Source organism: Eucyclogobius newberryi, unplaced genomic scaffold (assembly GCF_026437365.1).
Source record: "Eucyclogobius newberryi isolate DKJ021-1_F unplaced genomic scaffold, fEucNew1.0.hap1 SCAF_11, whole genome shotgun sequence".
Taxonomy (NCBI): Eukaryota; Metazoa; Chordata; class Actinopteri; order Gobiiformes; family Gobiidae; genus Eucyclogobius; species Eucyclogobius newberryi.
Genome location: NW_027315735.1, coordinates 17338414 through 17408734, shown reverse-complemented (window position 1 = coordinate 17408734; position 70321 = coordinate 17338414). Strand labels below are relative to the sequence as shown.

General features: G+C 39.5%; 6 protein-coding genes across 7 annotated transcripts; 1 reads left to right on the top strand and 5 right to left on the bottom strand.

Moving 5' to 3' along the window:
• Window positions 1-20019: 20019 nt before the first annotated feature.
• Window positions 20020-23909, top strand: nkx1.2lb (NK1 transcription factor related 2-like,b). Its single transcript, XM_072436207.1, has 3 exons — window positions 20020-20677; window positions 21740-21965; window positions 22807-23909. Exons 1-3 carry the CDS (start codon window positions 20381-20383, stop codon window positions 23526-23528), a joined length of 1245 nt encoding a protein of 414 aa, XP_072292308.1. The 5' UTR covers window positions 20020-20380; the 3' UTR covers window positions 23529-23909.
• A 228-nt stretch (window positions 23910-24137) lies between these two features.
• Window positions 24138-45658, bottom strand: uvssa (UV-stimulated scaffold protein A). Of its 2 annotated transcripts, none has more exons than XM_072436205.1 (15): window positions 45509-45658; window positions 45160-45269; window positions 44932-45085; window positions 44680-44856; window positions 44471-44591; window positions 43987-44376; window positions 43778-43887; window positions 43574-43702; window positions 34863-34968; window positions 30810-31020; window positions 30603-30734; window positions 30348-30531; window positions 30029-30140; window positions 25231-25411; window positions 24138-24859 (listed from the first exon to the last, which is right to left on the bottom strand). In XM_072436205.1, exons 2-15 carry the CDS (start codon window positions 45267-45269, stop codon window positions 24766-24768), a joined length of 2211 nt encoding a protein of 736 aa, XP_072292306.1. In that variant the 5' UTR covers window positions 45509-45658; the 3' UTR covers window positions 24138-24765. The 2 variants fall into 2 exon arrangements, with proteins under 2 accessions (XP_072292306.1, XP_072292307.1); XM_072436206.1 differs by having other exon boundaries at window positions 30603-30731.
• A 1440-nt stretch (window positions 45659-47098) lies between these two features.
• sil1 (SIL1 nucleotide exchange factor) lies at window positions 47099-50861 on the bottom strand. Its single transcript, XM_072436199.1, has 11 exons — window positions 50762-50861; window positions 50050-50197; window positions 49880-49982; window positions 49708-49810; window positions 49494-49583; window positions 49315-49407; window positions 48700-48821; window positions 48526-48622; window positions 48269-48433; window positions 48018-48182; window positions 47099-47930 (listed from the first exon to the last, which is right to left on the bottom strand). Exons 1-11 carry the CDS (start codon window positions 50846-50848, stop codon window positions 47733-47735), a joined length of 1371 nt encoding a protein of 456 aa, XP_072292300.1. The 5' UTR covers window positions 50849-50861; the 3' UTR covers window positions 47099-47732.
• A 480-nt stretch (window positions 50862-51341) lies between these two features.
• On the bottom strand, window positions 51342-55317 carry spdl1 (spindle apparatus coiled-coil protein 1). Its single transcript, XM_072436188.1, has 14 exons — window positions 55283-55317; window positions 54586-54756; window positions 54333-54509; window positions 54041-54235; window positions 53726-53875; window positions 53519-53617; window positions 53339-53449; window positions 53125-53265; window positions 52584-52690; window positions 52374-52494; window positions 52066-52132; window positions 51815-51991; window positions 51678-51753; window positions 51342-51556 (listed from the first exon to the last, which is right to left on the bottom strand). Exons 2-14 carry the CDS (start codon window positions 54754-54756, stop codon window positions 51412-51414), a joined length of 1737 nt encoding a protein of 578 aa, XP_072292289.1. The 5' UTR covers window positions 55283-55317; the 3' UTR covers window positions 51342-51411.
• A 450-nt stretch (window positions 55318-55767) lies between these two features.
• On the bottom strand, window positions 55768-63084 carry trappc11 (trafficking protein particle complex subunit 11). The gene is made up of 30 exons (XM_072436178.1): window positions 62929-63084; window positions 62073-62307; window positions 61796-61965; window positions 61640-61710; window positions 61407-61521; window positions 61218-61317; window positions 61075-61148; window positions 60910-61006; window positions 60702-60835; window positions 60480-60621; window positions 60319-60403; window positions 60140-60219; window positions 59947-60025; window positions 59822-59876; window positions 59592-59737; window positions 59367-59428; window positions 59157-59289; window positions 58955-59085; window positions 58740-58865; window positions 58437-58630; window positions 58219-58367; window positions 58004-58125; window positions 57799-57918; window positions 57661-57726; window positions 57429-57585; window positions 57233-57344; window positions 57077-57168; window positions 56876-57009; window positions 56217-56384; window positions 55768-56148 (listed from the first exon to the last, which is right to left on the bottom strand). Exons 2-30 carry the CDS (start codon window positions 62274-62276, stop codon window positions 56104-56106), a joined length of 3363 nt encoding a protein of 1120 aa, XP_072292279.1. The 5' UTR covers window positions 62277-62307; window positions 62929-63084; the 3' UTR covers window positions 55768-56103.
• A 401-nt stretch (window positions 63085-63485) lies between these two features.
• On the bottom strand, window positions 63486-67919 carry LOC140346940 (protein eva-1 homolog C). Its single transcript, XM_072433174.1, has 7 exons — window positions 67778-67919; window positions 65429-65637; window positions 64971-65094; window positions 64697-64849; window positions 64245-64388; window positions 64096-64173; window positions 63486-63835 (listed from the first exon to the last, which is right to left on the bottom strand). Exons 1-7 carry the CDS (start codon window positions 67866-67868, stop codon window positions 63519-63521), a joined length of 1116 nt encoding a protein of 371 aa, XP_072289275.1. The 5' UTR covers window positions 67869-67919; the 3' UTR covers window positions 63486-63518.
• Between the last annotated feature and the right edge of the window lie 2402 nt (window positions 67920-70321).

Genomic DNA, 70321 nt, shown 5'->3' with positions numbered 1-70321 from the left:
ATTGATTTGCACAGCTTGAGTGGGTTTGGGGGGGAGAGAGAGAAAGAGAAGGATGGGCCTTGCTACAGTATATGTTGGCCGGACATGCTTCGGCTCTCTGGGTCTAAGTGGCATTACACGCAGGACTGGGTAGTACATGCTGGGGCTGTACGGCCAAGTCCCAAAGTTGGTCACAATCAACTGAAATGAAATATATCAGAACTTTATAAAACAAAGTCAATGATTTATACTTTGTAAATTTGTACAAGGAGTTTATTCTGCAGCTGCATTAAGAAGTGAAGCAAGTCGTTATTTCTTGCCGAGATGGAGGGTCTAAGGACAGGGGATTCTGGGACATTTGCTAATTTCCTATGAACATTGTTTAATTGTTATATTTTTCACTGGATATAATTTAGTTGAAAAACACTCGCTGTCAACTTCACAGAATAAGATGAATTTTAGTATACAATCAATTTGAGTGAAAATGAGTCTGATCTTGGTTTCGTTGGCAAAATATTTTGTTATGATTTTCGTCACTTTTATGACTAAAACGAAATACTGTAAAAAGTAACCTGACTGAAACAATGACTAAAATACATTTATGTCGATTAACCTGTGACTAAAAGTGGTAATTGTTTGTTGACTAAAAAATGTTTTTGTCTGATCTAAACGATAGAATGAAAAAAAGAAAGTGTAGACTAGCAAAACGAAAACTAGACTAAAACTAAACAGATTGAAAAATAACAATACATTTTAAAAATAAAAATGTCTTCTTGGTGGTGTTTTATGGCGGCTGGTATCCAAGTGCTACATTACCGCCAGACTTTATTCTTTAGACTTTATTCTTTTCTTTAGACTTCATTCTTCAGATTCCTCCAGATTTGAGTCCAGAGCTGACTCTTGCTGTGAACTTCAAAAACACGCAGGAGCTTTCCTAGAATATCACCACTTTGTAATGACATCAAAAAGTAGAAGCAAGTGTTTCGAGTTGTTGTTATGTTCAGAAACTCTCTCTCTCTGAACAGTTTGGCGTAAAGGCTGATCAAATGCTCACAGATTTCACACTAGGAACAAATCCATGTGATAAATGGGTACGATTGACAGTAAATAAAGGCATGTAAAATCCCATTGAAACCATCACAGTCTCATCTCTTTATGGTTCAGCCAAATCTGTGTCTGGCAAATAAAATAAAGTGTTGAGCAAACATGTAAAATTCACAAATCAATTCTCCAAAGCGTCTGAGGATTTTCCAGGCGCTGGCGGACCACCCCTTGCTCCAATCAGCTACGCTAAAATGAATTAGAATCACAACAATTTGTTAATCTTTCCCCGATCCGAGCGCCCGCTGAGTCGGACATTAGTTCAACATCAGAGTGTGGAGATGGGAGTCAGCAGGCAGCTAATGGCACATTCTCACACACTTAACCTGCAGCTCATAATTATTTTTGTCATTTTCACATTTTCTATTACGAATAAAGCACAGAAATGCCCTCCTGACATGTGTGACATTCTTTCATTAGTTTTTATTTCATACTGTCTGATGTTTAACTGTGTTTTGATGGGAAATCCATACCTGCTGTAGGAGGTTTCGCAGTAAAAAGATTCATTTCTGTTTACTTTTCAATACCCTGTCCCAGTTTTTATGTGTATGACTAAAACGTTACCGTGCATTTGATTTCTGTTCATGCTTTCTTTGTAAAACAGCAACTTTCTGCTATAGATTATTTTACAAACCTTTTGAAATAACTTCATACTGCTATTGCAATGTATGGAAGTTGTAAAAAATATCAGACAGATGAATGCTATTGTTGTGTCCTTGGGCAAGACACTCGCCCCAGTGTCTGCAGTGTGTTTAAATGTATGAATTTGTCTTGAGCTACTGCCACAACATGATATTACTGTCTACTTTACAGTGCGTTTGTACTTGTAGTCAGAGGCTATGCAGAAGAGATCACAACTCGAGAATTTTAGTTGTGAGTGGCAAAATTGTCAATTTGATGAATAATGACAATTTCTCCTGAAAAAGCTCAAAATATAACTAAAATGTGAACGAGCTGCTACAGTCTATAACAAATATAGAGGATTAAACCGGATTTTTAAAAATACATATATTATAGAAAACCAGGTAAACAACACTGCAAACACATCACACTGACAAAGACTTTATGATCATACACAGTTGACCGAAAATAATTGCTGAAGTGTCATTTATCTCCCCCTGACGTTTGCAAACAAGTTTACTAATTTCTGCACAGTCGGAGCAAGAATTTAGAAACTACTTTCAGTTTCCAGTTTTATAATGTATTCTCAAATGAAGGAATGTTTGTTCAAAAACTCAATACCTTAATTTGACTTTGATGCACCAATTGCAATTTTTTTTTGAGCGTTACAAGAGGAAAACAAATGTGACTGACAGACAATCATTCCTGTCACATTTCCCATTTACACCCAGAGCAGACTCATTTGTAGATCTATTATATTAAGTTTCAAAATTCAGGAGATCAAAGTCAGTTAAAAACTTTCATCATGAGGTATTGGATTTGTCAAAGCAGAGCATTTGATTTAAATAAATGCAAATCAAGATTAACAAAGAGATACATTTTTAAGATTGTTAACTGTCTATTAGCATCAATCTATTTGGATTCATGCAATAGACGGACTCTGACATTACATATTAATGTAGACAATAGCTTTATATTCAATGGCATTTTGAGACATATTGATAACAAGGGCATTAAAAATAAACTCTAAATTATTTATTTCTAAATGTGCTTTTGTCCAAGCTTGTAGAAGGCATCAGTTAAATTGTATAGTGTCATATTAAATATATATTTATAGATCTACCGATAACGTTGCCCAGAACTTAGCTTGTTAAATAGTGATATACCTATTTTGTTTTATCATTTACAAAGCCTGTCTACACCTTTTTTATGACAGTTGTGGCAGTAAAGCTGATCTTGTGAGTGAGTAGCTCTTAAGAGGAGGAGACATCCTCAGCCCTGACAGCTGATTGGCCACTTCTCGCTCCCCCAGAGTCAGCCATGCGTTGGATTGGCTGCACGCCTCTCAGTCAACGTGTCATTGAAGTAGACAGTGATAATGTCATCCCAGGTGGATAATGTATTTTGACGAGGCGGAGATAGCGTGGTTATTGGTGCCACATAATGAATCAGGACAATGAAGCTGTTCTTAAAGGAGATGATCAACACTGACAACTCAGCGATGAATAACTGCGATTTTTCGGACCTAATTTAACACTTTAATATGTCTCCTTTAATCTAACGGGTCTAAGCGAGCGGCCCTTTAAAAAGAAGTTGTGATTCAGGGTGACAGCCAGGAGCGGGTATTGTCACAGATCATGGCAGCGAGAATGATGTCTTTATAATATGGAAAAGAGGCATGGTGGGAAATGCCATACACTGTCTTATGAACGAACTGGTTACATGAAAAGAAGCTTTGTTATAGACTATTCTTTACACTCACACTATTATTACAATTGATTTCACAAACTAATTCTGTTTTCTAGACTATTTACCTAAAAAATGAGAGGGTAGGAATTCCCCCATCTTACGTATAAAAAGTACCCAAGTTATATTTCCAAGAAAATAAGAACGTGGAGAAAAAAATGCCAAATGTTGAAACCGGTGAAACTGGTGGAATAAAGTTTCAATGAAATGGGTTTATGACTCATTTCATTGCAAGAAATTGAATGGGTTACAATATGTAAAGCGATCATCAAATCATCAAAGCAACATAATCCCACCAACAATGAGGCAAGTGGGTCACAAGTGCAGATAAAATAGAAAGCATGAACTTTTAGTATTTTGAGAACCAATATAATATTAGATTACCCCATATTGTTGATGAATAGAAATGAAGGTTTAGTGATTTCTGTCATGTCTTTGTGATTTTAATGCATTTTTCCTGTTGTGTGAAGCACTTTGAATTGCCTTGTGTCCCCATTTTGTTCTCTGTATTTGACCCATCCTTCAGCGCAGACGGGACAACCTGTCAGGAACAGAAGACGCTAGGGAACATCTCTAGATATTGAACAAGGCTTGATAAGGACCTATGATGGAGGATTTTACTTATGGTGCATGTTTTGGGCTGATGAGAGAAACTGGAAACTCCCCCAGATGCGCAGAGAAGCGTTCAAACTCCACAGAAAAAGGCCCAGTCCAGCCCCGGGCGTCGAACCTGGAACCTTGCAGTGACGCGAGAATGCTATTCACTCCAGATCCAGTTTAAATGATTCAATCTCTGTACCTCCTCATGTACACTCAAACTTTGCCCTTGACCAGTTCCAAAGTTTTCAACTCAAGCCAACAGAAGAAATTCAGCTTTTACAAAAACCTGACTCTCCCTAGCCCTCACTTGAGTGTTTTCTCAAGTTTCTGCCCCTCTTATGTGCTGATTCAGTAACACTGAGCCCAGCCTGTGAAGTGACTGTTTGTGTCAAGGCCCTGCAAGTTCACCCTACACCATCTCCCTTTCAGATGTAGATATCGCTAATTAATTCTCATGTTTAAAGGAATTAAACATTACCTTGGAAGAAAAGAGCGGCCTGACTCATAACCCCACTTCTAATATGTCTCTTAGATAAAAGCCAGCCGGAGTGTACATTTATTCACAATCCCCCGCCTCAAACACTCAATTTCATTTCAATGTACAATGAGGAAGCGGCGGGTTGGCTAATAGAAAACAATGAGTGCGGTTTTATTCTCTGGAGGCTATTCTGCCGGTGTCAGCGTTATGTGGCCGGGCGTGCGACACTCAGAGACAAAGGGGGAGAGAAAGTGAGCGAGTGGAGGGGCCAAGTGCCTCTTCTGAAAAACACACCGCAGCTTATTAACCCCAACCCGCACACACACACAGCTCAGAGGGAGCCCCAGCCTTCCCATATCGGCCCCTAATATATTGGGGTTATATGCAGCTTGTAATGGTGTTATTAAAGCAACAGGCTCGGGTTGAATAGAGAGAAAATCCTATTAAAATAATTATAGTCTTGAGATGTGTGTGTGTGTGTGTGTGCTTTTTAAAGAGGTGTTGGGTTTATGTACAATACTGCTCCCTTGTGTGTGTCCTTGGCGCACTAATGTGTAGTAATTGACTCTGCTAATAATGATTGCCAGCTAATTTTATTGCTGCTTTTCGTCAGAGCCGCACTTAATTAGAATGTATTACGACTACATTGGGGCCCATACCGGTGCCGCTTAAGAAATAATTATTGCTACATGTAATTATGCGCTTATATAATGGGCAAAAGGAGCGGTGTTTAAATAAAGAAAGTCTTAAATAAGTGTATAATCGGGGTGGTTACTCTGTATAGTGATTGGGTCTGATTAAGATTAATAAAAGGGCTTTGGGGTGTAAAATGTTACATCAACCCAGGTTTTTACAAGTAACCAAAGTAAATTTCACATAAAGCAATACAGTTTGATTTTATCTTTTGTTGTAAAACCTAAGATGCCGCATTGTGATAATTGTATGCGTTTAATTTCTGGCTCTTGTAATTAAACCTGTTAGACACATTACTGTCATTATGTTTGACTAACACATTTTATTAGAAACACATACTTTGATTCATTTGATTAGGCATATTACAGGTTATTGTATTTGCAATGAGTGTTGTGAGTAGAAATTCAGCCTCCTTGTTTATTTGTTATGTAGATCTCATTAGAGAAACGCAACGCAATCAGCTGTTCTTCCTGGGTCTGTCATAAGAAACATACTAACAATAAATTGCTATCAATCATTATTACATTACATATGATGAAACCACATTTCTTAGTTCAATTTCAGTCCATAGTCCATAGTGGCCAACAGAGTACATTTAGATAAGTCAATAAGTTTGTGTTTTGTTTGTACAAATAGTCATTTCTCAACCCCTTATGCTTATACTTTTTGTTTTATTTATTCCATTTTATCCAACATAAAAAGGGGACTCTCTTTATATGGAGTACATCCAAATATCAAATATTCAATCATTCAAAATCAGTCAAATCAATCATTCTGGGAAGCATGAGGGTCAGTTTGTTGTACTCCAAACCCACAAAAAAAAATACCATAAAATAAAATTGAAAATTATTTTATATGGATTCTACCTTTTTTCTTTATTAAAAGTCCCTAAAACTCATGTTTTAAAAGAAAATGGTCAAAACCCAGCAGATGCTCATTTTAGTGTCAATCAGCCGATCCCTCCAGAAACCAGCTATTCTCATTTATTTATTTAACAAAGAAAATGGAGGCGGGTTTCCTGCCGTACTCTGATGGCTGCTGCTCTGCCCCGTTTCATCTTCTTTCAAGGCCTCTTTTTTTCACTTAAGTCGAGCATCGTGACATTTTCTAATTTACAGGAAATTTACGAAAATCGTCCTATTCCATTTTCCAGACACTGCTGACTCCAGAGTGTGCGTGTGTGTGTCGGTGTGTGTGATTGTGTAAGAGACAGATGTGTATATTTAAGCAGGTGAAATTCTGTGGATGCGCGTGCATGTGTAATGATTGTGAGCGCACTGATAGACATCACAGGAGGCCAGATAGCTCACGGCTGAAAGCATTAAGAGAGGAGAGCGGCACATTAATCTAAAGAAAATTAAAATCTGGAGTGGTGCATTTAGGATGGAGAGCAACCGCCACTTCTGATAAGGAGTGGTTAAGGAGAGCCTAGATTTAGATGAATGGAAAAGAGAGAGGAGTCTGAGGAGCGAGAAGAGGATGTGTTCTAATACAACACATACTGCTATGGACAGACGAGTAAGTCTAAAAGTGCAGTTAGTTACCTGTCTGTTCCTTTGTTGTTTTAGCATCATTTTAAGTATTATATGAAGGATTCATCTTAAACTGTCCTTAAAACTTCAGCCTCATCCTTGTTTTGGAGTCTGTGGAGTCTCTTTTGAGGGGAAAACAAAAAAAACTTGCAAGAAGGGGCTCTACAAAGAAAATATAATATCTTGATTTGGAGTTTTCCAATAACAATATTCAAATTATGTTAATCCAACATAAATGTGTGAAAACATGTCTTTAAACATGTTAGTCGAGGTTTAATTATCACTGAAAGTATTACTTTATACCCTTAACTTGAAGTTTACAGCATTACTTTTTTCTTTTCTTTTTTTAATCAGCTCTTTTGTAACCTTATCTAAAATGTTTTCCAAAAAACAAAACAAGATATGCATGATATTATCTAAACTGGCAGTCTCAAAAACAACAGGCAACAGCAATGGCTTTTATTTTTTTGTTTTGTCATTGCTAAGAACAAAAGATGTGACTCGGAAAATGAAACTGAAGCAAGTGAATGAAATATTTTGGAGTAGATATTCCAATAAATCACGTATTCATGTTGCAAGTTACATGTAGACAAATGCCATTTAAATCTAAGAGTAGTCTTGGAATATGTGAACAAATGATAGAACGTTCTGTGAGAGCCGAGCAGGCTGCGTGTGTGCCGTGTATGCAGCTCATGTAGATAGCAGTGCTCTGTGGTCCTGCAGCATCAATAACATCAGGTTATCTGCAGCCTGGTCTCCACACACTCATACACACACATATACACACACTCATACACACACATACACACACTCATACACACACATATACACACTCATACACACACATATACACACATTTACACACTCATACGCACACATATACACACACTCATACACACACATACACACACTCATACGCACACATATTCACACATTTACACACTCATACGCACACATACACACACTCATACGCACACATATACACACATTTACACACTCATACGCACACATATACACACATTTACACACTCATACGCACACATATACACACATTTACACACTCATACACACACATACTACAAGCGAGGTGAGTGATAGTGGTGCCACCGAAGGGCCTGTCTGGGGTTAGCACAACTCTGCTCAATGAGATTTAAGACTGTGGTCAGTGGGCAAGATGTGGAGCCGATTCAGCCGCTCTCGTCGCACCAACGTTTTGGTTATTTCAAATACTAGGGTTTTGAACCAAAAATTTGGGAATTATACAAATTTAGTGAGGTGAGATGGGTGTAAAGTGTAGTCTTGGTCTGCTTTTGTTGTGAATGTTGCTGTATTTGAATCTATTTCTGTTTACATTAATAAAACATGAAACCTTTATTGAATGGGTTCATTTTGGCACGTGAAACCTTGTAGTATAATGATATGCAATGTTGGAAAATAACTAAAGTGTTAAAGTGGAGACTTTGAATGTTTACTTCACTACATTTTAGAGCAGGTATATGTCACTCCTGTACATTTGACGGCAACATTCTGCCTGAAGGTTTTGAGTTCAAGCTCCAGATTTGAGCAAACAAAATTTTACTCAGAAAATTAACAAACAATTAAGAGATCAGTTCAAATTGCTGACCAAATATCTGCACAATTCCAAATAGTGAATTTGTAAACAGGTACTTTTTTGTTTTTATTTACTTAAGTAGACTTTTGAATGTCTTCTACTTTGACTTGAGTAATGTTTTGCACATGTGTTTGTACTTTTCTTTAAAATGTAGTACTTCTTCCTCCACTGGAGATATGATGGATTTTACAGGGAAAGTAATGACAGATGGAGGGGTTAAGGAGGCTCAATATTTTGCTGCTGCAGATAGACTAGGAGAGTTGTAGCATAAATTACGAGAAGAAAGAGGTGAGGGAAAGCACATTTATATAATTAATGTGAGATAAAGACAGGAGTCAAATAGATAAATAAAACGTAATTATAATTAAGATTTTACAAAAAAAAGTGGTTGATTTGATCATTTTACTTTACCTGGTTGGACATGAGCAGCAGATGTGACATGGGTAAAGGTAATGCTGCATTCCAGTCGTCCTCGGAGATCGGATTTTCTGAGTTCCGACATGTGAAGTTCACACTGGAACACTCTCGCATCTCGAAATACCTATTTAGAAACTCAGGCAACATTTTAAAACCCAGAGTTTATTTTAGCCAATCATGATCCCTTGCATTTGGATAAAGTTGTACATCCGACTGATAAAATATTGATTATTATTGAATATTATTTTTCATTTGATTGACGTAAATCTATGTTAAATATTCATCACAGGGACTATACCACCAAAGTGACTAACATGAGAACCTGTCAGATGCACTTTAACTTTCTAGTTTTCTTTGTTCAAGTGCCTCATTGACCGACAAACGTGTACTTACTTTATGTAAGAATATCTCAAATAATTTCAATGTCAAAGCCATTCCCTTCCCTCCACAGCACCGATTCAAAATTCCCTGACCTCTCAGAACCAATGGACGTCACTGTTGTCGTGCTGTGATCCACCGGCGTCTGATAGAGAGGTTGAAAGGGTTGAATGGGCCCCAGTGGCTCTGAGCGGTACGCCTTGACACCTCTTTAGCGCGCAGTGGATGTTTGGAGCATTGTATTGAGTAGAAAGCCCCCCATAATGTAGTGAGTCATCAGTCAGGTGTAAATGCGGGGCGTGCATGTGTGGCAGGTGGACTGGCAGCTCCAGCCCACACACGCACACTTGCCGAGGGAGAGCACGGGCCGTCAATCACTCCATGTGCAGCTCGGAGTCACAGTCAAGCCTGGTAGAGCATGAGACGACCAGGAGAATGAGCATTGAGCTAGCTGTCAGTTGTAAGAAACATGAGCGCTTGCATTGTCGCTGATCCATTTGAAGACAAACAAAAGAGACTCCTTCAGGGTTAGCAACTGGTCATCAATGTCCAATCGGAAATGAAGATTTTACTGAAATTCTTGAAATGGGCCACTTTGGAACTGACAAAAATGTACTTCTGTCAATACCTTGAGAAAGTTTTCTTGACTTGCAGTTTTCAGAGATTTTCTGACTTTTCTCTATGGAGCTCAACAGTGACCGCCCACCACTTAGTTCCACTTGGTTCCACTTGGTTCCACTTGGTTTGTTTTTTGCTGGTCTGCAACCAACTGTCTTTCCTCATTCCTTTAAACCCTTAAAGGTACTGTTTCTGATTTGAAAATGAGGTGTACAATTCAATGAAATTATCGTTTTAACAGAACAGTAAGTTGTTGAAAAGTTCCTCCAGAAGTTCTTATCCAGTCGTTGGATTATGAGGCCTGTTGAGTGCAGGCTAACTGGCTGATGCTCTGTCCAAACCCAGGTTAAACAGCAGCGAGCGTGTGTTTAGCCCATGCTCAGTGCATGTGTGTGCAGGTGATCTCCAGTGATAGGGTTAAGGTTAGCTAGCTTTCCATTAGCGCAGACAGCATTCATTCACCTTCACTCTCACCCTTCCCCAGGCCATGCGCTAACACCGGTTCCATCTCCAGCCTGCCCGTCCATCTGTCGGCTGGTATTTTGCCTCTCCGAGTGTTTATGTCGGCTTGTTGGTGTCAGTCGGTGTATGAGGCACTGTTAATCTCTCCCATATTGGCGCCATGAAATTGACATTTGACAGCAATTGTGTAGTGACAGCAGAGCGGCGCGTCCCCTGCTCTGATTGGACGAGAATATTACGCACAGATACTATGACCGGTCACACTTCCTATCACTTAATGGCACAAATAACTGTAAAACAAATCTCTGGTATTTTGCTCAGGATGGAGGGTGGATAGAGGAAGTGTGGAAAGGAAGTGACTTTCATGCAATAAAAGATTAGAATTAAACAGTGCAAACAACAGGTGATCACACTATAAACTCATGGCGATTCAAGATTCAAGAGTATTGCAGAGTGAGGAGAACCGGGGATGTTACATTTTCAGTGTTACATTGTCAGTACACATTAATGTAGGTTGGAATCTTTTATTTTTTTTTGGAAATGTTTTGGTAATCCTGTTTGGCGAGATTCAAGCCTTATATTCTCTATTGAATGGCCCAGCAATTAGCGATTAACAATTTAAAGTGGGAAAAAGTCCTCAAAATGTTGTAGTTAACAGGAAGCTGAAGCAGAGGAATCTAAACCGCTCCAATCTCTTGTATTGCCACAACAAATTATATTTTAAACACTTGTCGACAATAGCAGAGCTGCTAATTGTTTTGTTTTTTTATTCCCCCCATTGTTCCCATCAGAGGACATCGGATATCTAATCCGATCATCCAAAATAGCAATAAATTATTTAAAGAACACTACAGTTTTTAAGTTGACTCAAATCTATAGAGGAATTTTGCATGCAAGGTAAAGTTGTGTGATTATGGCACTCTATATCCACTCTAGATTAGTGCACATTCTGCAAACCCCCAGTATTAAGATCATTTGGCCGGTCTCCTCTGTGTGTTTGCATGTTGCGTCCGCCTCCAAGCACCTTGGACAGAACCTACAGCCATCCCGGTGCTGATTAAACCTAATAATTAGGTTGTCTGTGTGTCTGCGTGTGCCTGGGTGATTTTTATCATAGTTTTGAGGACATCCTATTCTTCTCCAATCATCAGTCAGCTCCCTGTGGGCAGACACTAATTAAAATCAATAGTCTCCTCATACTGACACTGCAGGCCTGAACTACCATGAAGACATACACAACCCACGACATATCACCTTTTCAGCTCTTTATGCAGTTACAGCCAAAACTGTTTACTCTGGAAGTCTTTACCGGTGTTTTGCATTTGAGCACGATGGTTTTGAGATGCTGTTTTGTTGTGAGCTGAGTGCAGAGCTGTCAGGAGGTAGGATAGAGGGGACGGACGAGAGAGAAGGTCAGAGGGTCCTTGCTGCCCTGTAGATCCACTCACAGATAAACACCACAAGCCTTAGTATCCACACAACAGAGCCTGATGTGTTACAGCTCACACTACTGTCTTCTGCACAATAGGAGTCCAGTGTAGAACATGGTCAAAGATACAAAGAGACATTCAACATAATATAGCTTTTTGTTTGTTAATAAAACAAAATAAAAATCACAGAACTCAACAAAGACAGAGAGATAGAGAGAACAAAAGAAACAAAAGCAACAAAAAACATTCAATGAAGTTATGGCACACATTGTCCAACATAAACACCCACTTAGCCCAATGTTTGTCAAATGCATCCATTTTACAATTAAGTCTGAATATAATTTATAACAATTTTATTACTATGGCCGTCCGGTTCTTGATCGTTTGTTATGCACGTTCAAGGAATGAGACACATGTCTTTCTTTAGGGTTTATGAGGGGCAGCAAGTCATCATAAATCAGGTCAATCACTGCAATAAGCAAGTTTGTTTGGATCCCCATTAACTGTTACCAAATAGACAGCTACTTTTCCTACCTGGGGTACTATACAAAATACCAAAACAAATAAAGCTCTATTATAAATTTGAAATAACAAAAAAGTATATTTCTCATAAATACCTATGCCTCAGTTTTCTTTAACTGTCCATTAAGTCATGCTACACCTAACAATGTAAAAATGTAGGTGGCCTTGATGAAAATAAGGAGCTCACTGAACTCAAGTTTGGTATCAACTTAATCGATAACAAATATGCACAGTATGCTAATCTTTCAGCTAAGTAAGGACATATTTATAGGATTTGTGTGCTGCTACTTTTTCACTTTGCCCCAGGTCACTCTTGAAAAAGACATTTCGATTTCAATGGATTTTACCTGGTTAAATAAAGGTTAAGGAATAAAACAAATATGAGCTATGTTCATATAGTGGGAAGTATCCCTGGCATTGCACTGAAATCCACCATTGAAGGATGAGTCAAAGATGGAGGACAACATGTTCAAGGGCAAAAATAGACACACAAAAACATATTTTGTATTTACATTGCACCTTCATGTTTCTGTCGAACAAACTATTGGAAAAAAACTGTTTTATGGTAAACAGTTCTTGCCTCTGTATTATATATTCAATATTTAATGTTTCATTATTATTTAATATTATTTTAGACAATGTCATGCCCCCAATTTGTTTCAGGTAACCTTTTTTAGCTGAATTGAAACCATCCTTGCAATGTGCTAAGCAATCAGGTGTAGTGTAAATGACACCACCATCACACAGAAAAAGTGGCACACCAGACTACTGCTATGGCCTTTGCACTGGGTTTGTATGCTGATGTGTTAATAGTAGGATGGGTGTAGGTGATAGCAGCATAGCAGTGTTTAGACCCATCTCACATATTAGCAGCAGCTTTCTTTCCATCCATCACACACAGGCGGCGTGCCCCAAACACTCCAGCAAATAGACACATTCATCAAAGCCCGGGAGGATGGCATGCAGCACACAAACTCAACTTCAGCTGGCTACAGTAAGTGCCTCCGTAGCCCAATGCACACACACAGACACAGACACACACACACACACACACACACACGTACACGCACACACAGACCCTAATAGTGCAGTGACTGACACAGTTGTATGTGATGAATTGTATGTCTCTCCCACACTTCTCAAAGTTAATTTTCTAAAGACTGCTGCCCACTGGAGAGGAGAAGAAATGATAGGAGATGGTCAGTGGCCAGATATCTGAGCTCAGGGTATAGCAGGCAATGTTGCACGTTTAACAATTTATTTAGGCTCCTAGTTGAAATGGTTGTGTTTAGTTAAAAGGGTTGGAGGCTATTTGGTCCTAATGTGCCGGTTCTTGATGAGATGTCGCTATCACTCAGATGGTGGTGCTCTGAGGCCTAAAGCCTCTGGAAGTGGTTGTTTAGGAAAGGGGTTTACTTTTATTTGCACCATTTGCCGTTGTCAAATGAATTAAGTGAATGTTTTAGCTCAGGTAGATGGGCGCCAGAGAGGTCGTTTGCAGAGGTGTTTAAGGAAGCAGTCTTTCTGCATTCCAGCTTCAGGAATAATAAGACTAAACACAACGTGGAAGGAGCTGAACAAATGAAAGAATTTAACTATTTCTCTTAAGTATACCTGTTTTAAAGTTACAAAAACCAGAGTATCTCAAAGCACAAGGTACACGTTAATCCTACACAGAAAATCAACATGGTCCGAAAATTACGTACATGCACTTCTGAAGTAGGTCAGTGTAACTAACTTGTGGTGGCTATAAAAAATAATCAATCGTGACACACAAAGTCGTTATACGCATCACCCAACACTCAAGCAAGGAGTATGAAGTGCCCAAATATGCCTGAGACAACCATTTCACCACCTGAGCCGCTGTTGTCCAATGCAAACCTCTGATACCTTCTGCAATAATATTTTTTGGTATAAAACTTGTTGATAGATGACAGCAGAAACACACCACAATCATGTGTGTGTTGGCTTATGTGACAAAGTGGGGCCATTATCCCTTGCTGACAAAACCTCTCTCAATGCAATTTCTAGGAATTATTTCAACAATAGACCACGCCAAATGTCAACATTCACTAATTATGTTTATGCTAATTGTTAATTAGTGTTAATGGGATGATCTCAATTAACAAAAGGTTTGTGGCCGCTGCATGCAACAGGGCTGCCATAAAGGAGATGTAATTGCTGCACATTGGCTGATGAACATGGATTTATTGGGTGTTTTACTCGCACTGCTCATCGTTTAAATTCTATGATGGATAGAATGAACAGAGAGAACAAACAGAATATAAAGTGAATGCATGAGGGCTGTGCAGAATGTTTATGTATCAGGGCTAACCAAGCGATTCCTTTTAAGACAAATGTGAAATGCAAAGCTTGTTTACAATGTCTCTTAAATCACTACAGTTGAAATCTAAATCAGCTATCACAGTTGTATTGGTGCCTATGACTCGGGTTCAAGCCTCAGAAAATCACTGCCATACGTGTTCGTGTCTTTATGTGGATGTGCATATGCACACACACAAACACATACAAACACACACATATGTTAGGGGACTGTCAGAGCTTCAGGCATAGAAATGTAGCATGTGCAGCAGCAGAAAAAAGCTAATAAAGCAAATAGTGTTATCTGTAATTTAACAGCAGGCTGATATGGCCTATTGATCTGTCCACTGGAATCTTTTATCTGCACAACACAATGTATCCACTCGGCTGTTTATGACCCCTCCCCCTGCCCCCTCTGCTAACACACACAGTAAAACACAGGCCGCATGTCTGTAACCCTTCACACTCTCTGCAGAAAGAAAACACTAGAAAATATCTAATTATACACATACAACAGAACAGATCCTTTTAAAATACCTTGATTAAAAAATAATAACAACTAAATATTTTTTTTCACAGGCAAATCTGAAAGTTGACTTCTTGAATCAGGCAGAGGTTGCGCCATAACAAACTGTTAAGAGTGAGAGTTATTTAAGTCTGTGTTCAGTCTGGAACAATGCCGATGACTATCAGTTAAATTCAAAGGCTTAGAGAACAGGATACATGCTGTTTCTGTAGTTAATCCAGGCTTTCACGGCTTATTTACATCAGATAAAGGCATTACATACTTAACTAGGAACCATTCTGTGTGTATTTGCTGTAATACAGTTTCAGCACCATGGACAGCACCACAATACAATGCACACTACCCTGGTAAAACTTTGATCTATATATATATATATCAACACAAATTATACAAATTTCCTAAAACAAGAATTTAATATGTTAATTATTGCTGTTTAATGGAATCAGGGTCCATAAAGTGTCCTGATTTGGCTCTTCAGTTGTGATAATTGTCTGAGAATGTGACTTAATTATCCCGCTGCTCCTCAGAGTGGAACATCTTGTTCTAATTATGAGCAGAGGAAGTCTTTCTTCAATGATATTAGAAGTGACAGGAACAAGACTTCTGATGACAATGAGGGTGTGAAATCTCCATATGAGAAATTTGGAAAGTTTTTGGTGCATAAGAAAACCTCCTGGTGCTTTACAAGTTGGCCAAAATAACTATATATAAAAGTTAATCTGTTAGATACATCCTCCAAATATGAAGTTATTTTGAGCTTTATTGTACTACGTTTACTGTACTTAACTGCTGAAGAAAAAGTGGTCAATGGAGTTACAGCTAAAATGTTCAAAACATTGCAGTTGCTTAAATAGCCTTTATTTTACCTGTTATGCTATTGAATTGCTTAAAATTGAATTGATTATAAGGAAGTGTAGTTAGACGCAGTGTGTATGTTCTACATTAATATGAAACGTATAAATAGAAAACTGAAAGTGAGAGAACAGAGCCCTAAACGCATTGTATTGAAATAAGCCGTCCCTGCATTGTCGCTGCGCTAAAGGGCAGGGGGTCCTCAGGGTAAAGTGAGTGGACATGATGCAGAGAATGTTTGCCTCTGTGTCCTTATAAATGCTGTCAAGTGGCAACAGCAATGACCTGATACACCAGCGCTATGTGTGCGATGATGCAGGCCTGCGTGTGTGAATGTGTGTGTGGCTGGCCAGCAGTAAAGTGTGTTTTATTGGAGTTAACACTAAGGTCAAATAAAGCAGATTTATTTCTACGGATTACTAGCACTCTGCTGGCCAGTCCATAAAACAGAAACCAATCACTGACACCCTCACGCACACTTGTTCCCATTGGGGGCTGTGAGCAGGAGATATCATGGCTATTGTGTGGTGATACTGGAGAATGAGCTGTTGTCTTTAACCATTTTAGCCCCCGAAGAGAAACATGGACATGGAATGGGTTCACATTTTAAAGTGGACAGTTGTTGATGGCTTCGTGTTGTGGTGCAAAGTCATCTGTGCTTTTGGTGAAAGTTTGTTTCATTCTTTTTTACTAACGAATAATCCAGAAGTCAAACTGTGATTATTAAAGATCAAACATTACAGTTCTTTTAAACATATTCAAGCCACTATTTTTAGATTTCACTATTAAGACCTACCTGTTTTTAAATTATTCTGATTTAATAAAGCATTGGGTATTGTTACTGTCTGTGAACGTCGTTGCCAATTATGCAATCTTTCAATAGAACTTGTTGTCACCTTTTTAACTTGATTGAGATGTGTTGCTCTATGAAAAGGTCAAATATGTCAGCTTTAGTCCATGCACTATTACTTCCCATTAACATTTTTTTAAAGATTCAAATATTATAACCTTGCCCTTTGATCGAATGTGCCAGCAACAGAGCAGATTAATTCATACATCAATTTGTAGACAATGAAGGCATTTTAAAGCTTAAGTTCTCAGTGTTTAGCTGGAATAATGATCGGTTTTGCCTGGAGGATTGGCGCTCATAAATATTGATATGTGCACATGATTGGTACATGGTGCAGTATTGTCAGCAGTTTGAAGAAATCCATGCAGAGGAAAGTATATTATGATATTTCATTTGATCATGCTGATATTCATAATAATAATCAACAAATGAAAAATCTTGAACACGTTTCACAAGCTTTCTTTCTGTTCCTCTAGTTTCTCTGTGACAAACTGTGTGCTTCTCTAGCTGTTAATGTTCTGAAGGCTGGGGAACACACACGCTGACCAGTGAGCTGTGACTTCCACCAATAAAAAGTCATCAAGTCCGTCAGCGCACTTTGACCCAGGGTTACCACGGAGACCGCCATAATGACCTCCAATCAGGTGAGGCTGAGGCTGGGGTGAAGTCACCTGTCTGTCAATCCTCAGCCATAAAAGCCTCAGTCATTCACCAAATCCATATTTTTTACAGTTATTACATGAAATTAAATAATTTTAACTTGAATGTGCATATAAAATTACAAACAAAATAAAGCAAAACAGAACAAAACAAACAAGACATAACAAATGTCAATCCCAAAAAGTCAGTTGCATGGGTGGCCAAAAATCAGAAAGATTTTAAAACATTTCTTTCCATTGTTGGCATGTTTGATCTCGATAGTAAATTATAAATTACAATTTTCATGCACTTGGTATGATAAATGCATTACATTGTGAATGAACAGAGCACAGTGGGATGTACAGACTCACAGACAGTCCAGAGAAGACGGAGTGAGACGGAGATGTGGCGACAGTGGAGTTTAATGATTCCAGATGAGCCGAGAGCCCGGCCTGACAACTGCAATGAACAGGAATCAATAGTGAGAGCGTCTGTCTGCGGCAGATAAGACACACACACACAATGTTGACTATTAAAGACGACAGCTTGAGATATTACACTATTAGTTATGCTATTTTTAATCAGCTATCATATTTAATTAATTCTTCAGGTCAGATGCTATCTCAGTGTGGCATGTGTGTGTAGAGGAGGTGCAGGAAGGACTATAACTGCGGAAACGAAGCAAAAGACTCAAATATTCAAATTAAGCTCCAGAAGAGGAAAGGAATGAAAACCAAAGAGTTTATGCCTACATTTTAATTTCTGAAATAGTTTGTATTCACCTATAGCGTTTTTTTTTTGTCATTCATCCTAATGAAAAACTGCTGTTCCATAGGCCACAGGCTTGAACTTGCTTTCAGACACTTATAATAAAAGTGTTCTTATGACTCTCTTGTCCAAGCACAGACAGAGCACGGAGCAGAACAGGAGGTGAGTGTCTGTGTCATCACTTCCTCTGAGCAGCCACTGTGAGATCAGCTGCTAATTATAGTAATTATGATTCATTACTCGCTCACATTAATTTAATAAAGAGGAGGCTGAGCAGAGCTCATTAACCTTCATTAGAATAATTACAGACACAAGAAGCGCAGCGCTCTTTGCGTTCACACACAGACAGAGGAGACAGCACACACTCCTGAGCGGGCTGAGGGCACAACCCCTAACACACAGATAGAAGGACAAGCTGAGGAGCTCTGGAAATAAGTCACAGTGTTTGTTTGTTTATTTATCCATCTATTTGTTTGTTTGTTTGTTTGTTTGTCAATGGTTTATTATGCAAGTTGAGTTGACTTGATTTATTTGACTTATTTTATGTATTTTGAGTTAAAGAAAAACACTTGATAAAATATTTTAAACAAAATTTTCATTGTTCTAGTCACTTTCACTGATACAGTAGCGGATCTCTAACTCCTTTAACAGGTCTAATACTAATATTTCCAGAGGTGAATGCTGCAGTGATGTTTAATAAAGTGAATATATGGCCTCATTTTAAATAAAGCCATAAAGCCAGAGTCCCTTTTAAAGCAAGAAGTAGATCAAAGGCCTTGTAATGGTGGGGCTCTCTGATTGGCTCATCATGTCTCATTGTTTCAGTCATTATTTTGCTCAACTTTTAATTTCTTGCTCTTAAGGATCATTGAGCAAGCCAATTACATGGAGCTGACCTTGTGCACGCGGGCAGGAGGAGGACAGGAAGGATGTCCCGGGCCTCGCCTCTTTTTTTAATTTCTCCACAACAATATAATAGTGTGGCGTCATGGGCTCCATATCCAGTCCCCTCTGGTCCGCAGCTTAAAACGCGAGTCAACGGAATATTAAGTCCCGAGCATTAGAATAAACACGTCGTGTGTTAAATCAAAATCCAATTCTGTGGTCTATTATTTTCTGGCATAGTAATGACTGCCACGGATTAGGAATCAATATTTCACTACAGCGGGGACATTACCGACTTTATTCAGGCCGTAATTGAGTTTTGAGGAGGAGGCGACCATGCCCTGGAATCTGCATTAAAGATAAGGGTTGCGTTCATGCAGATGGCCTGGTAGCGGAGCAACGACGCTTCTGCTACACATCAATTACACATAGCAGTTAACCTTGTAACACATGGACATCACTGTACCAGCCGAAGACTCAATTCTGCGGCTGGTTTTAGGCCCGAGAGGAGCGCAGGGTGGCCTGTAGAGGAGGCTTCCTGCGCTCGGTCTCTTTCTGTTCAGAGATAATAGACTATTAGTGGAAGTGGGATTAATTTGTACCCAATTACAAGCCATTGGGTTGAATAGAAATGCATAAATAAGGAGGTTCCATATACACAGAAGGTCCCCTGGGAACGGCCAAAATCCCCCAAAGGTGTACAGGCTATAGCTGATGGAGAGGGAGCGGGTTCACGCGTCTAATGTGAAGAGAGAAAGAGAAGAGGGGTGGAGGGGGGAGGAAAGAGAGAGACAAACAGAGAGAGTGAGGGAGAGAGAGAGAGAGAGCGAGAGAGAGAGAGAGAGAGAGAGAGAGAGAGAGAAAGAGAGAGAGAGAGAGAGAGAGAGAGAGAGAGAAGATTCCTCTAAGCATCATCAGAACGGGGTCCACAGCGTCCCGCCTACAACTCTTACTCCTGTCAGACAAGCAGAGCGCGCGCCAGTCCGTTCCCCACAGAGCGCACGAGGCTGGAGGTGGAGAGAGACGTGTTTAAATAAACATCTGTGTGAGACACTCGCAGACTCGCAGACAGAGTATGTGCAGGCGCGCCACGCTCACAGGATGAAGGCAAGAAGGGAAGCCTGAGTTTGGATGGACCGCGAGCCTCCTGTTTGTCTGACTGCATTGGAAAGTTTAGTGCGCGCGCTGCATCACCTCTTGTGGCGCTCTGATGGGACAGGACCACACGTTTTCTGACATGGGTACTAAACTCTCTTTCTAGACACATTAACCTGGTTCCTTTTCATCTCTATCGAGTGGTGTTCAGTTTGGATCGTAAATATAGCCTATGGGACAATCACAGTGAGGCTATGAACCGGGACAGAGCTGCGCCAGGGCCCGTGGTGGACGGAGTCCAACCCGGGGTCCAACCCGGTTCCAATCGGGACAGAGTAGCGCAAGTTGCCGGTGTGAGTCGTGACAGAGTGCAGCCGTCAGCGGGAGACGGGCTCCAGACAGTGGTGGTTCCGGACTCTGCAGACGTGATTCTGGACGCAGGCGCAGAGGCGGAGAAGCGGCACGTGTCCAACGGTGTGTCCAACGGAAGAGACGCTCAGGCTGTGGACAACTCAGACCCCACGAACCCAGCACTGGCCCCTCCACAGCAGGTAAGGTCTTCGGACAAAAGTTTACAGCGAGCCACACACTTCTAAAACACTCAGTCCTAACAGCTCCATTCAACATTCCCGAATCACTCGCCTTTTCGACACATTCTTAACTTTATTATCAAGGCCCGTTAGTTACTATAAATTGCTGCATTGACTTTTTACGCAATTATATCCGATCAAAAAATAGCCTAAATATAGAAATATATCTATATATGAAACGCACTTGAGCAGTGCAAAGTAAAAGCACATGTGTGTGTAGGCTAATGCGTAAATACGTCTGCAAAATAATAATTTGACCAGAGAAACGATTTTAGTTTGATATTTTTATCTTTGCCTAATGAAGATCTTGTAAATAAAGAGACTGATAACTAAACGCGTATCAACAATTGTATAGGCTACATCTCTGAAACGTTTGTTAAAGGCCTAAAACTATAGTTTTATCTTATTGGAAACGTATAGCCTGAATGTCATTTGAACATCTTGGTGCATCCAAACCATCAGTTTGTACAAAGTAGTTTAGGCTCGTATCATCAGATGTTAACAGCTCAGCAGCTGCTGTTCATTGACAACATACTCGATTAATATAGAATTTTCATATTATTTATGCAACATTTTGAGGATATTTTCCCTTTCAAAATATTCGATATTGATTTTGTTTCAAATTGACAATCGCAAGGTAATGGTCTCAACATTCTTAACCTAATAATATGTACAAATGATACATTGTTATTAAATAAACAGCTTCTTTGATAATAATAATAATAATAATAATAACGATGATAATAATAATAATAATAATAATAATAATAATAATAATGTTATGCTTATTAGTTTATTATACAGCCGAAAACATATTCAAAGTTGGGTAATTGATTTGAAGTCACATCTGAATTTTTGTCTTTGTTTTTTTCTTTTATATATGTATATAGGTTATATATGACAATGTATATATCATTTAACAGATTTTATCGGGCTTAGATTTCCGTCACTAAAAACAGAAGATGCTTAGGAAAAAGCAGATTTAAAAATGTGCTAATTCTCTGTGTGTTTGCGTGTGTGCAGGGCCCCACGACGCACCGCACCACCTCGTTCTCGGTGCTGGACATCCTGGATCCCAACAAGTTCACGAGTAGCCGCCGGTTCCCGCAGCAGCACGAGCGGCCGGAGCGCGAGCGCGATCTGAGCGCATTCAACGTGGACAAGCGCCGCGTGGCAGCGGAGCGCGAGCCTGGCCTCGAGCCCATGGAGCCGGCCAAGAGCTGCTACGGCGCGGAGGAATACCACAGCAGTAAGTGCAAAAACACTACTGTGCGACACAAACACCTTCTGTGTATTATATATATATATATATATATTACATCTTATATATATATTTTTAAATCATTTTTCAATTCAAGGACATGAACAACAAGATAAAGAAATCTTATCTTTTAAGACCATGGTCATGTATATAATGTAAAATAAATGTATAACATTAGATCAACAGTTCGTTGTTTTAGCACCAGTTCGCGTGGTTTACGTTAATTCACGACGTAGGTCTAATTTTCCGTCGCTTATTTGTAAGTGAACATACTGGTGACAGGCTGCGTAAATTTGTTCGATGCAATTAAAGTGTTCATTTTAGTGACTTTACGCTGAAGTTATTTTACACTTTGAATGAGCCCAGAAATAAAAGCTAATTTAGCACATGTGTTAATCAAAAACAACATCCTTATTTAACAGGGGATTGGTTTAAGCAATTTAAAATTTTAGGCCTAAATACAGCAGCACAACATTTTCCAAAATTTAGCATTAGAATTTATATTAGGGTATCTGAAATATCGGTAATTAATTTGGTGTTTTATAGACAACGTTTTGTTTTAATAATTTGATGGTTAAAAACTTAAATCTAGAAGTATAGCTTATTTTCGTTGTCTTTTGTAAATCAGAATAGTTACTAATAGGCCTACATTTGCAGTTCACAATAATAATAATAATAATAATGATAATAATAATATATAATAATAATAATATAATATAGTAATAATAAATTAATATTTTTTGTATTTGCTAGAGGTGTTATTGGCCCTTTGGACACCAACCAGACTGATCCTGTGAGATGTTGATAATCTGTTTGTGTGAATCTCCAGAAGACAGCTTCGTTTACCGCAGTCCAGAGGAGGAGGACTATCAGCGCTCCGGGACTCCAGACTCTGAGGCTGCTGATGGAGCGTACAGCAGTGAGGAGAGCAGCTCTGCTCTGCACTCTAACGGAGAGCACGAGCTGAGCTCTCACAACCACCAAGAGTCATCCAGAGACAAGAGTCCAGGAGGAGGCTCTACAGGACCCAATAGTCAAAGTAATGGGGGCCAGGGCTCACAGGGAAAGCCCAAGAGGAAGCGCTCAGGCTCGGACTCCAAGTCAGGGAAGCCCCGCAGAGCGCGGACTGCCTTCACTTACGAGCAGCTGGTGGCTCTGGAGAATAAGTTCAAGTCCACACGCTACCTCTCTGTGTGTGAGCGCCTCAACCTGGCCCTGTCCCTGTCCCTGACTGAGACACAGGTGAAGATATGGTTCCAAAACCGCCGCACCAAGTGGAAGAAGCAGAACCCGGGTGCAGACACGTCAGCCCCCACCGGAGCAGGAGGGGGCGCAGGGGGCGGAGGAGGCCTGGGAGGCCTGAGTCCTCTCAGCCCCTCTCCTCCAGTCAGTGGACATCTGGCCATGCACACAGGCTATGGGGGGCACCACCACGCCGCCACAGGAGGCCTGGTGCAGCTTCCATTCCTCACAGCTAGCCACGTCCTGTCACCCTTCATGCTGGGGACGCAGGGCTACGCAGCGCCAGCCTTCTACAGCACACACCTGTAGACACCAGCGCTAAACTACAGACTCCTTTTTACTATGTTTCCAGGCTCTCATTTCAAGGGATTATTTTGATAGAATGTGGAAATTTACCAGAATCTGTACATAACTGCTCTAGCTCATGAATGCTCTTTTGAATATAATAGCAAAGATGTTTGTTTTTTTTCTTTGAAAAAAAGTCAGAATATTGAATATGAAATGATTATTTATGACTTCAGGAATTGCTTGATCTATTGTAAGTACTGTGTAACTAACTACAGATGTGACTGTTCATTTGACCTTTTTCATATTTATTGAATATGTTGACAGTTAACATCAAATATTTGGATGTTAATAATCATCAGCGTTCATTTCATCTTTGATATTAAAATACGACATTAACAAAAAGTCTGTGTATTTGCACTGCACATCATAAAACAATGAACTATATTGACAGGTTGTATGTGAAGTTATGTGATCACACAGAATAATGCAGACCAATGATCAAGAAGTGATCGTAAAAAATATTTTTCAAACTTTTTTGGATTGTTAACCCTAACCCATAATATGCTTCTGAAAGTGTTAACCCTTAATTAGCCTCATTAAATTCAGAATGCTCCAAAATATAATAAACACAATACACATGCTGATAGTTATGTTTTTAAGACAATTTCAGAAGCAATAGTTCATACAAACAACAACTTGCATTATTTTATTTACATCATCAGTTTTACAGTACACGACAATTTATTGTGGCAAGTGATACATTAAACAATATAAACAACAATATAAATAGATAATGGAAGAAAGGCTTATTTCCTGAGTATTTAGTATTAAATTATAACATTTAGAGAAGTACTTTACACCAGTACGTATACCATAAAACAGCTTGAAAAGGTTCATTGACTTCCTGTTCAAAACTGTAGAAATGAGAGGCTCCGCCTCTTCATCTTCAAATTTCACCTTAGCCAGAAGCAGATTATCAGCTTGTTTTTTAAACCACAAATGTATTTTATGAATAATCATAATTACAGGGCAGGAAAAAACTAAAATTTTCTGAGCACGCAAGCCTCGAATGAAATGAAAGAAAATACAGGATTTTACCATTATAACATGGTTAACACTCATAAAAGTTAATTTTACATAAATATGTCCTTTTTAAAAATGTAATAGACCGATTTGCATTCATGTCTTAGTCCACTCTCCTCGTTTAGAGTGAAAACAAAAAGCACTTCAGTCATGACTTCCCTGTCCTAAGTGGAGATCAGTTCAGAGCGTAGTTGAACTGGTTAGAGAACTTGTCATGTTTCCTTCTGTCGGCCTTAACCATCACCTCAGCCACTCTGCGCATGGAGCTCCTGTTCAGAAGAACACAATCAAGAAATCAGGTTGAAAAAACATTGCTGGAGAGAATGAACAATAATAAAGGCACCACAGCAATCTGTTACCACCAAGTTGATTTTGAAACTCTTTGAATGTTTGTCCAATATTGTATAAGAGCATTCTCAATGTAAGAAAACGTCTTTGATTGGTGGCAGATCAGCACTGATTTGTGAATAAACACAAGCTATGCCACTAATAGCACGAAAAGTAGAAAGTAATACATACTATTTTAAGGAATAGATACAACAGAGTAGGAATGAAGTATGACAATAGAATAATAATGGAAATTTCTTTGAGTGATTTGAGGAGCTTATGGAAATAAAATGTGTATTGCTAAAATACTTACTTGTTGAAGACTTTCTTCTCCAGCCTTGCGCGGGATGTATTGGCGTTCTGCTTTAGGTCACTGAGGTTGGGGAACTTCTTCTTCTTTCCTTTGCCTTTGCCTTTCTTGCCCACTCTGTCTGAGCCTAAGTCGAGTCCAGTGGCCGCCTCAATATCTCGCATCAACTCTGGATCTCGCCATTCTGCAACAGCAGGAGAAACACACAAATTACATACAGTATATAAGTTGTAAGTGGCTAGTAATTCAAACTCTCTTTTTATTTGGCAAGTTTGACGCTTAGACAAAAGTAATTTAGGTGTAAAGAAGTAATTAGAACAGATAAACTAAATGAGCTCGTAATGCCCACTTTTCCAGACCATAAGGGGTAAACAGTGTGTCGTACGGGCCCATTGGGATCCACTTGTGGTGTTAATGAAAAGTGTAACGTCATAATTCTGGGTGATAAAAGTAAAAGTGGTTGTAATGCGGAGTAATGACTGTCTAAATGAAGAGACACTCCTGGTTAATGACGTACCCTGGTGGAATTAGAGATAAAGCTTCAGTAATGCAAAGTAATTACACTGTGATTGTGATGGGATTGAAGCCGGGCCCACCATTCTGTCAAAACACTGACCCCCCCAGCCGTGTGTGTGTGCGTACGTGTGTGTGTGCGTTTGTGTGAGGGGCCCTTAATCAGTCGCTATGACCCCGGCTCTGACTGGACCTTCAACTAGCCCTCATTACACACCCAGCTAAGGCCGTAATTGAGAAGCAGCTGGCGTATTTAGGGGAATCATTACTGCTAAAAACGGCACAGCTGCTTTTTGTAGTGTGTTGGTGTATCTGTCCACAGGATTCTTGCAACTTGTGCCTTTGATTAAGTTGGACCACAAAAACAAAACTGCAAACATTATGCAAAACAAAATCAAATAACAAGATAGGTGGTAACTAGTGTGAGAATTACTCAAGCCATTAACAACAATTGACAAAATATATCATTCTATTGAGACTGGAGTTTTTGCCACACAAGAAGTACCTGCAGTAAAATATGTTTATTTCTGTTGTAGGATTCATGCTAGCTGCAGTGAGGGTTGAAAGTAAGTGTTTACAATGTACTTTCAATTTAAAATAATTTTGCTAAAACAACTTCTTGTACTGTAAATGTAAGAGAAAAGGGCACTATGGTTATCTTTATAATATATTTTAAGTACCATGTATACAATGACTGAATGAATGTGTAACATTTTCAGTACTCTAAGGTGTAAGGTGAGTTTGGGAAAGACAGGAAGTGGCTCTCAAACAGTACTTCAAAAGAAGAAAAAGTTAAAAGATTGGAAAATGAAAAAGGTGAAAAGAAATCAGACCAAAACGAGAGGAGAAATGAGAAAAGGCCACAGTCTTTTCAGTGTAATCAGTGTTGCAGCAGGGCTCTTTTCTCCGTCAACACCTCTTAAGTGCTCCAGCTGGGACCCTGGATCCATGTGTAAGAGAGGGAGGGAGGGATATAGAGAGGAAGAGAGAGATAGAGAGGAAGGAGAGATAGATAGAGAGGGAGAGAGAGATTGAGAGGAAGGAGGAGAGGGAGAGGGAGGAAGAGAGAGAAGGAGAGGGAGAGAGGAAGGAAGGAGGAGAGGGATATAGAGGGAGAGAGGAAGGAGGAGAGGGAGAGAGAGGAAACCAGGGTAGAGAGGGAGAGAGGATGGAAAAGGAGAAAGAGAGGGGGAGAGGGAGAGTGGAAGGAGGAGAGGGAGAAGAAAGATGAGAGGGAGAGTGAGAGGGAGGAGAGGGAGGAAGAGAGAGGAAGAGCAGGACGGAAAGAGGGATGGATATAGAGAGGGGGAGAGATAGATTTAGGGAGGGGAGAGAGCATGGGGCAGGCCACAGACAGCAGGCATGTGTTGTCAGGGTTTATTCAGATTTGTCCACCCACTGTTTTTGTTTCACTTATTCCTCATTGATCCGGAGTTACAGGCACATTTGCAATTTGTTGTAAAGAAATTATTTAAGGAATTCAGAAATGACCAATACGACAAAACATGTAGGAGAAACTGGTAAGGACATTTCAAAGCATTGTTTGGTGCCATCTAGCGCATAATAAAACTAGCCCTTTAAAAAAGGTCAAACATAGGAAAAAGAGAATGACAGCTCTGGGAGGATTTCATTGACTGGTTCGTCTAAACCACATGTCAACAATCAATTAAATCAATGGCTGCCGATTATACAGAGAAAAGTGCCCTTTCCACTACATCGGCTGTATAACACAAACAAAAACAACTGTGGCGATTTGAGAACGCAGGTGGAAGTGCGCATGCGCACGCCCCCGTGCGGACTAATACAACACTCACGTGCGTTTGTTTATTAGCGCGACGGATCGCATCGCATCTCTCGTCTCCCGTAGATTTCCGTCTCTTCTGAGCCCGCTCGAACAGTCTTTCTCCGCCCTAATTTTGTCCCGTACACTGAGGGAACTATATTATGATAGATCCATGGGCTTAGACACGCGGAAATGTGCTGCTCTCATGGGGACGAGCCACACGCGGCTGCAGGTGAGCGGTAGGTGAGTTCTATGATTGATACGTGGCAGGACTAATCGGCAGACCACGGCACGAGGAAATAAGACTCAGATTTGGGCCAAAAAAATCGTCCATTATGCCTTCAATTCATATGAAAATGAAAGTGGGATTGGTCTTGATTTGAGTCACAGTTATGTATGCATTGATTGCCAGTTCCAATAGTAGTTAAAAGGTAAAAAGTAAATATTTGAAAGGGACATAAGTAAGGAAGGGGACATTTATATTTTTGACAGAAAAAGTCGTTCTGTTGTTCTGTACTTCCACATGTGAAACCACATGAACATCTCCAAGTGTAAAATGTGTGTGAACCCATTAGCAGATCCAATATGTGCAGGTGCAATATATGAACCAGGACCTCAGGATTCAGCCGCCTGTTTGTACCCAGAGTCTGGACTAAACTTAGGGGATCAGTGTTTCAGTTTGATGTTGGCAAAACGTTACTAAACTTAAATACTCAGTTTTTCCTCACCCAAAACTAGGAACCATCAGTAAAATTGCCGGCGGCGTGCTAAACCACTACACCCGTGTGCTGTGTGTGCCAGGCTAAAGAGTTAAAAGAGGTTGAGAGCCCTGGTTCATGGGTTCACTCAGGCCACTGCCCCCCCTCCTACCGTGAGATTGGTTTGTGTGCTTGTGTGCGTGTGTGTGTGTGTGTGTGTGCGTGCGTGTGTGTGGCAGGTGTGAGATTGACTATTGGATCGATAGTGTACTTGGTAACAAAAGATGCTATTTCACAATTCACTGGACTGCATGCCAGGGCTCCACATACACTTACAGACAGTGACACTCACAGAGAGGCGGCGGTTAACAAGGCCCTGCTGGCAGCTGCTGGACATCCTGCAGACTCTCTCCAACCCACTCAACACAGACGCACACGCTCTCCAAGACATGCCACATTACTGGGGTACTGAGCAGAATGGGGTTTTGGATCGAGTTCTGCCTCACACATTTACAGAGTTTACTTTGTTTTTATTAGAGCACATCTTTAAAGTAAAATGCACAGAAAAGTTTGTGCAGAAATTTAAAGGTGCACCGTTTAACTTTTGATGCCACAGTATTGTATTTATTTTCCCAAGTTAACAGGCTAAGTTACAGATCTGAGCTGAAATACGACCGCTCACTGTAGATAAAACTAGATATGCTAGATAAAGCCATACTATGTAATATTCCAAGCAAAGCAATAATATTTCACTAGAAATGTTACATAGCAGATCTTTTTTACAATTTTTTCAGATATTTTATTTATTAGTAGTTTATTTAAAAGGGATAGAACAGAGAGCATTGCCACAGTAGTCATGTCCAAAGGTCATCAAGCAAAAGGTTAATTTGCAGACCTGATCCCTGACATTAAACCAGTCAAATAACATATACATACTTTATTTAATTTCAGCCACGGTTCAGATCTGTGAGGTTTGGGTTGAGCAGGTTTAATGTTCCAGATCTGTGGGCCTTTTACTCTGACCAAACATGCTCTTGCATTTAGCTGGTCTACAGTCACTGTTTGCAGCGCCCCTAGTGGTGACACCGCAAGGATTAATCTTCTAAATCATGTTACTTATTTAATTTGAAGAATGAGTACTTAATAAACTTGTCAAGGCTTAATAAACTGTGCTTTTCTATAGTTGTACAATAGTGGTCATCTCATCTGCATCACTTTTAAAGCCTGTTTATAAAGAGAGGTTACACTTTTCATGGCCGACTGCCTGGCCTGGCCCCTCACAGTGACACAGTAGGATCTTTGCATGAAAGTACAATTTAGCTCTGCAAATGGACAGGCTTCACAAATTAAAGGGGGCAGTGTAACTTGTCTAGTGGAAAGTGCACCACCTGATAGTCTCCATGAAGAAGTTATTTGCAGTATGGCATTAGACACCGCTCACAATAAGAGCTTTTCAAGGCTTTTTGTTATTAAAAAAAAAAAGAAATTATACTCATATTTCTGGACTATATGTCGCACCAGCCAAAATATGCATAATAGAGAGGAAAAAAACATATATAAGTTGCACTGGAGTATGAAATGCAGTTGCAAGTGTGAAAATAACAAATAATATCACATATAAGTCGCTCCGGAGTATAAGTATAAGTCCCACCCCGGCCAAAACTCCACTACAAGTGACAAAGTGCACCTTTAAAAATCATGAACATTGTTATACTTCTTTCAATTTTATTTCAAAATGTTCAAACTTGGCACAATATTTGAAACCCACTGCAGAGATGTTGTGTTTTTGCTTTGGACCACATCTTACCGGGGTTCTCCTGTCGCCTCCTCAGCTCCTCCTGTTCTTCCCTCCGTCGGTCCTCTGCTTTACAAGGTTTCCCGTCCTGGTCCCGTGGAACGATCAGTCCGTGGAAAGGGCACTGGACGACAAACACAACAAGACCATTCCTCAAGTATTCAGGAAAGTATCAACTTTGCCTTATACAGGTTTTTCCCGCAGTATCCACTTTCGATTCTAGTTTAAGTATCAATTAGTATCTGGGAATTGATTTTTCTTTAACAACCTTAAGCGATTGTGTCAACATTGTCTCATTCCAACGAGAAACAATCAGAAAATCCCCTGTTACCTTGACCCTGTCCTGTCTCTGGCACAGTTTGCCGTTGCCCAGCGGAGCTCTGCAGAAGTGGCTGACCGGAGTGAATCGTCCGGGGAAGGAGATGTACCTGCTGCGGCTCTCTGCTGCCAGCTCCTTGTTCTCCACCTCCTCCTCCGTCTCAATCGGCACCCAGAACTGATGCTGGGAGGCTGACCTAGAGGAAATGTGTGAAGCGTTTATGGATACCTCATAAAACCATTCTGAACACTGTAGAGGTGTATTTACTTGATGATCTTGCCGGCAGTGGGTTGCTCTTGACCCCAGTAGTAGATGTCTAAACCAAAGGGAACCACAGGAGCATCCTTTCCTTTCTTATTGGAAGATGTGGACTGAGACGTAGAAGGTTCGGAGAAGCTACTGTAACAAAGCGTAAAATATTTGCGTCATAAAACGTCAAAGATGTGAAGTTCTTTATACAGTAGAGTCTATTACCTGGACTCATTTGGAAGCGTGATCTTGTCCTTGAGGAGGCGTATTGTAGCTGCAGCTGAAGTTGGGTCTTGCTCCTCTTCAATGAGTCGTTTAAGTTTCCTTGAAGAAGAGGTGGAGGTGGAGGAGGTGGAAAGTGGAGGGGCAGCAGGTCGTTTGGCAGGAACTGGATTTGTGAGCGGTGCTGAAGAGGTAGACGGTAAAGGATCCAAACCTGTAAAAAGCATTTGTTGAATTGTTAGAATGTTTAAACTTGATACATTGATTTATTTATTTATTTTGTAAACCATCCATTTAAAAAGAACTCTCAGGAGGATCGAGCCAATTCCTGCCACTTTGGGCATGAGGCTGATTTAGTCTATGTTGGTTAAAAGGGCTATGATAAGAACATGTTCTTTATTGTGCTTTAACCGTGTTTTATAATGCTGTATCCTTTATCAAGGTCTCTGTTTCCCTAAAATGCATGCCCAATGCACCAATATATCTTAGCTGGCTATATTTCATAAAGATCCAGTGGGTTTATGCCTAAAAGTATTTTCCAGACACATACTATACTTGATCTATTGTTAAATTGTGGCACTTACTCTTTTATTAAAATATACTATTACCTGCTATACACTGTCAAATATACTGCTCAAGCATTAAGTAAAACTATGTGGTCCGAAAACTACTTTGAGAAGTATCATTTCTTTAAAAAATGACTAGAGTAAATGCAAATGAGTAAATGTAACCGAGTACTACCCACCTCTGTTTAAATCTAAATCTTGCAAGGTTTGATTCTTTTTGAAGAGTTACACAGATCTTTTTTTGGTACTAAAGTGTGCGTGTGCGTGCGTGTGTGTGGCCATTGCAGGGGTCAGCCGAGAGTTCCGACGGCTTAAGGGGAATTAGCCAAACTCCAACTGCAGGTGAGATCAGAGCAGAGTGGTAAAGTGAGACCTGCCAACATACTGATCGTAGAGATTATTCACCGCATCAAAGACCTCGACATAACTGTGTACTGATATAGATAAGGCTTCATTCAACTGGAGACGAAAAAACAAAGCTTCCATTTTCTTATGAGATTAATACAATTTTCTCTAGTTAAGTTAAGATCTTTTTACACACTGCTAATACGTTGGAAACTGATTTTAAACAAGCTACGAAATCAATAGTTTTATTAACTTACAAATGTATATAATTTGAGACTAATGCCAGGAAATGTTGACAAAGCGCTACGCAGCAGAGTGTTTAAGACTGTGGGGTTGCTTAAAAGAGAAATTGGAGAGAAAGAGCTTGGGGAAGAGCTGGAGAGGAAAGGCAGAAAGCGCTATTGATTTCTTAGGGTTAAGCAGGGCCTGTAATTAAAATGTTAATTTGAGAAGGAGAGAGATAGTGTCCTGACAGCAGAGAGGGGGATAAGAGGCCTGATAATGAGGATGACAGAATGGGACAGGGACCAAAATGGAGGAAAAGGGAAAAGAGTGGACAGAGGGGCTGGAGAAGAGAGAGAGGGGCAAAAGTGAATGAGGAGTAGAATTAGTGAGCATTAATGATAAATACAACACTAAGGTTTCAGAATACAGGCCAAATCTAACCAGACTGTGTGGTACCAGTGGCTAGTAGTTTATTTTCATTCAGTAGTCAACATACGATTTATGTACTGCATTAAGGCACTTCCTAAATACTTTCTGGATATGTCAATATAGAATGGTAAATTGTCACATTTATATAGCGCTTTTCTACCGTCAAGTTACTCAAAGCGCTTTACATCAAGGAACCAGTCACCCATTCACACACACAATCACACACCAGGTATTCGCAGACACTGGGGGCGAATTGGGTTAAGTGTCTTGTCCAAGGACACAACAGCAGTATTCACCTGAGGCAGCTGCAATCGCACCGCCAACCTGTGGGCCAATGGATCTGATAAACCACCAGTCTTTGGCTCAGTGGATGTTTGGGCTATAGTTGACTAAAACAATTCTTGGCAAGACATACTCTGTGGATTGATCAATTGATTAACAGGGAGCGGGGACTGTTCTGAGAATTATAACTAAACATTATAACAAAAACAGCAAAGTACTAGTTAACAAAAACATTTTCAGAACTGAAAAGGCAGATTAAACCATCCAGTTACTCCTAAAACTCCAGCTAACTCACTCCATGCATTCTTCATTTTGGGGACGCCGATAAGGTTACAAGTGCCAAAAGGAAACCCGATAAGCCCCAGTCAACCTATAGGTGCTGTACTATATATATCATTTACAAAAAATTATAAACATTTTATAGCCAATTTTGATATAGTTGTGCACTGACTGCACCAAAGTGTGTAAAAGTGGGTGGTAAAAAACTCTGTGCGGGGCTAATAGGGGCTCATTAAAAAGGTTGCATTGTTAATTTGGTATGGCCTCTGTAGATCATTGCCGAACCCACTAATCACCGTGACAACACACACACAGCTGTTTTGGCCACGTCAGATACTATCTAATTACTTTAGCGTCTAATTGATTAGTAATGGGGGCGTGCAGTGGGAGGAGAGAGAGGGCGGCCTTTTGCAGGTAAAGACTGTTCTTGTGCAGGATGTAATGACTCAGGAAGCCAGTGGGGAGTATACAGCTGAGCCGGGGGTCACAGGTCACCGAGAAGCCACAACACGGTAGTGGCTGCTGGGGCGAGAATAGCACTGTCAACAACACACTTGGGTTATGGCATCATTAACACTTACACTTAGAGTAAGAACATAAATGAATGAATACGTGTGATGTATCAATATGGCTGACAGCGCAACACAGAGACAGCTTTAGTGTCTCTTCTAGCCCCGAGCTTCCAAACTCATAATGATATTAACAGCATTCAAATTCCAATGATTAAAAAAAAAGATGTTCCTTTGGAGCTGACAGTGCAATACGACGAGAATACACTTGTTTAATGACCTGGGCATTTGACCTCTCACCCTAGCCCGCTGCCCGAGGGCTAAACAAGATCCATACAAGAGGAAATACAATGCAGCCACGTTCCCGAGAAGAAACAGGGCTTCAACAGTCAATCATATGTAGCGAACTATAGGAGAGAGTGGAGGTAAATGGATGTGTTGACAGGAAAGAATCCATCACAGATAGACAGAGTAAACACTCGGTGTAAAAAACTATTTGTCTCCATTACAGAGCGGGCACGCTTTCCCAAATCAGCTACAAACAAATATGCAAGCCAAAGCCAGAATTGGAAATAAGCTAGATAAAGTAAAATGTGATGAGCGTCCCAAATGTAGGAGTGTACAGTAAGTTAACAGATCTAGAGACAGGTTTATGGTCAAAAGTAATTTTTCTGCCTTTCTGTCAAACTAGTTTCAACAGTTTGGAGTAACAGGCTCAGACTTTATAGCTTCTTTGTTGTGTGTTTGGGTAAGACATTTCACCCATATAAAAGTATAATTAATTTGTCTTGTGAGTGATAGATAGTTGTCAAAGGAGCTGATTGCGCAAAATCTCAGCCATGTCCATCTTTGGCTCTTTGGTTAAAAACACTTTTTAGACAATAGAATGTTATTTTCAAACATAAATACAAGATTATTTAAACACTATTCAGAAAAGGTCTGTTTGTGATTTGATTGTGATGTGATTTTGTCACAATCTGTACTGTTAAGAGCATACATATTTTCAATACTAGTTTTACTATTGATTAGCATCTGATTATTGATACTTTTGACTGAGGTATCTTACAATATCTCATTTCGAGTGTCCAAAAACACACCAAAAATGGATTAATGTTATTAGACCTAAATATACAACTGTCATTCGATAGTCTTCTTGTATTACTTATAATTTTAAACATGTTAAGCCATTAGCTAATTGATTTGTTATGTGATGGTTAATACAACTTGGAGAGGTTAAGAAGCACGTTTCTCCTGATCTCCCCATCTGCCTCGTCTTTGAAGTGTGTCTGCATGTGTGTTTATTTACTCAGAGAGAGTGTGAGTCTTACAGGATTAGAGCCGCAGCAGGTCTCCTTTTGTAGTTTACAAGATGTCGAGCAGGTTGGATCTGTGCACACGAGTCTTACTAAATGAAAACGTACCGTACTCTGCCCGAAGGTGCTCTGGAATGTGCGGCTCGAAGCCCTCCTTCTCTGGGACCTCGTCAAAATCGTCATCGTCATCGTCTCCATCTGAAGACACCTTCATCTGAAAACAGAATAAAAGTGTCATGAATGATCAGATTACAGTGCATATTTTAAACCCAAACCAGATAATTAACATTGAGAAAATTTTGGAATATGAACTGCTGCTTCTACAAGAATCCAATACATTTTAGAACATATTTAAATTGAAATCACATTTTTAATGAATTATAATTATATAAGTATAATTTTACTTTAAAGTTGGTGTGGTCCTTTTTGCTCTTCACTGGAAAACCGTGTGACAATGGGTAGGTGCGCGTGAGGTGTAGTCTAGTCTTTATATGAGCTGCTATCAGCACAAAGCAGAATTTATGGCTTTTAATTTCCCGCTGCGGTTGTTAGCCATTGGCGGAGCTACAATGCAGAACACAACAGTCCAATACACCAGGGTCATTTCCATAACCCAGCCGTGTGTGTGTGTGTGTGTGTGTGTGTGTGTGTGTGTGTGAGTGTGTGAGTGTGTGAGTGTGTGAGTGTGTGAGTGTGTGAGTGTGTGAGTGTGTGTGTGTGTGTGAGTGTGTGAGTGTGTGTGTGTGTGAGTGTGTGTGTGTGTGTGAGAGTGTGTGTGTGTGTGTGAGTGTGTGTGAGTGTGTGTGAGTGTGTGTGAGTGTGTGTGAGTGTGTGTGAGTGTGTGAGTGTGTGAGTGTGTGTGTGTGTGTGTGAGTGAGTGTGTGAGTGTGTGAGTGTGTGAGTGTGTGAGTGTGTGAGTGTGTGAGTGTGTGAGTGTGTGAGTGTGTGTGTGTGAGGTATGCCTTTAACAGCTCCAGACACACACCACCGCCTCCTAGCATAATAATGGTGGTGATTAGCATTATGAGGAGCAATAAAAGCTAACGTTAAACTAACTTCTTATTTCCAAAGGCCTCTTTTTCATTAGCCTGTCTGTGAGTGTGTCAGCGCTGATAAAGCCCAGGAGAACGTTAGCATTCGCTTACAAATGATGAGACCATTGATGATTACGGAAACACAGCCGCTCACCCGTGCACACACGAAGAGGGCACCGTAGCCAAAGTGTAGGACAGGCTCAGCTAACCGTGAGTCCTAAACACACCTCCACCATCCGGCAATTAAGGCTTTATGTTACAATAGTACAATAGGTTAACAGCAAATAAACAATTAAAGGCTAATTAGTTTCAATTAAAAAGGCAAAAAAGACATATTGGCCGCTGGAGCATGAAAGGAAGAATAAAGCATCAGGTAACAAGTTAAATGCTTGTCAATTTGTTATTCTTTGTCAAAATGTTTCACGGCCATGTTTGTAATGGATGGACAGATACTGACAATGTAAAAACACACAATATAAATATAAAGCGTTCACTCATTTCTCTCAAGCAGTATTATTTGATGAATCACCAATGGCTGTATGTTTTGAGACCTGTTCAACACTTAAAATAATTGGCATACTTCTACATTCAAAGCTAAGGTATCTGACTTGTGGAAGAACAAACAAGAGCTACAATCACAACTGAACCTGTATTGCCAGATTCAGGACACATTATATGTCTGTTACTCTTAACCAACTGGATTTCAAATGAGTGACTCCTTGTGAGACTCATTCTGCTCACAGATTGGATAATCGTTCTGCAAAACCCAGGACCTTCTTGACCGCTGTGCCGTCATGCCACCCAAAACTTGTCTCTTATGTCAAAAGTTTTTCTAATGAATTATTAATAAATACATTGTTATCATGTTTACCGTAACATCATATCAAAGGAACACAGATAATAATAAATAAAAAAAAATGACATACCCTGCCTTTCAGCAAACTTATGTTATTTGGTATAAGACTGCCATTTTGGAATGTTTATTGTGTTGACTTTTTTTTATAAGTCAGAAAAAAATGAGTTAAAAAGAAACAAAGATAAAGAAGAATGTGATAAACCACACAGAGTCCAACACAACACACAAAAAAGTTACCACAAATGCTTCTTTAATCTCAAGGAAACGTGCCGCCCTGAAAAGATCCTGCGTCTTGATCTTATTTATCCGCTTAAGACAGGATGCAGTTCCCCAGGAGTGCACCCTTCTAACCACCAAGGCAAACTTTCCACATTACTCTCGCCCACAACCGCACTCCCTCATCCTCTGCACAATTGAACACATCTATACACACAGATATAGTCAGCGTTGGTTTTGTGCTTGTCGACTTTAATCCTGCTGGTTTATTCTGCTCTGATCAATGACCTACGACTAAGAAGTGATCGCCCAGCTGGAGGAAAACCCTGCCCTAACATCATCCCTTTCCCCCTTCTCTCTGCCTCTTTGTCTCTAATTCACCTTAATTTAATCGTGATAGCATCGAGCGCTGTCGGCCGGCTTGGCAGAGCTGTAAGTCTCGCAGTAGAATTAGCTTTCCACCAGAAACATTTTGCTGACGGGGAGCGCTGCTAAAATATGGCCTCTATTCCCCCCACATGGCTGCCCGAGGGGCTGCTTTGCATTTTAACAGAGCTCTGGTTTATTCTCCGGAGCACGCACGGCAGCAAGGAAGAAAAAAGATATATAAAATGAAAAAGGTTGAGAAGATGGCTTAGAGGAGATAAAAAAACGTTTCTTTAACCGAAACTCAAGATTTAGCAGACAAATTAGAAGTGATGGTTTAGGTAAAGCAGGGCCATGAGTCACTATAATAGAAAAAGGGACAAAACAAATACTCGTAACTTGAACGGTAAAAACTCAGCACAATGGGAATTAAAATTGTTCCGGAAAAGAGCAAGACTAAATAAAATAAAGTTGTTTAAGTAAAGAAAGGTGATATGTTACTGTAATGGCAAAGCTTACTCAGAGATAAAATAAAGAAGTTAAATGGAAAATAGAGGGGGGAAGAAAAATAATAGTTCTCTAAAAAGCAAATAAAGATCTGTCTGAAGTGGGTGAACCGACACAGCAATACATTACACCCTAGAATGCAAACCCTCTTCTGAAACAAATACTCTCGGCACTCATGAAGTAGTGCCCGTCTATCTGTTGCCTTGTGGTAAATATTACATTAATGACAATAGCAATGATTTATTTCTGAATAAAATGTTTATAATGTATAGGCTTTGAATTGAAATAACAAAATGGTGAAGACTTAATGTTAAAATTAAATTTGGCATCATTGTGTCTATCAAAAGTTCAATAAAAATACATTTTGGGCCTTTATTTTTAGTATTGGAGAGCATCAACTTAAGCACTGTTGTGTTTGCTGCACATGACGTTATAGAAAAGTCTGGAGGGTTTTATAGTTTTCAACACTGTAGCGGAGCCAAGACTATTTTGGTGAATGATTCTGAAACAAGTGTAGTAATATGATTAGAAATTATGTCTCCACAGGTGTCTTCCTAACTCACTTTCTCGAACATCTCTTAGTGCGTCCCATTTAAATAAGACTCTAATCCTTTTGAAAATGATGCGAGGGCACCGCCTCGGACAACTGCACCTCTGACTTCATTTGTCTCTTGGCAAGTTTGATGGTGCTGTGTTTAAAAACCCATTCAATCTTATAAACCAAAAATTAAATGTAGTCGACTGAGATGGGCACTCAGTGCATCTGCTATTTATATGCTAATGTACACTCAGACTGCCAAGGTCTGGAAAATTATTACTGCACAGCCATAAGTCAGGTGTATGTGGAGAGAGGAGGGGCAGGCGAGCATCACAGAAACACACACAGTATCAGGAGGACTCCAGTGAGAGAGAGAGAGGAGAGAGCAACTTCAGAGGAGCGTCTTCACTGACAACTTAATAGAACTCTCACAAACCACACTGAGATTATTCCATTGTGCATTTAGGGCTGAAATGGAAATGTCTTTGTAACAACTGCATAATCAACAAACATTTTATTTAAAAGAAAGCAATGAGGAGCAAATGAGGAGCATCATTCAGCGCCCCCACTATATACAAACATATAAAACACATTTCAGGTACTGCAAATACATGGGAGCACATCGAAGAGCTTTACACTAAAACACTTTACACTATGAGAGCACTTTTTCAAAAGAATTGTTTTCACATTCAAACCCATTATGAACCCAGGACCATGATTTAGAAGGAAAACAGTCTAAACGGGTTATTAGCTCAATTTAATTTAAGAACTAAACCTGTCTGAATAAGACAACAATAATCTATTTAACTTATGTAAGTAACAAAACTCTACTGCATATTGTCATGTGATAGCCCATTTCGGGAGTGACCAAATACATTCACCCAAAGCGCTGCATCTTAAAAGGGCTTAAAATATACAACAGCTTCTACTTAAAGAGGCCAGAACTCAACTGATTGACTTGAACATATTTACAAACTAATTAGGCCATAAGCTTCCACTCCAGTCTGACCTATTCACAAGTTAAATGGCCACAACAACACTGCACAGCTCTATTACCACCTTGCACTCCAATTCATTACTACCTACAGAGCATCCCATGGGGGCCGTCACTAATGAGAAAAAACGCTCTCCAACTCCTCCCTCTCTCCCCCTTTGAAGCCTCTCCACCTCTTCAGCTGCATTACCACAGAACGACAAACGCAAACCTTTGTCTCTGGGGAGCAGTCAGCTCATATGATGTAAAAGGTGACATCTTTATTTTGCTAACCTAGGCTGGCAGGTCTATTAGCCAACCAAGAGCTTCCCCAACCTCCTCCTGTCAACGGGCTTATTTCCAACTGTCTGCTTCACTTGCCTGTTTCGCCCTGTCTTAATCTGTGATCAAAAGAGTCATTATTAGACTTTCTATTTGAATTAAGTCATCAAGTTACGGTTCCCCAGCATATAAAAGTAAAAATTCAGGATAAATGAAAGGATTGGTCCAAGAAATCTTTGAATTAGACATCTACCAGTAGTCTATTGATCTATCACTTCCAATTTAAAAGGCATCTCTATTCACTTTTCAGAGACCAATGACCATTGGTACCAAGGTGGATTATTATAAAGGAGCGAGTTCCTGGTTTCAGATAATCTGCGTGATAATCTTTATATAAATGTATCAACGTCTAGCTATTATTTTTGTCTAGAAATGTATGAACTACCTTTTTTAATGCATTGAATAAAATTAACGCTTTAACAACATTGCATGATTGCAACTGGTTACTTTCCCAACATGGATGTAGTTCTATCTTAAATATTGAAATATACATTAGAAATAAATATGTATAACCAAGTGAGAAAAAAAGTCTCTGAATAATGAAACCACATGGGGGTCAGTGAATAAAACTTGAGGATGGAATATAAGGATAAGATATTTTCAAATGTTGTTCTTGTTGGCCTTACAATTAAACTTTGTACACTGAAAAAGTGATAACACAAGAATACAAATTTGAATGTGTGCATTAACCATAATGTTACTAAGTGAAAGAGGCAACAAAAAGACAATGAAAGTACAAAGAAGAGGACTGGTAGTGGAAGCGAGAAATAAAAGGATATTGTTTCTTTCGTTTATCTCTTTGGGGGAACAGGCGGCCACATCCATTGTGCAGTGATAAGATGGGTTATCAGCAGTAAACAAGGCCTTGGCCTGTATGAATGGAGCCCAGAGTGAGTGAATACACTCTTAAAAACAGATATGTTCAAATAAGTCTGTGTGTCTTGTCCTATTCTTAACACAGGCCCTTGTATTCATTGCACCACACTCAACAGATGCTTAGAAGATTGGTTTTAGACAAAAAAAAGTCTATAACAAAAGAAAACAGAGGATTATATACGCTGACATTTCTGTCAGCAGTTTATTCATTAGGTGGGTTAGAACAAACAGTGTTGTGCTGTTGTTTTGTCCATGGGTTTTTACTAAGTATAAAGCAGGGCTGACCCTAAACAAACAAAAGGCTCGGGGGCCAAATCAGGCCTCCCAAGCAATTTAATCCGGCTCATAATTTTTTTCCAAATAAATATATTTTTAAAAACATCTTGTTTACTGGTTTATTCTGGGTTATCACTAGTTTGGACCTGGTTTGGTCTTGGTTTAGTCCTCGTTTAATTCTGCTTTAGACCTGTTTTGATTCTGGGTTAGTCCTGGTTCAGACCTGCTTGGTACTAATCTAATCCTAGTTTAATTCTGGTTCAGCACTGGATAGGCAATTTTGTATATTATTTTTCGAAAAAACTTGAATTTATTAATAGTTGTTTTATTGTATTAACTATAATTATTGAAACAGTGTTAGGAATATTTTGTGCGACCAAAAATGTTGTTACAATATTGGCGTGTGTTGTACACCTCCGGCCCAGTGGCCATGGGTCTCTGAAAAGTCTGGTCCTCGGGTGGTCAAGTAACCATTTCCATTCGAAAATAGGTAATGACCACAATTATATTTAGACTAAGCCAAATTCATTCAACTCCAGAAGGTATTATTTACTGTTTATATGTAAAAACTTATACAGTTATATCATAATAACTTTTAATGAAAGTATGTTAAAGAGACAGGTCTCAAGTTTTCATTTACATATGAAGCCTGCGTAAATTCAGCCTGGAAGACCTAACTCCACCCATCTGCGTCAAGGCCTCCATGGAAGGACCCCTCTCCCCAGCGCCATCATCGCACTCAAGCGGCGCCCGCCTGTCCGTCTGTGAGAGTCAGATCCCTCACTTCAACATGGACTCTCCCAGGTTTCTGCGCTTATCCCAAAGAGGTTATGCAGTTTTTCCCGGCCAAGAAGTAGGGTGAAAGGTCAGGGGACGTCTGCACCATGGCCCTCGCACCTGCTCCTCATCCCCAATAAACGCTCTCAGTGACTCCTCCCCGCTCCCAATCAGCACCAGGCGGTCACATTTAAGCGCTCAGGCAGATGGCTCGGCCGCTCAAACCGTACTGCGACCCACCACCTCCCCAGCTCCTCCTCTACATTCCCCTCATCCTCTACCTCCTCTTCACATCTACCACCACCAGTCTCCAGGCTCCGGGGAGAGACATCTAATACAAATAGATCAAGGAGTGCCCATGATTGCAACGTCTTCCGCCGGGGTCTGAGCGCCAAATAACTCACGAATAAAGCTTGCTAAACAGTCCATTCTCGTGGTCTCTTTGTCTCGCCAGGGTGAAATAACGGTATGCCAAACCTTATAATTATATAAGATAAGATAAGATATTCCTTTGTTGTCCACACATGGGGAAATTTCATATGTACAATATTTTGAAAACGGTAGCCATTATTTTTACTTTAATGTTCAGTTTTCAATGCAGATGAAGCGTTTTAATATTACTTTCAATAAACTGCCCTTACAATCAGCATCCATAGCAACCTGTTAGTTATTGTCTCTCTCCAAGACTGTTATGGGACACTATATTGAAAGGCCCTTAGAGAGAGAATCCAATCGTGTGGTGTGTCAGCGACCCGATAGAGAGGGACCTAGTAATGGAAGGCCTTTTAAGGCTAAAAAGGAAAAGCTAATTATGATAAAGGGGCTGTAAGTTGTGTGGTTATCGCGGCGCTGGGCCTGCTGGTGCAGCAGACTGGTCCCTGACAGTGATAACCAGGCAGAGCAAGAAGCATAGCGCTCTGTCACTGTCACTTCGCCGCTCTGTTCGGCTAAAGATGGATTCACATGCGACAACTTTTATGCATCTTTTTTCAAAACCACAAACCACTTTGCATTCATTTGTCCTCTTTAGCTGTAAGACGGCCGATTGCGCACTTCAAAAAGGGTTTCCTAGCCCTATTCCATTTGTCATCACCTAAATATTTAGGGAAAATGATGAATGCAGAAATGCGTAATATTCCAGGAGAGCCTAGAACATGATTCCATGGAGTTAAAACCAAACTTTGGAACTTGTTTATGCTTAGGGTTGTCCAAAGCCAAGAACATCTCCATGGAGACATGCAGGTGGTGGACTCTTCACCAGAAGTTACAGGTCAGGTTTGTGAAGAGACAAGACAGCAAGGTAGCATCTTTTTCAAGGCTTTTTAATGCAATAAAAACACTTAAAAATAAATCTAATTAAGTTTTTTTTTTTTTTTATTGAATCTTGCACGGCAGGGCTCTACCATTGCTAAAACTGCCATCTAATTTTAATGCTACAAGACAAAGAGATGATTCCTGTCTAGGTGGAGGAATGATGCTGAGCGTTGATAGAGAGCCATCAGCTGTCAAGCCAAGGGGCACATTAGTGCTAGTGATGGGAATGAATTGGTACATCCTCCCCCTTGCTCCCCAAATTCTAGTCTCTCACGCACAGATGCATTATGCATTATGGCTCTTCCTGGGCTATCTCACCTTTCCCAAATGTATTTACGATGATTTTTGCTGCCCCTACTCTCTGTACTCAAAATACTCTAACACAAAGGTAAGATATAAAAGCAAAACAAGACACTACAGAGGGATCTGGAGCTAAAGCTGGTCATATTAAGTTGTGTAAATTGCAGTCTTCCCCCAGTCTTATTCCCATTTAAGGCTGCACTGTCCTGTCAGATAAGGTCTATGGGCCAAAAGATGAAAGAAAAAAATAAAGAAACATGCTAAATTTCAGATCAATCACTTCTGACTGATACTAAAATGCAAATTATTAAAAAAATTGAAAATCAAATTATCATATATATTTCCTCCAAATTTGGAGTCTGATGTTTCTTTTTTCATTTGTTGCTGACCGTTGCCATCTGCTGGTGAAATCTAGTACACGCCATCAGAGTTCATCTAACTCACCACTTTGCGGACCCTGGTCTTGTAGTCGATGTGCAGGTCTTTGTGTTTCTGTAGAACAGCTTCTAAAGACTTCTTCAGATCCAGTGCTCTCCTCATCAACCTCTGCTCGGCTCCTACTTTGGTCAAAACCTAAACCAAGACGAATAATATAATAGCTACAACCTCGTATTATATTTAATCCATCACAAGATCATACTTACTGACCTGGACCCATCCCTGTACTGCTGGGAGATGCTTTGTTGTTATCAATCGGTGCAGGTCTCTCATTGTAGTTACCACAGCCTCATTGTCTTCATTTTCCTTAACATGGAGAGCTAAAAGAAGACACACAAGAGCATATTCAGAGGTTGAGCATCATGTTTATTATAATTTGCATATGTATACCAATAAAATGTTTTGTACAGTGGATTTACCAGAGCTCAAGTTCAAATCCAGACTATATGCGTGCGAGATGAGCCCAGAGTTTCGTATAAATAAGTCTTCATTAGGAGGCTGGTCTTCATCACTGCTTTCATCCTCATCTCCCTTTTGACTAGCTTTAACTGGCTTCTCTTGCTCTTTTTCTCCATTCCCATCGTGTTCTTCACTTGATGCTTGTTTTTCAACAAATTCCTCATCCTTTGGTCCATTTATTAAGTCTTTACTACAAGAAGGTTCTGAGTCATTTACATTGGCTGGTTGGCAGTTTGGAGAGCTACTTGTAGGCACATCCTCTTCGACATTAGTGAACTCAAACTCAGGAAACAGCAGCTTCATACAGGAATTAATTTCAGTTAGGTTTGCTTCAATTTCTTCACAAGAATCTAAAAAAGTAATAATAAAATTAATTATAAAAAATAAATAATCAATGAGTGCAGCAATACAGCAAATGACATTATTGTGTACAAAAGCATTCACCTTCCATGTCTTTGGTAGCTGCATCTGCTTTGTCCTTATAGATTCGCTCAAGTCGACTTCTTCGCTCTTCCTCCCTCCTTCTCTCTGCTACTGTCCTGGCCTCAGCATCCTGAAAATCCACCTGAAAGCGGTAAAGACAGTAACTGTAATGTAATATTCACAACAGAATACAGGAAATCCAAAAAAGGTGAGGGACAAAGACCCCTCACCTTTTTAACCTGTTTGAGAAAATGAAACCCCAATGCCAATTTTTTGTAAGCTGATCCAAAAGATGCCTGCCAAGACTGGACCGCCTTGATGGCCACAGATTTCAACTTCTTTGCTACTTCTTTGGGAGGCGGCAGAGGCCGATCGAGGTCAGTCTCAACTGTCAACTCTAAGAATTCCTTTTGTAAACAAAGGAAAATAAAGGATTAGAATCAGAAAGGTAAAACTGGGTGAATAAATGTAAATGTACTCACCTGGAAGTTGTCCACTAAAAGCGTTCTGAAATGATGTGATCTATTGAAAAGTTCACTGGCGAGTTGAAATGCAGAAAACCGGATTTCTGAGTGGTCCTGGTTCAGCTGGGACATTATTGAATGGTAAACATGGTCTATGCAGTCATTGGAGACCCTAGAGGGACATGTAGTCAATTTAAAACATCCATCAAGCTTGAAACAATAATTGGGCTATTTGCGGGGACATACTTGCAGAGCTTTTTGATTTCCTTCATCTTGTCCTGGTTTAGCTCGCCCTGTCCTGATGTAGTTAGCTCCTCCACGAGCTCTGACAGTCTGTCTCTCTGTGACAACTCCATCTATATCAAAAAACATGTTTGATAATCTATTAGGCATCAAATCAGATCGAACAGGAAGGTGGTTTTCATTTGTGTGGATCAAACTGGACTTGTAGATTTAAACATATGATTAAAAAGCATACAATAATAAGACCATAATTCACGCACAGATGACATGTAACAAAACAGGAATGAGATGCTAATGCTAAAATGCTAGCAAATGTAAACAACATTAGTCCAAACAATAGAGGTATACTCACCACACGTTCACTTATCTTACAGTGTCTTTACGCTAAAAGTATTATATAAAATATCCAGCTTTAAGCAGGTAAAACGCTGCTAACATTTCATAATCAATTTATTATGGCTATGTTGTTGCATTTCACTTGGACCTCTTCGGATTCTTCTTCAGTGTGGTTTTCCGCCGTGGTTTCCTTTGCTGGGCTACATTGTGCCACCTGCTGGACAAATGTGTTCACTGCACTGACATTCGAGCAAAGCAGATGTGTGTTGTGTCAAATTACGTCATAACATGAATTGTCATCATCATCTCTGTAACTATGTGCCACTTAACAGAATTCATGCTTGACCAGCCTACAATCTATAGTGTAACTTTATCAATGTATCATGCAGATTACTTTTTGTTCAGTTCATGGTTAAACAGGTATATGCAAAATTTAACGTTTTCCACATTAATAAGTGAGGCTCACATATACACACAGCCAATGGGTTTCCGAAGGATGTGATATTAGGACCATTTCCGTAGCAATTGACAATTGATGATAAACTAGAAGCAGTCTATAGCGTAAAACACATACTTTGTACAACTACAGTAGGTTGCGGTTAATGCACCTTTTAAGTTGGCTTCCATTAAATGTAACACAACAACAACAGTCTCTGTGTGATGGTGGTGGACCCCCTCACGGTTTCGCCATGGAGATTTAACTCAAAAACTATAATAGGGAAACTATTACACGAAAAATTACGTTAAAAATATCTACTAAAAGAACCCTGAATGAAAAAAGCACAGAAGAAATGCGACCTGTGAAATGGTCCAAAAAACTTGTTTCTATGATAATAAAGATACTAATTAGGAAACTTTTAATTTGTCATTCTGAAAAATATATGATCACTGATGGATGAAAACACTGCATATGCTACAATTATTAGACATAATTAGAACTATTAGAACTACAAAGTAGTTCTAGTAATTGTGACTACTTTGTAGTTCCAGTAGTTCCATGTGCGATGATCATTGCATGACATAAACACTAATTCATCGGTTTTGTAGTTTTTTAGAATGACAAGTTAAACGTTTCCCTATAAAGTGGATGCATACGCTATGATTAATAGAACTAAAAAGTACTTCTGGACAGTTGTCATGATCATTGAGAAATCCTAAAAATATTAAAAGACAGAAGAATAACACAATAAATATCTACAAAGAACCTTGAATGACGAAAATAAGAATTGTGACCTGTGAAACGGTCCAAAAACTTGTTTCTATAATAATAAAAATCTTAGCTCACAATAGCACAGTTTTTAAATTTATAATGAGCTGGTACACCATCCTTTGCTTCAGGACAAGGTATATCTGGATCAGCTAAAGCCTGTAGAACCAGAGAAGGCTCACTATCTGCAAATGTCACAAGAAATGTAAATGTTTTCGATCATATTGTTCCCTAAGATGGCGAGAAATGTGTCAAATACATAGCACTGGTGAGCAAGTTTCTCTGAAGCTGATTGCAACACAAAGCACACCGCATGAATATGATCTATTCCATCATCAGTGAAGAGTTTGAAGAACTTATTTGTCATCTCTCTGTCAGTCGTGATGTCTCTTGTGTCTCCAAATCCCGGAGCATCGATGATTGTGAGTGAGTAGTTGATTCTAAATCTGTCTTGATGGTTTATTTTATAGATGGTTACATCATAAGTCTGAGCATTTTCCGTGAGTTTGAACCGATAAGAGTCAGTCCATTTGACCCCTAAGATGTAGTTGATCATGCCATCGATGAGAGTCGTCTTACCACTTCCCCTTGAAGTATTACACAGCGGTTTTCCATTTTGCACTCCTCAGTCCTCACCATAAACATATCTTGTACACTCAGATGATCCCAGTTCCTCCTCTGTGATGGGGAGTTTGTATATTATTTGTATTTCTGAGTCTTCAGAGATCTTCTCACAAGTTTGTATGATACGTTCTGTAGTCCATGACCTGGTTATAGTGGAAATCTCTTTACTTGTGCCATTGTCACCACAATCACAAAAGACCCTGATGGTGGATGGTGCCAGTGGATCAAGTCCGAATATCAGCATCTGCTCAGAGTTGGACACCTCTCACTTCCATTGAACTTCGCTTCACTTCCCTCTGCAAAACCCCAAGGTGTAATTCCCTGTACCGGTTATCCACCAAAACTCCCATCTTATGTTTTTTTTATCACTTTTATAAGCACAATATAAATACATGTATTAAATAAAATATTATCTTATCTTAGTTTTAAGATTATCTATAAGGTCAATAATCTCTCCAAAGTATCCAGTGTCTTTTTCCAAAGTCATTTCTTTGTAAACCATTTCCTCGTAATTTGCCTTCAAACTGATCAGAGAGGTCAACAGAGACTTATCCATGCGGTACTGCTTCAAACACATTGGAGTCATTACTAACAATGTCTTGAGAGCCTAAGGAAACAGAAACACAAAAAGAGAGTCAAGTTCAAGTGCATTAAGTTAGTAATGGCAAAGTTATAGCAGTGAAGTTGTGTCCACCTTCTCTCTATAGTCATGCTCAGAAGAATCAAGCAGCTGTGGAACAAGACTGCACCAATTTTTCTCCACAAGTTCTTTATCCAGGGATACTCTGGAGTACTGACGCACTCGCTCTTCAACTGTGTGATCCAGCTCAGAGTCCAGGCTTGTACTAGATATCTGCTCCTAGTATGCAGAACACCAGTGAACAAATAACAATTTACTGGGATTGTCTTGAGCAAAAAAAAAAAAAAAAAAAACAGTAGCGTTACCTTTTCACTGATCAGGTCATGTAGCAGAGTGGCAATTCGTGTTCGCAGACTTCCATTACCATCCCCTCGAAACACCTCCGACATTACCTGTAGACCGCCATTTGACAGAAAATGTTGCTGTGCAAATGGGAAGTTCCGCAAAAGGGAAGCAACTGCAAAAAGGACCTATAAAACAAGAAAATCATAATGCATTATTATTTTTTTATAGCTTAGACAATGGTAAGAAGAAGAAGAAGAAGAAGAAAGGAATAAATCACCTTTTTCTGAACAATGAAATGTTCTGTTGTAGCCAATAGTGTCAGTAATGTTTGAAGAGCACCACTTTCCACAGCTTTCACCTGTACTGTTGGGTTGCTAAAAGAAAATCCAAATGAAGAAAACATGAGAAAATATTGTTCATTTAAAAACGATCACTTATCACTTCTGTCTACCTGGATAATGCCGATCCCAAAACAAAGGCAGAGCTTTCTTGTAATCTTGAATCAGAGCTGTTCAAACCCTCTAAAATGAAGACAAGACCACCCATGGAGCAGAGATTTTGAGCATTATCCACCTAAAACATGGAAACCAGATTCAGAAGATTAATTAAATATGAAAGAATTTCATCTGAACATTTATGGAGAGCAGGGGCCTACATCTACATGGATCAATCACTGTTTTTGAGATAAATCTCCTATCTGTAAATCTAAACATAGAACCACAAATATCTGTGTTCATGGTTGGATCGACAAATAGTAAAAAAATAGTGGCTTTTTAATATATATTTTTTCAACTGACAGCAATCTTGACAATTATGAGAACATTATGCATCAAGCTTTGATCCACTTTAATTTTTGATGTCTGTGAATAATACTTACAATATAGTAATTACAGAGATGTTAAGCAGATAACAGATAAGTGCAGTATGACAAAACTCAAATTGTACTATTGATTTATGACCTGCCCAACATATTTTGTGAACCATTTGATTAATTTAGAACACTGCATGAATGCAACCTTTGTAGATATTATTTATTTAATAACAAGTGGATGAATAAATAGCTGACCTGGTGCACCATATACTCAAGCTCATGCAGAATGTTCAATCTCTCTTCTGTGGAGCGGCTGCTGTTAAACTGGTTCAGGAGCCGTTTTAATATCTGGCCATCACAGAACAAATGAATATGGAAGAGATGAATTAAATATAGTTGGATTGATTACAGCTGTGTCTGTAGTACACAATTACCTGTGCATCAGTTTCCACAAGAAGATCCAACTGAGCCATGTCCTTCTTTAGCTCCTCCAGTGGTCGAAACTGAGATGACACAGACTCTTCCTGGAAATAATAAATAAACTGCAATAATAAATCTATAACGTAAATATTTGTGCACATGGGACAAAAATAGTAACAAATTGCATGTGTGCGTGCATGCGTGTAATATAATGCAGTCTACTCCTACTTGTTGATCCAGGGTTTTGTGGATAGTCATGTCTTCCTTAATTTTCTTCATAGCTTTTTTCAGCTCATCAGGGTTCATAAAGCTGGGTCTGTCTTGAGTCTCACTACAATGCATTAAGGACGATTAAAAATACATACAATTTTGTCCAAATAATTTTCCATTTGATTCTTACCTATTTTGCTGTGTCCATTTTAACTGCTCCTCTCCCAAACGAACCTCCCTTTGTCCCGTTTGTAAATTTAATCGGACGTGTGAACCAGATGGTACAGCTTGACCTGAAAATAAAAAGTTTGATCCTTGCACGCTAACCTCTTGTGAGTAGTTCAGAATAGAGTATTTTACCCGGTTTGAGAGTTTGCCATTGGACTGTGGGATGGACCACTTCCAAGTCCCCTTTATCCTCTTCTTGAACTGTAGTCTCACTTTCATCATCAGTGTCTAATATATTGACTTCGTCTGTGTTATCGACCACTGTCAAGGCACCATCCAACTACAATATAATAGATTTATATATATTTACTATGAATAGAAAGTACAGATTTACAGTTTGTTAGGGTAAATGGTTTGATTTGAAGTGATAATAGACCATTTCTTTGACTACTATATGGTCAAACTTCTTACTTCAAAAGTTACTCATGTTTTCTGGTTATGGTTACATTCTTTTGCATTCCACTGCCTTTTAATTTTCAACAACAAAAATGTCACAACAATCTTAAAGGTGCCTTGTGTCGCTTTTCTGGTGGATAGTCCGCCACCTGCTCGTCTACATGGAAATCTTATTGCTTTGACTGGAACGTTACACAGTATGGCCTTAATCTCCATGGTGATAAACCAGACCAGGTTTTGGTCACATCTGAGTGTCGTGCGAGCCAACATTAAATGTTAAATATATTTGACCAATAATACCTGAAATGTAATTCATGCAAGCCAAACGACGAGACGGGCAGGTGGCAGGAGACCCCTCATCAGAAATGTAAACATAGTGCCACTTCATATTGGTTCAACTGACTACACATGGTCACCTTTGTTTCAGAATTGACAGAGACCTACGTACCCTTTGACAGGCTGAGTAACAGCAGTGTAACAGCAGAACAAGTGTCAGGAAGCTAAACCTGACTTTTGCGAACCGTCCGAGAGGCATGGGACCTGTAAAACTATGTAAAATAATACACGACTTGAATGAATAGGCGACGACTTATAAGTTTAAAAAAAATAGATTTCTGCATTAAGACCACCGACAATTTTAAATGTAAGGTTTTGATTCAATCTTACCTGCTTTAAGATGTTTTAATTGGAAGAAAAGTAGAAACTTGCAGTTGAATTTGTTTACGTTTCCCACTTCCCACTTCCGCAGACTTCCTGTGCGCTGATTGGTCCACGTGAATGAGTCTTCTTTTTCACGTCTTCCACAGGCGTAAAGTGAGCACTACCGCCTCCTTTGAAGAAGAAAGGTTCACCTAAATATGGTCTACGTTTTTTAATACAAAATATTAAACATAGAATAAGGAACAAAATAAGACACAGAGAGCATTCAAACTATTTACAAAGTCCTTTATTTTCATACCGTTTTAATAGAAACAAGAGACATGTCATGTCATAGCTACAGGTTTTAATTTTACAATATACTCTTTCTCCTAAAAGATCAAATTACAAATACAACAAGTAAAAAGATACACAAAATCATCAACAGGTTGCGTATAAAAGTTATTGCTGCGCACATTGGTTTTCCATGCTGTTACTAGATTTGACATGGGTCACCTCTACCGTTTTCTGCTTCCTTCTTCTCTCTTCTATAACATTCTGCTGATGTTTCTCCTCTGTCTTCACGTTACTGTCAGTCAAACAGGAGCTACAAAAAGGTGAACAAAACAACATAAACAAAGTAATGGAATAGAAAATAAAGGGATATTAGTATTAATTCATCATAAAGGAACGATTGAGAATAAATAATTTCTCATCAGGGGACAAACCTGGGATTGTGGATAACAACAGGTTCTTCTGCACTGATCTTCACTTTTTTTGTTTGTCTTTCCTCTACTTCAGGATCTAAAAACAGTTATTAGACGTATGTATTATCATGACATCATTTTGCCATCATGTTCTTTACCTTGCTTAATGTGGACGTTTTCAGCAGCTGAGGGAAATACAGTCTTTGCATCAGAGTATTTAGTCACATCCATCACCACTTGAACCGGCTGCTCGCTCTCAAGCTTCTCACAGGAAGGCACGCTGTCCACTAAAAACTTTTCTATCTTCCTCTTTTGGAGTTTATTATTTTTTGTTTCTAGAGATTAAAACAATGTTAAATAAATAAAATAAGCAATCAAAACAACATGCAGGAAATGTATTTCAAATTACCTTTAGGTTCATATTTATGTTGGAGCTCTTCAACGCGCAGCTGCAGCTTGATCTTGTCACTCTGAGTCTACGTAAATAGAAAAACTGGTCATTATTTTACACATTTCACAATTTAAAACATTTCTAAATACATTGCCCAAAACAGTATAAAATAAAATTGAAGGTCGAGATGTCCGTGACCCACGACCATCAGAAATGAGGATGGGAACGGGAAAGGCAATAAATATGAATAATAATTAATATTCATCATGGTTAAAATGAACAGAGGGAACTGTATACAAAGTATACGAGCAACAGCACCTTCATACCTGTTTGTGCATCCGTTCAACTGTAAACAGTTTCCTCTCCAGCTCAAGAGCTCGCTGGCTCTCAGACAAAGACTTCATCCTCTGCAGAGAAAGCTCATCTCCCAAACGCTCTGCATCTTTACTAAACACAACACAATCGTAATGACAATGAGCCATGCAATTAATTCAAATAAAGCCAATCGTTACAATTCCAAGTGCAAATGATCTTACATGGAGTTGTTGAGCTTCATCTTAAGCAGGTCAGTGTAGTAAGTTTCATCTTGACCATCAGCGTTCTCTCCTGAAGCCAAGCTTGGCGCCTGAGCTTTTAACATCATCTACAATTAAAATACATAACACAATACATTTGAGTGTTTGCCACAGATATGTTGATAGGCCAGCCAAGACAAACTCTTCCTATATTTTAGAAGATGTATGATACTAAACCCTCCTTCATTCAAAAGTGGAGGAACTGACTCACCAGGCTCTGGCTTGTGTTGAGACTATAAAAGATAATTTTAAAGTATAAATCCCAATTGATAATAGATTTGCTTTTCTGTGCTTTAAAACACAGTACAGAACCGGTTTCATGATCATCACACCCAGGGGTATTACATTTGAATACAAAGTGTATACTCCGAGCCGTGATTATAATGTGTGCTTTAAACAGAATCCTACTGTTAAATAGAAATCAAATCACAATCACAATGCCTGTCATAATAAACGGTATTAGATATTTTTCAAAAATTGCGCAGGCCTAAACAGCGCTCACCTCCACTTTCTCAAGCCTCTGCAGTTTGGACATTAGGCTTTGGATCTCCCCGTTCTTCTCCGAAACCATGGACTGCAGTCGTTCCAGTTGAGCAGGATCAGCTCGAGAACTTTGTAGTTGCATAAGTGTTGCTATTTGAACCTATGTGAGACAAATCGACACAAATGATTTAAATAAAATAATAAAACTGTATTTGTAAGAGCTACAAGAGTACCTTGAGTCGTTGCATCTGCTGTTTGCTGAAGGCATACTGTTTCTGCAATGACTGGTACTGGACCTTCACACTGATGAGCTGCTTCTCCATTTCTGCACGCTTATCCTCAAGCTAAGACACAGGATATCACAATAGTTTTTGTGTGGCTTTATGAAGGTGGTGAATGCATTTTTCTTTTACCTCAGCAAAAAGAGAGTTGCCTTTGCTATTTGGATCGTGGGCTTGCTGTAAGAGCTGATCCAATTGCACCTGTAAGTCTCTGTTGGCCTCTCGTGATTTCTGTAGTCAAAAGCCATGATCAGAAAGGATATGCAGAAAGGGAGTCTGCATTGTGGTCATACAAGCAATATCATTTTCAATCTGAGTGACTAAATAATTGCAGCTTACTTCCAGAGAGTTAAACCAAGAGACTGCTTCCTTCTCTCGATCCTCCTTCTCCTCTGTTACTCGTTCTAATTGCCGCTGTAAATTCCCATTGCTGAGTTCCAGCTGTTGTTCTCTGTACTGTAACTCCTGTAGAGTTTGCTCCAGCTCCACCTGAGAGACAAAGGCTCAAGCATCAACAAGCTTTGACAGCTTATTGACAAAAGTGACGATTATTTTATTGAACACTACTGGTGCTCAATATGTTCATTCCAATTGGACTCTGGTATGAAATAAAGCATGTAAAACGGTATACAACCAATTCATGCATGCAGTAACCTTGTTGTTCTCCAGGTCCATGATCTTCAGCTGCACCTCAATCATCTCTGAGGTCATGGAAGTTTGAGCTTGTTCATTCAGAGCTCGCAGTTCCTCCAGCTTATTATTTAATGTCTCAGTCTGCACCTCCAGCTTGTGTTTGAGCTGCTTCTCATTCAGCTGTGATTCCTCTAGAGCAGACTGCACCCTATGGACCTGAAACAACAAATGCACAACAAACATGAAACATTCACCACCACTAAATAAAAGAAGCTTTTGCCTCAACATTTTAGTACAAATGTTTAGGTCTTACCTTATTGTTGAGCTCAGTGAGAATGACATTGTGGTTTCTCTCCAAAAGTTCCTCTTGCTCTTGAAGCTGTCGTTTCTGCTGATTTTTCACACTATCAAACTCAAACTGTAGCGATTCGACAATCCTGGACTTCAGCTCTACTTCCTTGTGCAGTGAATACTTTTCTTGTTCAAGGACCTGTCAAACAAAATCAGGAATGCCAGTGGTTAAACATTTTAGAATTCTCCAGCTGAGCGTTGTAGTTCACACTCACCTCAAGTGCATTGGTCATTTCGACTCTCTGCTCGTCCAGTCGATTCTGTAGCTCCATCTGCTGATTGAGAAGGTCTAACCCGGCCTGGGCAGCCTTCTGCACCTGCTGCTCCGTCTCCCTCAGCTGGCTCTTCAGCCGCTGGATCTCATCTTCAGCTCCTCGCTCACACATCTGGAAGACCAGGGAAAGACAAGAGTGCATTTTCTTTGTGTCAGTTGAAATAGTTTAAGACTACATTTAGAGGGGCATCTATTTGTCATCAAGGTTTAATATCAATACATATCACGTGTAGAAGAATCGAAATAAAAAACGTGTGGTTTCGAAACAGTAATAATTAAATTTGTCCACACAATAGGTTTTATTTTTTTCTTCGCTTCGTGCCCAGGCCTTTTGATAAAGAAACAACTGTTACAGAGATGAACGCACCATCAAACTCGATTGCTGTGGTTAAAAAACAGTTACAGCATATAAATATAAACGGTGTCTGTTGATTTTCAACCTTGAGAAAAACATGTAAATATCATTTACATGTGTTTTTACTAACGGGTAAACCATGTAAAATGCTAACGTTAAAGCTAACGTGCAACCCGCAGTATAAACAAGCACAGAAAAGGAAAGTAGGCTGAACAAAGATCGTTCAAGCTACGAGCCAAGGATATAATTACAAAATCAAAACAAAAGTAAAGTTTACTGTTACCTTGGGAAAGCTCAATCCTACAACAACAGACCGCCACAGTTTGAATTGTTTTGTTTGTTATCGCGAGATGTGTGCACAACCACGACAAGTTCTCCTGTCTTTGCCAACAGTGCCGTCCTGCGGCAAGAGAAGAAATAGCACTCCGAGCATCCTTCACATGTGGATTAAATTACATCTACTAAATTATCCAGTTTCTCCTTTACCTGGATTAGCCTTACTTCTGTAGTAATGGTGTAGACCTATTTTAGATCTGGTTTGCCCCAAGTTTAGACCTGGTATTGTCTACTATAGATCTGGTGGTAGTCGGAAGGCTAATTTTTTTTTAAAGGAGGTACTTTGTGTGGAAAGTTTGAGAGCCATCAATAACTAGGTTCTGAAATCTGAGAAAGAACTAATATAATGTATCTGTTGAGCTTGTATACTTATGTCTGAATGATATGCTGACTGGTACTTGACTGGGTCTGACGAATAAAAAAAATGGAGAATAAAGTTGAACACTTCAGTTTAATCCAGCTCTCATCACACTCAGTTTCAAACATCACATATTTAAATCACAGCCGTTTTACATCATGGAATGGATATTAGAACATCACTTCATGTCATAGTTTCATTTTCAATCTCACAAATCTCATGTTGCATTCAAAGCAGTGAATGGATTGTGTCATCTGATCAGGAGAGGTTTTAATAGTTTCTTTTATGGATCAATATGAAACAGCTAGTGTTAATAAAATCCTCTGTGAACTGTTAAAGGAATTATCAGTCCAGTATAGTCTATAAAACATTTCTTTATTCTCATATTTACAGTTACCCATGTGTTTTTCTCATGCTGCCGCTATAGAGGCATCATCAAGCTGTCGACCTTGAGGCTAGGGAAATAAGAGACCAATTAGGTTTATTTTATTTCAACAAGACAAGTGCTGGGGATATGAGTTACCTTGACGAAAATGCGATGAGGCAAGAAGCGCCTCAAACTCTGGGTTGTTGTGGCAGGACATCTGGGCAGGTTTATACTGAGTTGTGGTAGTGTTTGGTAACCAGCCATTAGTGGGTAAAAATTATACAATATTTGATGCTCAGAACCAGGGAGGATCCGAACGCGAACCTGTAAATCAAAGTAATTTGATTATTGCAGGTCCTATTGCAAAAGGACAAGGATTAACTCAAATGTGAGCGCAATGAAATTACATGTTGCACAACACAAAATGTTTAAATTTTTAAAGGTGCACTATGTAACTTTTCTGGAGAGGGCCTGCTGGTCTTCAAATGTATCCTTCACAGTGGAAACAAGCTGGTGATGCCCCAGGAGAATTTGGGGGACCTGGGGCAAGACGGCTCATATTGCCCACATGGCTCACATAAAATAATAGGCTGATGGTCTGTTTCTGGGCCCCTAAAACTTTTGAACCCAAGAAAACTGACCCCCTTTTCCCCCTGCCTGCCCACAGTAAGACAGCATGTAAACTGTAATTGAATAAATGTATGATTCATTCCATACTTCAGAAGATTCAGGGCAAAGGAATAACATCTACATGGAGACAAGAAAGTGGTAAACCTTCCACCAGAAAGGTTACACAATGCACCTTTAAAGAATACCTGTTTCAGTCCAGAGAACATAAAGGCATCAGAGGGTTCCACCGCCATCTCCACCTCCTGTACCAGAGCTGTCCTGTTTTCGATATGGTACCGGACTGGAAGAGACTCTCTGACCCTCCCAAATGAAGGCAGATCTACCAGATTCACAATAAAGTTAAAGCACAATGAAATAAAAAGTAAAAATATCTAACTCACACAAACCTGCATGAATATAAAGAGGAACAGACTCCAAATGAATGTGAGGTAGAGTGACAGTGGTCTGGATGAGAGGACTTTCTGAAGGAGATGATTGCCTAGAACACAAACATAAGTTTTAAATAACAATCGCACAAAACATTGAAATTTGTCTTTGATTACCTCCGCCATAATATTGAGTACTGTCCGGTTGCCACAGCATTATTGTTGTTGGTTGAAGGTGGACAACACAGGCAGAAACACTCACTAGCGCCTTCCCCTGTCTCCAGGACCGCTGTGTGCACAAATGCACAATTAAATTTTTATACAGACAAGCATCTCAATTATTAAACATAGAGGAGCTGAAATTATTGACTACTTTTCTCTAACTGTGACTTCATATCCGGTGTTGTGCTGGTCAAACTGTGAAGCTCCAAAGAAGAGGAAGCCAACAATATCGGCCATGGAGAGGAAGAGAGCACATCTGTCATGAGGAGGAAAGGGATGTCCACTGAGACACGCTCTAGAGGCTCCAACTGGAAACATAACACAAAAATCTGTTATTTTCTCTTTTTTTTTATTTTCTTTAGAGTTCCTGGTTCAATACATACCTTAGTTGAAACAAACTTGACAGACACCTCAAATGGGATGACAGTCTCTACTGTAACCGTTTCATCCTACAAGTGAAAAAATGTACATTAGAAAACAACATGAGAAAAACAGCACCATGTTGTCTTTTGGAATAAGACCTTGTGGCATTTGCAGATGATCTGTCTTCCTTCCACAGTTGTATCAATGCTGTAAGCAACATGAAACAAAAATATCCTCTGCCCTATTGTCGAACACCTAACAAATATGCTTTTCTCAAGCTGCAGACCAAGAACATAAAAGAAACATTTCATGAATTGAAGAAAATGCAGCATAAAAGAACACTATTGTTTGTTTGTGGCTTACCTTCTCGTCTGGATTCAAGTCTCCTAAAGGTATGTCAGGAATGAGTGCTGCTGCAGAATCGTCACAAATCTTTGACCCCTCAAGAGCAACATGTGTGGCCTGGCTGAGATTTGCATCCTGGCCTAGTGCATAAAATAAAATAAAAATGAATCTACTGCATGATAGTGAGTGTGAGAGAAGCAATGCACAATGCATATATGGAACCCCTGTTCTACCTGGTTTTAGGCCAGCAGTTAGTCTAACATCTTTGGCCACGCCTTCTTCTTGTGACCGAATGGTGACACTGAGGCAGTACATTTCATTATTGAGCACTGGAGGCTGGTGGCTGAGCTGTACGGATATTTTGGGAACTCTGGAAATTATCCTAAGAAAAATAAGAATAGGTGATAAACACTTCTGTTCTGTAAAAGGATACAACACACAAACTGCTTACATTGTACTATGCTGAATAGTAATAGTGTCCCAATCCAGTTCTTGATTTGTTTCAAGACTCCTCCCCCAACGTCGCGATGACCGACTGGCCTGCAGAGCTTCATGTGTGGAAGCAATGTCTCCACCTGCTCCTCTCCAGGTCAGAAAAACACAACGGCCTCTGTCGCTGCCCAGCAACAACTCAATACCTGTCATCTAAACACACAAGGAAACTACAATTAGCAATTGTTTCTTTGAAATAAAATCAAAAGTACCAGTAAAAAAGAACCAATAAAAAATACACGTATTAAATGAGATGGCGTACCTCAATCTTTTTGCCAACATCCTCAGTTTTAGCGACAAAGCTAAAGTTATAGCACTTTGTTTTCCCTGGCAAAAGGCTCATAGTATTCTGATCTGAAGACTCTACAACACACCACTGGCTGTACTCCTAAATTAAGAAATGAACAAGGAAATTGTAAGGAAATAATAACAATTATATTATAACATTGTAATGTTAATTGACATAATTTAAAGTACCTGGTTGCTAAGACTGACAGCCAACTTGTTGAAGGACAGAGGATTGGGACAATCAGCTTTGAGGAACACCTGTAGCTGGATGGGTTGGTCGACATGGAAACTGGGGCACTGAAACTTGGCTTTGCACTGGACTGGAGTCAAAAAGAAAAATGTGTAAGAGCAATGTTTTTGCTAAATGTGTAGGTAAAGAAGTGTCACTGACTGAAAGGAATGGTGTCTTGCACTTCGATCGTGAACTCATTAGCGCCAGCTAGCGCTATGCGGTCGCTCCACAGTGACTTGGCAGCATTGGCAGAAGAAGGGTCACACTCCAGCTCTGCATCCGGGACCTCATTCTTACAAAAGATAAACCTTTGTGAAGGGCCGTGCAACAAAATTATTGTATTTTTTATGTGATTCCTAATATAAGTACCTTTAAAACTTTGGTAAGATTCTTCTCAATCCTTAATTTTTGTTCTTCTTTCAAAGTGGAGGCTAGAAGAGAAGAAGACTTGTTTCAATATTAGGCAAGGCAAATTTATTTGTAGAGCACTAATATTACTATTACAGTAGTGAGGTTGCGTTTCTATTTTTGTTGATCCAAGTACCCAAGTACAAAGGTATAAAAGTGCTTTTGAGCAAAGGCGTCATAACGTACCTCTGCCCAGAAGTTCCATACAGTAAATGATGTAGTCTTTAACACTGGCCATAAGATACGCACATCGCAGAGCTGTAGTGAGTATGGCTGTCAACAGAGCCCACCATTTCTCAGTGCGATAGTCGCACATTACATAGTCCAACAACCTAGCAAAGCCAACACATCCATTAATGCAATGTAAATTTAGTGTTCATTGCACATTCTCACAATTGACCCTTCTTGTTACTTACTTGAGGGCTTTGGTGTAGTCTTTTGCGTGATAGTATTCCTCTCCCATCTGAACCACTGAGAAACGGAGATGGTTTACTTTGTGAACAATTAAATCAAAGGGAATATGTAACAAACACTTTCTTACTTAGATGGCTCTTCATCCGAGGGCACTTGTACTTCTTAAACTGAGCCACAGCATTGCTAAGAAGAGCTATTATCAGCTCCTGCCAAAGCAGCAATAAAAAAACTTTAGTGTTTGCTTATGTTGTAAACACCACATGTATATTATATACAAAATACACTGTAATATAATATTGTCATAGATTGTGTTTACTCACCGAGTGAGGAACATCTTTCTCTTTGATTTGCAGAGCAACTATTCCCGTCTTCTCCTTCTCTGTATCTGGGGGGTCTATGCCTGCAAGTACACCAAACTTTCAGCGTGTATGTACAATATATGTATATGTCAAGACTATTTATTAAATCATATTTCTCCGGTTCAGGACCAACTACGTACTTTGGTGGCCTTGTCTCCAGGGTCTTTGACCATAGAAGTCCAAGGCTCCGCTCAAGGGGTCACTTGTTGGATAGCTTACACCAGTCTGTTAGCAAAATACACAAAAAAACATTTAAAAAGGAGAAAATCATTCCAATATCTGGTTTACGCCAATGCGTCACCTGACAGAGTTGGTGAGCTAGTTGCTTTCGATCCTGGCTGTAGCATGCAGCTTGTTGATAGTAGAAACCTGGGTTTTGCGTTTGGATGGCTGTCAGACCCAATTTAATGGCTTCATCAAACAACTCACCAAATGACTGGAACCTGAGATATTGAATTAGAAATAAGAAAGGTTCAAATGTTGTTTAACCCATAACAAGTGTCACTATAAAAGGAGAACTTACTGTTTTGACATCCATGCTGCATGCTCAAAGGCCAGCTCTGCACTACCTATTTTTTTCTTACACAAGTCTATATGTTTCCTAAATTGTGCAATAGCATCAAGAGGAGTGTTGTGTTGAAAACACAAGCGACAGATCTGGGAAAACAGGAAGGAACATCGAGATCATAGGAATTTGGCAAATGTAATAATCAACTGTAAGATTGTTTTACCTTATAGTTTATAAATCCAGCCATTGTTTTGATTTCCAACATATTGGTCTCATGTGCTCTGAGCTCATGTATAAGACTGTATGCAGTTCTATAGTGCCTACAAGAGAGGACAATGAATTATTTGATTTTGACAAAAATAATAGTAGATTTATTACAAAGGCTTACTTAAGAGCGTTCTGTGTGTCCTGCTTTAGTTCACTGAAGAAGGCAATTTTGAACTGGTGTCTGACAAACAAAAGCTGTAACAATCGTAAATGTACAGTTGTTATTTTAACATATAACCTTTGCTATAAAGACAAAATGCATACCTGATGGGTTGTTTTGTTGAGGAACTCTTTGTGAGATTTGACGCGACGGATCTCAGTGTAGTAATATGTCTGAGCATGCTCATAGAATGCGTTCTCTAACCTGTACAATAATATAAGTAAAAGTAATAAAATAAAAATATAAATAAAAATAATTGAAATAGAAAACACAAAGCAAGAGAAGCCAATTACCTAATAATGTAGCCCACCAGGTGATCTGTGTGTGGCAGTACAAACAAACTTTTGCCTGACAGATCACAAGCATTGCAGAGAGCAGACGCCCTCTCAGATGCCACAAGGTCCTCCCCTAAGAATCATCATCAATCCGTTAGGAATATAACCCTAATAGACCCAATCATATTCTTTCGTTTGGATAAGATGGAATAATTTGTTTCTAGATTGAAATATGGAAGAACCGTCTTTACCTGGAGGTAGAGGCGTTTTCTTTTGAATTAGAACTACAGCAACTTTGGTATTTCTACCCTGAAGACTGGTTCTACAATACAAAATAATAAAGTAATTTACATATGCTACATATTTTACAATGTTATTAAAAATCATACTCATAGCACAAGGCACACCTGACAATCTCCACTTTAGTAGCACATTCAGACTGTTTTTCCTTCCACTGAGGATCGTCCCAATCCAACTCGTAGAAAAGAACAACCAGAGCTGGTACCAGATTCAGGTGTTTGTTCATCCAACCAGTTTTTAAGATGCCTTTGGGTATGTACCACTCATATGACGTCCGCTAGAAGAAAAAAGTGTGTTATATTATAGCACTATAATATAATGCAAGTCTAGTACAGGTCCAACATTTAAATTATTCAGCAGGTGAGGGCCGCCCCTGCTTGCTACCTTAGTGCGACACTTGGGATACTCGTGGTCTCCTGGGAGGACTTTGAAGGATATTGGAACTCTGTCTGCTCTGCGGTTAGCACAGAAGGCATCCCATATGGCTCTATGGACAGCATTGTACACAACATCCAATCCTGTGAGGGCCACAAAAGCCATAGGTCGACAGCAAAGCTCAGGGGGAAGTTCCCACTGAGAACAGGCCATCCTGATGGTCCCACTACTGTAAGTCCTACACCTGAACAGAAATACACAGTTCCATTGCATTAGCAAATTCATATTAGATATTCCTGAAAATATGAACGCTGTCTGCATTTATTTAGAAAGTGTCTGTATTAAAATCATGGGGGACATTGCATTTCACAATGAAATCAAAATTTGTGACCCATGCCACTCATACTTTTGCTGACAAGGCAAGCTTGTCACAAGACACTGCACATCACAGTACAGTTGTTGTTTACATCCTTATGACCACCGCAGATCAAGTTTTTTATGTTGGAATATGAATCCTGATAACTCAAGCACTAACTTATAAAAGCATTTATGTAATGTTACACACGGGAAATGTAGTGCACTCAGAAGGAATAAAGTGTATTCAGTTCAAATCCTCTCAATTTAAAGCGGAAGTGAGTTGAAGCCAACTAAACTTCGGTCATTATACGCATCGTCTCCCCTGTAAGGCACCTACTGAAATATAACGATGTCTTGTACTCTTTATAACTTGCATAATGTAACTATAGATATAATCCAGCCGCCAAGCTAGAGACGTCTTGGTTCTGGCTAATAAGCAGCTAATGACAGGAGCCTGTGGGCGAGGTTATCTACAAAAACACCTTTTGCAATCTTTTCAGATTCTGACCTTGAGTTATAGCCACGAAATAATCGCCATCCAATCGACTGTTCTTGTAATGGATTTCAACAACAACCTTCAGCTACATACTACCATTATTTTTGCGGATATTCATCAAGAAGGCGTATCGCTAGCTAGTGCTATCCGGTGCTATCGCCTGAAACTTAACCTAGTTTGCAACAACTTCCGGTTCAAGGTTTTCAAAATAAATTAACCCTGTTACGCTCTAATTTGAGCCTACAGAAGAAGGTACGTTTTTGACCTACATTATGATAGTAAAATGTGTTACACTGATTCAATAACAAATATAGCTCTTAATAAAAAAAAAATCTATTACTTTTTTTCCAAGGTATATAGGGACCACACTCATGACCACACCATAGACATTCATATTACTAAAACATAGAAAAGAAAATGCCTTTATCGTTATTAATGACAAAATGCGTGTTTTTTTTTCCATCATACACAATTTTAATACAATATTTAAATTTAATATACAAAAGTGAAATATCAATTACACGGTAATGTTATCACATTTTTTGTTAGGATCTCTTAGGATCTGAATGTGAAGAGGCCCTATAAGCTACAGTCTTGTGTGATCAGTTGTCAACTCTGGGAAGTTCCCTTTGCTGTACCCCTGTATCAGCCATCTGTAAGGTTAAAACTAAAGGATTGTTCATTTTTTTAGTGCAGTAGGATTTTGTGAGTTGGCAGGATGATATGTCTGATAATTCATCTTCAATGAGGTCCTCCCTGATGCCCTTGCGATGGAATAGCTCATCATTCAAATCAGAGACAATTTGCTTAACATCTTTGACGAGTGTGGACATCGAGCGAAGACCAAAGATGCAAAGCAGAAACACCAGACCAGCGCAGATGCCAGAGACGAAGTAAAATGCCACTTTCTCAGGAAAATCTGGACAAATGTCATGACAGCATTTTAAAAATAATAATACATCCCACATTGCCATAGAAGTACTTGTTGTGTTACTAACTTTATTATCTAGAATGAAGGTCTTGCCTTTGTGCATTTTATGCAGCTAACATATAAGTATATATGTGCCAATACCCAGCATTTCTATATCAACCCAAGATTAGTGAGGCCTGAATGGCAGGTGTAAAATCCACCTGTGGGTCAAAGCGACTAATAAATCAGTAAGAAAAGACCAATCTTACCATTAGTATTGTCCGAGTCCAAGATTATGAGGGGATTTGTTGATCCAAATCCTGCATCTTCCAGAAGATACCGGGGCACTAAAAAAAAGAAATGCAGTTTTATTTAAAACTGTAGAAAAATAAAGCAAGCTGATATTTATTTTACCCACCACAAGTGAAGGACACTCGCAGGTTCTTCTTGGTCCCTGGAAAACAAGGGTCTCCGAAGGTCATAACATCAGCCACAAGTGTGCAGTTCCCTCTGCCATGGCATCTGCGAGAAACCTTCCTCAAAGCCGTGGATGACATGCACTCTGTAATACATTTATTTGCTATACATTTATTTTATCATTATTGTTGTTGCAAATTGAAGTGCAATAGCAATGTGACACAATATAGGACTTCAAATTATGCCATTGACAATTGACAATTGTGGATAAGAGAATAAGATTGGAGGAAAACACATTTGTAAGAGATGAAGAAAACCAGAGGCAGTTGGATGATATGACTTGGAATATTCAGTGAAATCATGGTGGTATAATTATGTTTGAGTCATTTTCCCACCACTGTTCTGACAAGGCAATGCATGTATTTCAAAGTTTGGCCACTAGATGTCTCTGACCCATGTCCGTGTGAGACCCTGGTTCCTGGGGGCAGTTGGGGCTTCCATGTCGCAGGTGTCCAAATGTGGCTGAGTAGATGGCAAGAACTGTACTGTTTTTACAAAGCAACCTCAGACGCTCATTTTCACACACCAGTTTGGTTCGGTGGTGCTCTGGTGAGACATAAAACAGAATTATTATATAGAATAAAATTATATCCTCATTTCATGATGAACTACTGCACATTGTTTGAGGAACTTAAAATGATTGTTTTTGCATGTTTTGCAGACATACGTGGCTGGCACTTATATGAGACCTGGAGATATTTGGTGGTGAGTGGACACGGATCTTCCCCCAAAAACGGACTCAAAACAGGGACACGACAGGACTGCCGATCTTGACACGCTGATTGAACTTTCTGTTAACAAATGCATAAAAGAATATTACAAATAATTGAAATGCATACGTATATTACAGGATTGAACAGGCTGAGCTCGAGGGCAAAACACATCCTTTCAAGGGGTTTGATTGGACACATGAGGCGTTGCAAACTGAGAGTTAAAGTGTAGTAAATTGTGCACAAAGATGACCACATCGGTAGTTATAGTCGTGAAGAGAGAAAACTGTCCTCTTAAAGAGCACAACTGTTAAATGTAACTAAAAATCTCTCTCCAATCGAGCCCTTTACGTTTTCACCTTTTCGTGATAAATTTGACCTGCTGAGGAAACTGTATTTGCAATTCCTTACATACCTCAATAACCGCAACTGTAGAAATACAATTTGTGTCCTCCTCCTTTGTTCTGTTTGAACTGGCAGAAAGGCAAAGATGTGGGCTGGGGATTTGGCGTCCATAGAAAGCAAACAGGACAGCGACAGACGTCCTGAGTGGACACGCAATGGTGAGGATGTCATTTTCACAGGCATGGGCTGTGTGGTTTTTCAGGATGGAGTGAAGGTGAACTGGGGGAAAAATACATTGGCTAGATTTTGTTTTATAAGGACGAAAAACTTTCCCACATCATTATAGAGATGTTTTGTTCATGTGTAATTTACAGTTTCTAAAATGTACAATTATTATATTTTTCAGCCGAATGCTCCAAAAATTAATACATAATTAGATAAATAATGAGAGGCCACTCAGTCAGTTGTTATTACAGTGATGTCATTTGTTTTACCATGTCATTAATAGTGGCATATCACTTATATGTCATTAATGCATTTTGAATGCTGATGGATCGGAGGCAGTGCGTGCGTCTGGGGAAGAATGTCTCAGACACTTGGGACTACCAGTACAGGAGCTCCACAGGGCTGTGTACTTTCTCCCCTGCTCTTCTCCCGGAACACAAACTGCTGCACCTCCAGTCATGACTCAGTAAAACTGATCAAGTTTGTGGACGACACTTCTCTCATCAGGCTCATGAGTCTGACAGGGATGAGTCTGTCTACAGGAGAGAGGTGGACCGGCTGGTGTCCTGGTGCAGAGGTTACAACCTGGAGTTCAACGCCCAGAAGATGGTGGAGATGATCGTGGACTTCAGGAAAGTCACAGCCCCCCAGCCCCCCTCACTATCTCAGACTCCCCCATCACCACTGTGGACTCCCTCCGCTTTCTCGGCATCATCATCACCCGGGACCACAAGTGGGAGCTCACCATCAGCTCCCTCATCAAGAAGGCCCAGCAGAGGATGTACTTCCTGCAGCAACTGAGGAAAGCCAAGCTGACAGCGGAGATGATGGTGCAGTTCTACACGGCCATCATTGAGTCCATCCTCACCTCCTCCATCACCGTGTGGTACGCCGGAGCCACAGCCAGGGACAAACAGATAATACAGGGTTTTGTGTTGATCGGCTGCAGATTTCCATCTCTGTAGGACCTGTACGTCTCCAGGGCTCTGGTACTTGCAGGTCGGATCACCCTTCTCACCCTAGAAAATTTGAGCCACTCCCCTCAGGCAGGAGGCTACGGTCCATCCGAACCAGAACCTGCACCTGCCGCCACAAAAACTGTTTCTTCCCCTCTGCCGTTGGACTCATTAACACTTCTAAACACGTGTCACTTTAACTGATTTAATCAATCACTGTTGTGATTGTGCTGTATCTGCAATACATCTGTACATTTAACTGTACATTTTGTTTACATAGTAAGCCTTTTTATGCCTTTTTTAAAGCTTTTTATTTTTATCCTATGGTAAATTTTAATATTTTTTTTCTTTAATGCATGGCCTTTTTGATTTTATATATGTTGTTTTATTATTATTTTTTTATTTTTTCCCCATCTATTCCTTATTAAGAATATGAGAGGTTCTGTCTATAGGAGTTTTGTTAATAAGAGTTTTTCTATTAAGAGTGTTTTTTTTTTACACTTTCTATAAGTTATCTGTTCTCCTACTTCTGTATCTACTTGACAATTATAGGCTATCTTATCTTATCTTATCTTATTGGTCATTGAGGTATGTTGCACCAAATCACCAAAGCAATTTCCTGTGTTTGTGAATTTTGTTCATATGCAATGGCAATAAACCTTTTCTGATTCTGATCTGAATGTCGTTGTTGACTGGGTGGTGTTCTGTTGGCTGGGTGTAGGTCCCTGAGACAACATTTGGACTATGACCACACATGTGAGAGTGTCTCCCCTCCCATCGGTGTTTCCTGTTCTTGTATTGACGACGTGTGTCTCTGAGTGTGAGGCACTCCACTCCTCAGGGAGCAAACAAGGGGCAGTACCAGGCACTTGCTTACAATGAGCTATTATTAGACCATTGAAAACTTGAAGTGAAAATATCTGGCCCCTCATCACATGATGAACACATGAAGAATACACAACACATATCAAAATAATAAGCCAGCTGCATTTTACATTGGAATATATAATGGTGGAAAAACATACTTCTTGAATCAAAAGTTTAGCTTGTACAATAGTTTGGAAGTTCACAACCTGTTGGTCTATGACCTTAAGCAACATGGTTTCTTGGTATGAGTCGCACCAGCTGTCTTGCACAGGAAGGATGTCAGACATAGGGAAATTTCTTACAGCTTCCTTTACAAATCAAAAGTAAAGCAAATGAAGAAGTCATAAATTCCCAAATAAAGCGAAACTCACTTGAGAAGTCAGGGGCTGATGAGGTGATTTGTATTTCCAGAAAAATAGGAAGAATAAAGGTCGAACGCCACAGCTGCCATGGAGGTGTCATGATAACCTCTTTATGGCAAACCCCAGTGTTGCTATAAAAACTAGCACACAAAGAAAGCATGGTCAGTGGGTCAATGGTGCTTTTGTGTTTACAAGAAACAGCACTCCCATTTAGCCATTAAATGCACTGCTGAAAAGCTCTAGTGCTATTATGATGATATAATGGTTACGCTTGTATTTATTAAGGAAATTGTAAAAGTGCTAAATATTTAAGAAGAATTGTTGGCTAAATAATCTATAGCATGTGCTCCATATGGTTTAAAAAACGAAGAAAAAAGACAATCATAACAAAAACCTGGATGCATTAGGTGTAATACTGAGGATAAATTGAACAAAAATATAAAAGCAAGACTTTTGTTATATACACAAAAGACTCTGTTAACGAATCTGTCCAAATCTGTCTTACTGAGCAATTAATATTATTAATAATCCATCCCACCTTGTGGCATATAGATATATTGGCATGAATATTGCACAGGTGTGCCTTAGGCTGCCCACAATAAAAGGCCACTCTGAAATCGGTTATGCTTTATTAACTGGGGGGTCAGAAAAACCTGTCAGACTGGGGGGGGCAGAAAAACGGCTGCCAAAGTTGCTGGATATTGGCAGGAACTGGAACGCGCAGTTGTATACGCAGATCCAGAGCTCCCCAAACATGCTCACATGTCCATGTGACATGTCCATTCATCCACAGCCATTACCTCATGTTGCAGCATGATAATACACAGCCACACGGTGCAAGGATCTGTAAACAACCTGGAAGCTGAAAACATCCCAGTTCTTCCATGGAAAACATATTCACCATTGAGGATGTTTGCTCCTGCCAATATCAAACTTTGGTCATTTTGGTGGGTCACACCAGATACTGACTGGTTTACTGACCCCTCCAGACCCCCCCATCAAAGCAAAACCGAAATGCCATACCTGTGAGATGGGATGATTGCTCTTTAAGACTTTTGATTTTGATAAAGTTGTGAACAATATTTGAGAAATATGTGTCTCTTCATAGTTCAGCTCATGAAAAATGTGAGCAAAAACAATATTTGGGTAATATTTCCTTACATTCACATTAATGTAAAATGAATTTTGCTTTACTTTTAAATTAAAGCAAATTTATTTATGTATTTTTTTCACATATCAAGATATATTTTGTACAAAAATGTAATGTCAGAGGAAGAGAGCTATATAATTTTGTTTAATCAAATTTTAAATATATATGTTTTATGGGAGTCATTGTTTAAAACTGTCTGCATTTTCTTTCAAATGTGTCACTTGAATGCCACATAATGTTAAATCAGTTGAAAAGCATTAATTCTATATATTCTATTTGCTTGTTGGGCGGGTCAGAAGTCTGCAGTAGCACACATAAATAATATATAAAGTGAACTTTACAATTCACACAAACTGCTGCTGCTCTGTGTGCCTTCTGAAGTACCTCTTGGGGACAAATAAACTTATTTGATTTGAATTTAATTTAACTTTATTTCATCCAGGCTTGGTTATGATAATCACTACATAATCAAATGATAAATATATGTCAAAATCCAAAACTTTCTCCTGTGTTTGTGATCAGTGAGTGAGGGCCTGCTTGTGGAGATAAGGCACTTATTCCAGAGTCACTTCCAGCTGCTGCCTGTGTGCGTCCAAAACAGATATGAGTAATCTACCTCCATGAGTCTGCATGACTTTCCTATTTTTTCATTCACATGGAAAGCCAGAGTTCACATAGGCTTTTCCAGAACTGCTCAGCTTCCAGTAATACTCATCAGGAAATCTCCCCTGTCTGATATCCTGCCATTCTGCCAACCTTTCTTTGTGTCGTAAAAACTATACACCATCCACCATTGACCAAGAACCCAGCACTGCGAGCTCACAAAGGAGAAGCCAACATTTTAATCGTGAGCGCAGATTAGTGTGGCACTCCCAACTCTCAGAAACATTCCTCTCACTCCCCAAAGAAAAGTCAACAGAGGCTAATTACTCAAATGAACTTTCTGGTCTGCCTAAGATACACTATGGAGAGTAATATCATAAAGGTTTAACCAAAACTGCTAGCCAGAATACCTGAGAAGACTGCCCCCATAGTATAGTATAGTATATATCCAACATATTTTTTTACTCAACATGCAATTTTTTGTTTGTTTACTTTGCTGAACACATGGGAAATTGCCACAGATCAACTTTCTGTTTGAAGTAAAAACAAGCATGATTCCCACATAAGATAAAACACTGGAGGTGAGTCTGTTTTGCTTGTCTTGGCTGTACTTCTTCACCAAACACTGTGCTCTGAACTTAAGACTATTTTACAGTTTCCCACAATTAGATTATTGTCAGCCCTGTCCCATTAGAAGTAGGATGGTCTGATATATGTGTGTGTGTGGTTTTTTTTTCAAGCTGATCCCGTTATCTGATATATGTCTTGTGTTATGCTGTAAACAAGAATAATAATTCGAA

Bases quoted from the DNA above. Each gene is read 5' to 3' on its own strand.
- LOC140346940 (XM_072433174.1), bottom strand. From the start codon at position 67,868: ATGACACCTCCATGGCAGCTGTGGCGTTCGACCTTTATTCTTCCTATT. The intron at 64,850-64,970 runs GTATGTCTGCAA...ATGTCTCACCAG, and splicing joins CTCATATAAGTGCCAGCCAC to AGCACCACCGAACCAAACTG. The intron at 63,836-64,095 runs GTAAGATTGGTC...ACATTTGTCCAG, and splicing joins GGACTCGGACAATACTAATG to ATTTTCCTGAGAAAGTGGCA.
- trappc11 (XM_072436178.1), bottom strand. From the start codon at position 62,276: ATGGCCTGTTCTCAGTGGGAACTTCCCCCTGAGCTTTGCTGTCGACCT. The intron at 60,026-60,139 runs GTGAGTAAACAC...CTGCTTTGGCAG, and splicing joins AGAAAGATGTTCCTCACTCG to GAGCTGATAATAGCTCTTCT. The intron at 59,086-59,156 runs GTCAGTGACACT...TTTTGACTCCAG, and splicing joins GCAAGACACCATTCCTTTCA to TCCAGTGCAAAGCCAAGTTT.
- nkx1.2lb (XM_072436207.1), top strand. From the start codon at position 20,381: ATGAACCGGGACAGAGCTGCGCCAGGGCCCGTGGTGGACGGAGTCCAA. The intron at 20,678-21,739 runs GTAAGGTCTTCG...GCGTGTGTGCAG, and splicing joins CACTGGCCCCTCCACAGCAG to GGCCCCACGACGCACCGCAC. The intron at 21,966-22,806 runs GTAAGTGCAAAA...GTGAATCTCCAG, and splicing joins CGCGGAGGAATACCACAGCA to AAGACAGCTTCGTTTACCGC.
- uvssa (XM_072436205.1), bottom strand. From the start codon at position 45,269: ATGGAGTTGTCACAGAGAGACAGACTGTCAGAGCTCGTGGAGGAGCTA. The intron at 43,703-43,777 runs GTCAGTAAGTAT...GTCTTGGTTTAG, and splicing joins CAGTACAGGGATGGGTCCAG to GTTTTGACCAAAGTAGGAGC. The intron at 30,141-30,347 runs GTAACAGGGGAT...TTTGTCGTCCAG, and splicing joins AGAGACAGGACAGGGTCAAG to TGCCCTTTCCACGGACTGAT.
- sil1 (XM_072436199.1), bottom strand. From the start codon at position 50,848: ATGCCTCTCGGACGGTTCGCAAAAGTCAGGTTTAGCTTCCTGACACTT. The intron at 49,584-49,707 runs GTAGGAGTAGAC...TATTATTTCCAG, and splicing joins ACAAAACCCTGGATCAACAA to GAAGAGTCTGTGTCATCTCA. The intron at 48,434-48,525 runs GTGATTTATTCC...CTTGTTTTATAG, and splicing joins ATTTCATTGTTCAGAAAAAG to GTCCTTTTTGCAGTTGCTTC.
- spdl1 (XM_072436188.1), bottom strand. From the start codon at position 54,756: ATGTGTGAGCGAGGAGCTGAAGATGAGATCCAGCGGCTGAAGAGCCAG. The intron at 53,876-54,040 runs GTTACTGCATGC...TTTGTCTCTCAG, and splicing joins TGGACCTGGAGAACAACAAG to GTGGAGCTGGAGCAAACTCT. The intron at 53,266-53,338 runs GTACTCTTGTAG...TGTCTCACATAG, and splicing joins AGCAGATGCAACGACTCAAG to GTTCAAATAGCAACACTTAT.